Here is a 72,089-nt window from a genome sequence, read left to right as displayed (position 1 = left end):
CTTTGAGCCCACCATGCAAGGACACTCAAGCCATTCCAGACATGTTTAAGAGTAAAAAATAAATTATGTGCCTGAACTCTGCCAGACAAGATGGAGGAGAGTGCTCTCCCTCTTCTTCAGTGACATTGCCCTCCCTCCTCTTTGGTGAGTTTATGCAAGGGGTCACTTGCCTGTCCATCTTTCAAATGACACATAAGCTGGGTCGTGAAAGAAATAAATTCAAGCTCATTTACACAGAAAAGCAGAGACAGGGTTGGGCTCTCCATCATAAGGGCTGGCAGTACGATGCATCTCGCCGACATTTCAGAAAATCTGCAAGAAAACTTTTGCCCCTCCCAGAGCGGCGAGGTCATGTCTGTCAGCTCCATCTTCTCATGTCCAACCTTGGTGGAGGCCTCGACCTGCTCTCCCAGAGGGCAGCCACGGATTGACAGACACAGAGGAGACAGACAGAGAGGCGAACCCACAGAGGAACCTGTCGCTATGCTAATGCGGCGGCAGCTTTCAGGCGCCACAGTGACACCACCCTCCCCTACCGCCTAAGCGCGCTCAGGGGACAGCAGCGGATTTTTCTCACTTCCACGGGCAGCCTTCATTTTCCACACTACTGGAAACTGGACACTGTCATCTGTTATTGAGTTTCTGGGCTGCAGAGCCTATCTCTTCATGGGAAATTGAATGCAGTGCTTTCTGTTATAAGCGGGATTACAGTGGTCTGTGATGGGCTAGTGAGTCACACCTGATGATGGGCTGTTAAGCTCAAATTCATACCTTTTTGCAAAATCCGCAAACAAATTAACACATTGTCTGTGAGTCAGTGACAAATAAGGGTTGGCAAGATGAGCAATTCAAACTAGTTTTAAAAGCAGCATCAGGTTTGTTAAAATGTACATTTTGTATTTTTGTTGGTTTTATATCATTTGAAATGACATTTGCACCATTTTGTGGCATGTAGTGTAAAAGCGCTTTCAGTAGTCAAAAAGACTAGAAAAGTGCTATATAAGTACAGTCCATTTACCATAGTGGCTAACATTAACCTGTATTTTGTTATTTGTCTGACCATGTTGTGATCATGCAAAAAAGATAATGTTTTAGCCTTATACTTCAGCAAAGATTGATGTTACTTTTGCTAGAAATGTAACTCTTATGAATTTGCTGTGTTGAAGGGGATTCAAAGCTGAGATCTATTGGCACGTTTCACTGGCTAGAGGGTAAATATCACAGGATGCTCAGAGAAACGCCGACAACAATATGACGTCAGCAGCCTCACTCACAATAATTTATTACCTCCAGACATTGATTAAAGCCATTAAAAAAGATAGTTCCCACTCAAAGTGGCCATGATGGAGCATTATAAAAAGATACCTTGACAGACAGTTTGAGATCCAGTGGATGAATCAACATAATAAAAGAGCAAGGCATCCATCATCTGCCCAATTACCTTTCAGGCCAAATTAGAGGGTGTCAACTAAAAGGTCAAGGTTGCTTTAGTGCCTGTGTTTATCCTCGTCAAATGCAACTGGAGGTTCAACTATTTTGATGATTGTCTCTTTGTGCCTTCCCTTTATTGGTGGGGCTTTTCATACATTCAGTGCTGTCAGTGGCAAGAAGCCTGGAATGCCTTTAACTCAAAACCTAAATAACCCTACCTGTGACAGCCTTCACAACCTGCGAGGAAATAAATATGCCATGCTACCCAGGGCCAATTTAATAATACTCGAGGGATTGCTTCTTGGCAAGCAATGATTGTGTTCTGCATAAATAGTAAATGTCACACTATCTACAGGTGTGCTAAATCAACAATAAACCTTTGCTTGCCAGGAATATGACCATCAAGCTTTAAGATTTGATTATGGTTTCACTTTTGATACTTAAAGTACATTTTGCCATTAATGACGCGATTGCTAATTTATTTATATTACTAAAGGATTTGAGTATTTCTTCCACAAGTTCCTAAATTGATGCATTTATTGTTCTTATTATTGTACCGTAATGCTGTATTCATTGGCAACTTGAGGCCAACGCAAATAGTTATAAATATAATACTGAAATATATTGTAGATTTGTTGTGGAGAACTTGTTAGCATACAAATGACTATTCACACATCCTGCAGGCACACAAGAAATGACCAGTGATTTGCAGTTGTGCTTCTGGCTACAGTGTTCATTCTCTTTTTAGCTCTGCTTTGGTCTCCACCAGCACCTAAAAAATATCTGGCTATTTAGCTGTTAGCAAATTATTGTTAGCAAGCCATTATCTCTGAAGAAACAGCTCAGTGATCACTGAAATTAACTAGCTAGGTGGAGCCTAAACATAATAATTAAAAAATTATAAACATGTAGTGGTATTTTTGTTATGGGCCCTGAAGTGACACATTGGCCTAGTAAATTTGGAACTGCCCTATCATTCAGTACTAGCCGAACAAGTACTCAACAAGTCAAATGCAGTGACCACAGGTATCTGCTGGGCTTGTACTGTTGTATGAGATCCAAAAGCACAAATTATATCCACATATGTCTAATGTCACCTTCCTTCCACCACAGCAACAACAGAAATCTTCTAAACATTGCGGTAGCTAGCATTGTAGCATTATCACAGCCTTTACTTTGTGATTGTGCTCATGACAAGAAAGCAAATAAGCGTATCTCACAAAATGTGGAACTATTCCTTTCACCAAAAAATGATTATTTGCCTCAATTAAAGATGATGAGCACATGTAGATACTAGCTAGGTGGTCTTAGCGGGGTCATCAAAATTAGGCCCTATGTTTCCTTAGGCCTACATTCCCACAGCACAGGCATGGTCATTCCCTGATGCACATAACGTGTTGTTGTTTTTCATCTATAAAAATGCTTGAAAGACAGGTGGAATTCTTTATTTTATTATTAAACTAGGGGAACATAGAGCTGTGGGAACATAGACACGCTCCCGTCCTAGCCTATGCTAATTCTCCAGTTAGCCCCAATAAACCATTGCAAAACAAGAAGGGGCAACAAAATGACACTATTTAGAGTGTAATGTCAAGTGCTAAAACATGAAAAAAGTTACAGTCTTAATTGCTGTTTTCATCTCTCTCTTTGGTGGAGCAGAAGCTTTAGTGGACTTTTAAATCCTGTTTCCATTGCACTTTGTGACATGTTGCTTTTATCCATACACCGACCTTTCTACCTCAACCAAGAATAAAAACGTACTGTATTTGCATGTTATAAATATATTTTGAGTTTTGGGTGTGATTTTTAATGTTCAAATTAAAAAGGTGAATAAAAAAAGGTGGATGAAAAATTCACAGACTGTCTCCCTCCCCTCCTGAGGCAGCTCTGGGCCAAACATGCTGAGAAACCTCAAAGATCTCAGAAGTAGAAGTGTTAAAAAGTCAGGAGCAACAAAAAACCCACCAGCAAAACTCATTTTGGCAACAACAACAACAACAACAACCAAAAAAAAAGCTCTATTTTCTCCCTCTTTGGAGCATGTGCACTCCTCTTCATTAATAAACTATATGCGTGGAAAGACTACATACTCTAGATAATTCAGCTTCCTAGTTCACACTCATCCTCAGCTACTTATTACTATCTGTTTGCTGTGAACCGTTCGACGGTTTGGAGAGCAGAGGGCTGATAAGCAGGTAGAGGCGTCAAGTGGAGAACCCAGCCAGGAGCAATGCAGGCAGATGGCAAAAAGTCAGGGGAGGATGAGATGAAGGAAGGCGGAAGAAGGAGAAGAAAGGGGGGAAGAAAGTATTTTTGGGGAATCTTAGCTGAGTGGAGTCATGTAGAGAGACAAGAGAATCTGGCTGCAGTAGCTTTCTTTTACTCATGTATCAGGGTTATAATACTTGAAAAGGTGCTTCTCATTCTGTTCATATGGAAGCTAATGTATGAAGGAGACCTCTATAACCACAGTGGAATTACAAAGAATTGGTTATTTAACCTCCTGCACCCTTGCATCCTCACAAGGGGATATTACATTTTGTGTTTGCTGAACCTTATACTTCATTCTGCCTCAACTTTGACTTGTTGTCCTTGTTCGTACATGCTTTTTACAGTGTAAAAACCAGATGGCTGGCATCTAGGCCAAGTCAACCAACAGCCAATCCTCAGAAAAAAGTGGACCAGGAACAAAACGTTATCAATTTTATGGTTTAAACTAGTTTATTTATGCTAATGAGGGAGTACTCATTTAAGGATGATGAGAAGTCCATCCTCAGTGTTTGTGCACTGCAAGTTTCATCCACCACACTTCTATAAGTTGCATACACAACATTGCTTGGACTCCGAAGTAGTTGTGATATCACAGATCCTCGCTTGTAGATACACACCTGTGTCTTAGACCAGCAGTCAGGTGTCCATATGAACAGTAAAGAGGTTTCCCTCTGTGTAATCATTCCTCCTGTTCACACTGACTATTAAAAGATCTCCTTCAAATGTGCTTTCAATGTAAAGTGATGAAGGACAACATCCACAGTGTGTCCACACACTCATTTAAAAGTAGATGTGAAGCTTCTATTAGTTAGTCATATCAAGTGATATCTGACATATTTACAGTCTTTGTACCATCAACTTCCCTCTTAGTGTTTCCCTGTTGAGCTGTGCTGGAAGTATAGTAACAAAAAGAAGGACTTTGGCACAGAGAAGTGTTTGTTTTCTTTAAATGAATGTAATCTTATACAGAGGATGAAACCATATTGTCCTCTCTGTAAAACAATTCTTATTAAAATGTTTGTGAGGAATGTGAGCGCAGTGAGAGAGGAGGACATCTGGGCTATGATTTGATTATGGCATCTACCCCTGTGAGTGCATTCCCATGTCAAACACCTTGGATTACTGCCCTCCGGGTCATTAGCAGAGCTTTTGCAGGAATGTTCAAATTGGAAATCTATTCATCTGCTTTTCTCATATTGATTTGTGGTGGCTGCTCCACCTCCTCCCCTCCATGTTCTTCTCTTTCAGCAGCAGAATACTGTTACTGATCAGTAACAGTACAGGAAGCAGCCTGGCAGTGCTTTGTAAGCCCCCTTTAGCCCTCATAAACTCCCTCCTTCTCTTTCTCTACTTGTGTGGCAACAAAACTTCACACACGGCGAGAACAAAGCGCCGTTATTCGTCTGCGTCAACACATAGCCGGCGCTGGCAGTTGGCTGCTCCGCCGTGCTTCAGTGCACAGTGAGTGCGGAGAGGCTGGGAGCCATTTCCAGCCATCTCTGAGAGTGTAACAGAGACTCTCTCCCAGTAATGAGACTGTAAATGGAGCTGCCTGGCTTCTCCCCCTCCAACTGCATCACCTCCTCTTAAAGACAGGTCTTCTCTAATGTCTCAGGATGATGATAGTAGCACTTTCTGCCCTCTGCTAGCTCCACAGTATTTAAGGCTTTATCAGGAGCTGATGCACTGAAGCCACTGCTAGTATTTAGTGGTAGCTGAGGTGCAATCACACTGACTGTCCCAACTCTACTACAAGTTTACCTTAACTTATACAAAACTTAACTTTGGATATGCATGGAAATCAACAACATGCTGAATTGAGATCGATATCTGAGGATAAGACTTATATTTGTGGAGACAAGTAGTTTTCTTCGTTAGCATTGCCCCAAAAGTTAGTTATTACAGGTAGCAATAGCTAATCTAAGAGGCTAATGTTTGTTTCTTTTTAGTCACCTCTGAGTCAAAGGTTAATGCATATTTCTTATTGTTGCATTTACTGTACTTGAAATGTGACCAATGTGTTTTAACTGTAGCTGAAGTTACTGTACATACAAAATGTTTTACTTTTCTGTTTGTGTACAGTCTAAACAAATGAGCAGGGTTAGGAAGGCTACTTGAGAAATTTAATTACCTTATTTAAAATGTAATAAGTAATGTAACTATTTCAATGACTTCATCAAAGTAATGTAACTTATTACATTTGATGACTTTTTGATTCGTTTTCTAATGTTCTAACCTAAGGTGTCAAACTCATTTTCATTCAAGGGCCACATGCAGCCCAATTTGATCTCATGTGAGGCGGATCATTAAAAGGAAGGAAGGACGGAAAGAAAGAAAAGAAGGAGGAGAAGGAAAATTATACAGGAAGGAAAGATGGAAGGAAGGAAGAAAGAAAGGGGAGAAGGAGGAGAAGTAAAAGAATACAGGGAGGAAAGATGGAAGGAAGGAAGGGAAGAAGGGCAGATAGAAGGAAGGAAAAGAAGACAGGAAGGAAGGGAGGAGGACAGGTAGGAAGGACAGAAGGAAGGAAGGAAGGAAGGAAAGAAGGGAGAAAGAAAGGGAAGAAGAGCAGATGGAAGGATGGACAAGAAGACAGGGAGGAAGGAGGAAGAAAGGTAGGAAGGACAGACAGAAGGAAGGAAAAGAGGAAGAAGGAAACTGGGCCGGATTGGACGTTCTGGGCCTTGGCTGCATGTTTGACACCCCTGTTCTAACCAATATTTTAAAAATGAGCAATATCTTAAAGGTGTGACTTCAGATGTAACCTCCTTTGTAATCATCAACATTTCATTCACTCCTTTTACACTGTTGTTTATTCTTGACTCACATGACTCATTTCCATAAGAGACAATTGCCGCCATTATGGCTCATAACAAATGCTGCCGTTGCTGTTATAGCACTTTAAACCTCTGTCGTCCTCGCCCCATTATTATCACACTGCTCTATAAATCACCAGCCATCACCGCTGAGAGGACAAACTTATAGTGAGTTTATGCTGCTGTATTTAGTTGCTAATTGCCGCTCTTTGCTCTTGATTTCACTGACAAATAAAATATCCGTGATACGACGATGTTCATTGTATATTTATTAGTGCAGTAAAAGAGGGTTTTGGGAGAATCAGTAGGTGAAATAATTGCCAGCTGCTCGGTAGTTACCCCGCTGTTTACGGCAGATGAAACTCAATTCAGCCCGAGAGTGATTCTGTGCAGACGTCCTGCCGCGACTCGTCCTCCTGCTGCTGATGATAATGGGATGTCGGGGCCCTTATTGGCCTGTCAGCTGTTACAGATGTGCTACTCCCTCCTGTAGGTCACCCCCAGGCTGCCTCCGTCTGCTCTGTCGCTTTTTTTGCCCACCTCCCCTCGTCTTTCTACTGCTGGCGGTGCCGCAGAAAGAGCCAGCCGCTCCAGCTTCGACCCTCTCGGTCAGTCGCTCCAGCAGCATCCGACCCTGATCGCCTTGGGTAAGGAGGATGGGGGTCGCTCATTTACAACACACGCATCACACATCAACCACAGGGAAGCGTCGCAACTGCAAAGCGTTTGCTAATCAAAATCCCATTACTGTTTTTTTTTTTTTTTTTTTTTTTTGTCTTTGATTTCCCCAAAGCTTCTCTCTTTCAGACTGGAGGTTTTCACTAGACTGATAGGGTGTGGCAGGAAGCCGCTGGCAGCAGGTGATGAATCAAGGGGATGTACGAGCCAGTGTGAGCTGTAATTTTATTAACTGCAGCCCATGATGGATCATCCTCCCCTCACTTCACCCCTCCACCCCCCCACCCCCCAAAAATAAATGTCTTCTGCATAAACAAGTCCTAAAAAAACAACACAGGAGCAAGGTGATGTGGTGGTTAACATTGTGCTCAATTCCCCTCTGTCTAATGAGCAAACAACAGCAGTGTGATCCATTTCCATGAGCCTGGCCTTGATATCCAGGGGAATTATGGGCCTTGGTGGGACTATTGGGGGGGGCTTAGGATTCTTCTGTATTCCACTCTCAGTCCCCTTTAATGTGCCTCTTCATACATTCTGCTTGTCAGTGTATGCATACCTGTCCCCCCCATCCCCTCTTCCTCCAGAATATAATGCATTATTCCATCATCTCGTCGTTCCTCTTGGATCACCAGCAAGATTACCGCCATAAGTATTCCATGAAGGCACAGTGCTGATACATCGAGTGCATTCAGCTGCTGCCATTTTTTCCTTTATTTTACAAGAGCAAACTTTTTTTCATGCATTTAAATGTCTGTATACTTCGTTTTTTCCGTGTACTGACATCTGTCTTCCTGACAGCTGCAAACATCATAAACACAAATAAATCCTGTCTACCTTTTGCTACAAAGCTCAGGTATCATTACATTACACGGTAGGGGGGGGGGGGGGGGGGGTTATTGTCTGAAATCCCACTGAAATGTTTCCACAGCGATTTACAGAGCAAGAGTTATAGTCAGGTTTTATTTTGAAACAAGCAGTTTGACTTACCTATCAGCTCTAGGCTGCTGTGAACATGTCAAGATTTTTTACTATACATATATAATCTCAGGAACTTCTGTTTGGTGAACATTCATATATTGCAGATATATTTATGCAAAGATCCAGTTTACTGTATATATTATTTTATTTGATTCTTTTTTTGTCTTATTTATTGTTGATTCTATTTTTAGTACACTTTCACCCTTACGCTGCTACTTTTACCCCACTGTACTGCTGTGTCTATTTGAATTTCTCCCAAGGGAGACCATTAAAGATAACTTATCTTTTCTTATCCCTTACGTACACCATATACACATTTCTATTAGCCAGACTTTTCCTAATGTAATGTGATTTTCTTTTCTTCATCATTTTCTATAAATGTTCTCTTAGACCATAAAATAGTGATTGGGAATGCCTTTTTCCCCCAACAACACTGATCAAACAGAATGATTAATCAAACATTTATTAATGACTGATGATAAATTAATGAATGTGAATTGGTGTAGAGACTAATTATGAGTCAGAATATGAACAGTATGTAAGAGTTAAAAACATTTTGGTCAATGGGTTTCTATCAATTTTCAATGATTTCAAACCAATTTTCATGATGTACTGTGTAGGGATCATTGAGGGATTATTACACAATGAAATGTGTTTATGTAAATACAGGATATACAGTATCTCACAAAAATGAGTACACCCCTCACTTTTTTGCAAATATTTTACACTATAGAAATGAAACTTTGATATAAGTGTACAGCTTGTATAGCTTATAGATTTACTGTTAAATTGTATCAAAGTTTCATTTCTATAGCGTTGTTCCATGAAAAGATATAATACAATATTTGCAAAAATGTGACTTCTGTGAGATACTGTATACATAAACTCACATTTTTTTTGCAATGATCCTTCAAATATGGTTTTCTATGGAGGCCCATTTCCACCACTGTGATGAAAAAAAAAGATCTTGTAAGTCATTATAATGAGAAACTATGTCAAAATAATGACTTAGTATCTCATAATAATGACTTAGTTTCTTATTATTTTGAGATACAATCTCATTATAATGACTTAGTATCTCATAATAATGAGATACTCCATTGGTATCAGCCTCAGTTTCAAAAATCCAGTATCAGTCTGGCTCTAGTTAGCATGCTAACACACTGAAAATAAGGTGAACAGAACTGCTAATATGTTCTTAGGCTTGTGAAGCTTCCTGTTAGCCATTCAGCTAAACTTACAGTCAATCCTCACTGATTCTAAGAGACGTGGATCACACTTCAAGAGTATTATTTTCTCCTTCGGTGCTTTTAGTGAAGTGTTATCTTCACAGACAGCTGTTTAAATCACACAAATCTCCTGCTGTTCATATATTCTGAACTTGATTGATCAAGGAACCTGAACTCAGCCTGTGACCTTGTGTTTTCACCACAGGCAGATTCCACTGGCTCTCTATGGAGACAGGAGAAATAAATTCAATCAATAAATACTAATAGTGTTGATCTCTTTCTGTGGAGCTGACATGAAAACTATTTAGTTTCTGTAAATGTCTGCTGTCAGTCAGCCTGGTGAAAGACAGACAGCTGCTTCTGTGGATAGAAGTGTGCAGGTACGCAGGTTGGAGTTGATGTGATATGAATGGAGAGAACATTACAGTAACGCTTATGAAACGCTCTCATCTCGCTTTCCATGTGGATTCTTAGTTATCATTCACCAGCTAATACTCCTGTTTGTTCAAAGGTTACCTTGGAAACACCAATTTAGGAACTCCTGGAGATTTTGATCATATCATATGATTTTCAGCAGGTTTCCCTACAGATTACAAACAAAGGTCCATTTCAAATAGGGTTAGACAACCGTTTTTGTCTTATATTAACAATTACAGATGTGAAATGCAGATTATAGTAACATATCATTGGACAGAAGGTTGTAATCAACTGTGTCATGTTGTATTTGTTGATCTCATATCTCAAAAATGCCTCTTTCCCAGTCCAGTAATATTACACCTCATATACAGCTACATATCATATATCACACCACATTACTAATATATCATGCACTATATGACATCATATAGCAGACTACAGGGACCGTGAGCAGACTGTCCAGCTGCAGAGCACAGCAGTAATGATGCGTGGGCCTCATCACCGGACTGGGCGGCAGAGAAAACGTATGATAAATGACTCACTGATGGCTTCCCTCAGACAATGGCCGTTTGTGTTGATCAACATTTACAGTGCAATTAATTTACTGAGCTGCATCTGAATTAATGACAAGCCTTGACAGGTATGCATACGGCACAGTAAACCCTCCAGAGGAACACATCTGAGGGCATTAACCTTTCGCTCTTCTGTGAACGAGTCTGACAGATGATACTGAATCATCTTATGAGCACTGGGTTCATTTTTTTGTTCTTTTATCTCATCAGCTCTGTCTGGATTTCCATTCCATCAGTAATTAGTCTATATTCTCTTCACTGCACTCAGTACACAACCTCTGCTTCTGTTGTTCCTCCTTTTTTGGCTGGATCACAGCATCTGAGCCAGCCCTATAAACAAATATATATCGCTGACTGACTGAGTGATGGAGTTACACCATTGGTCGGCCAAATGCTGCCATTTCCTGAATCCGTTTCCAATGAAAAGCCCTCTAGCGTTTCATACGCAGTACAGCCATATACTAGGATTTGACCTAGTCTTGTTCTCCTCATATTGCATCTTGCACACCTCTCCAGCTGGGTGAGTGATGCAGTTGGAATGGGGTGCAGAGGCTGAAGGGAAGTTGTTAAAAGGTTTTTTTTTTACCAGAGGCCAGTGAATTACGGCTGCAGCAGAGGAAAGAAGGAGAGCCATCACTTTATCTCTCCCCCTGGCTGGGGGTCAGAGGAGTCTCGGGGGCTATCATGCATGTCAGGAGCTCCACTCTTTAATCACAGAGGAGACACTCTCCTACTTTTTCTTCAGTCGCCTCATCGCTTACGCCGGATCAACCGACCAATCTGCCAGCTTCCTGTCCGAGCGGCTGCTGAGTCAGCTAACGAATGGGCGCCTGAAGATTTGCCCGTCGGTCCTCCCAGTGTGATTACAGAGTGTGTAATTACAAGTGCCACTGCCAGGGCTGCTGCTGCCACACAGGTGAGGTGTCAAAGGTCCAAATTTACAGTGGAGCTGGATGAGAGCAGGGCAAAATTATTAATGTTTGTTTCCTCTAGTTGTTAAAAACTTTATTGTAAGTTTAAAAAAACAGTTCCAGTGGTGGAGACAAGAACATTTACTCAAGTACTCTCACTTTTTTCATTTTATGCTACTTTATATTTCCACTGCACTACATTTCAGGGGTAAATATTGTACGTAAAATAACATAATGATGAGTTTGTGCATTATTAAAGACTAAATCAGTGGTTCCTAAATTTATGGCTTGTGGGCTTTTATAAAAAAAATACATCTCTACCAAAGAGAAATTTCCGCCAACAAAGTTTCAATAAATAACAGTTGAAGCCCAAAGAGGTATAATCGCTCCAATATTTCACAAAAATGCAAATATTATAGAAAAGTCCCGAAAAAATTGATGTTGCAGAACTATATTTTCTTTCCTACCCGATCTATCATCACAACGTTCCTCAGATTTATATCATGACCCTTACAAAATAGTTCTAAGCAGCTCCACCTCAAACAGCTACAGCAATAAACTGCTGCTTATGCATTGACTCAGTATTAATAATGTACGTATAGTTATAGATATGTAGTCACCATCACTCATAGCCGCATTTTATCCAAAACAATTACTTTTACCTTTACTTTACTCCTATACCTTTACTTAAGTAGGATTATAAATGCAGTACTTTTACTTGTTATGAAGTATTTTTACATTGTGGTATTAATTAATTAACTGAAGTAACACTGAACACGCTGAAGAGTGGTGAAAACATCAAAAGCAAACCGCAAAAACATCATTTTTCTGCAGCAGGGGGGAGATCTGTCATTCTGTGTGCTGCAGTAATAAACTACCTATGTGAACCAAAATCATTGCTGACATATCTGATGTTCTCTGAAGTGAGATAGGTTTGCCAGAGATATGTCATCCCACTAAACTTTATTTTTACAGTGGGAAAGGAATTCTTATAAATAGTCTAAATCCTTGATAAGACTTTATTTCCACTGGAGAGAGACACATCACTCTTGCTGTGTGGTGTATTATCTGTGGGTGCATTATGATGTCACCTACAGACTGGTGATCTCTGTCCATACTGCTTTCATACAGCCACAATAAGCGTATCTTCTATTGTTAAAAGTGTTTCAGGTGGGAAGAAATTTATTGAAACACAGGTTTTCTCTTGCCGCACTCCACTGCAAAAAGTTAAACTAATCTCAACTTTTTTTTTTTTTTTTTGGACAGTGGCTGCAGCAACAAACAGCCGCCACCAGTTCACATAGAGACTGCATGACAGTCAGCCGCAGGACGCTTTTCACGACTCTTCAGTGTGTTTTCGGCGTAAAGGATACAAGTACTTCTTTCACCTCTGCTTAACCCTAAGTGACATTTGGTTTGTGGCAAAGTACCCAAAACTGAGACTTGTTTTTAACCAGAGTATGTGTGCCAGCTGTACATCTCACAGAGAGTGTGACAGTACCAACAGACGAGACAGGTACACTGTGGCAGGTGTAGATGGAGCATTATGGACTACGGCATGTGGGTGTTTGTAGTTTAGTGACAGTGTTAGCTCTTTCACAGAGTGCTGCTGAACACAGCTCAGTGTGTTTACATACAGCACTGTCACGCATGGAGACATCCAGCTGCCAGGTGTATGTCAGGAGAAAGTGAGTTAAACTGATCACAATGTGAACAGCTCCGAATAAAATAGAATACAACTTTACTGTTCACCAGAGTGGGAAATTGCCACTGGCTCACTGCGATATGAAAGAAGCACAAGAACATGTATCATATACAGGGTCACACACTGTATAGAACAAATGTAGTACCAAGATGCCTTGAAGATGAAAAATCCATAAGTATAAAATTCACTACAGTAAAATCACTGAGAGGAGATGTAGATTTATGCCTGTGTATGATACAAATCCATTTGTTTTTAGCTTAGCTTAGCACAAAGACAGGAAGCAGGAGGATAACGCTTGTCTCCATCAAAACTGAATCGATATGTCATCTAACAACTATATAAGCTGTAACACCTTTATATAGAAATGTCAAAATGAACCATTGCAGTTTTAGGAGCTTCTTAATTTAGTAGACAGATAAGAATGTTTAATTTTACCTGATCAAGTATTTTACAGTTTATTCGATGCTACTTTAGGCCTCTAAAGAACATAGTATGTTGCTATAATGTAGCGCTCAGACTTGTAGCTTAGGATAGTGTTCCTCCCTAAAAACAGGTCAGACAGGGCAAGAACCACAAGCAGTCAGTCAATCAGAGAGGTTGGGGAAAAAAAACCCAAATGAAACAAGACCTTCCAGACACTACATTTCTGGTGTGCTCACTTTCGGTTTTACCTCCAAACAAAGTTGGAACAATTCTGGCTAAACTGATGGTTTATTAACAATCTGATTGCCTCGCTTATGTTTCTTGCCCTTTTGGACCTTGAGTCATTGATCCAGAGATCTAGTCAGTTACTTGCTGGATATGGTGAGTCACAGAGCCAATGGCCAATAATACAAAAATAAAACCCAAGTTGTGGCAAACCATAGATTTCATGTAGCAGCTGATATGTGGTCATTATGCTTGCCCAGACTATAATGTATAGTAAAGAAAATCTGGATAATCTGAAAATATTTGGATAACTTCAGGCTGCCAAGGTATTGGTTTTTGTCTTTACCATACAAATTACTGAACACATGTAAACCGTCACAATAACTGCCATAAAACTATTTATTTATACCTCTGATTTTACAAAATAATTGGTTCTTAAATACCATCTTCCATCAGTTAGCATTTATATGACTGGCTGTTTGTGTTTTTGAGCTGCTTATCACCTGTGACAGTGGTATTTGGCAGCCTGACATATTTCGTGTCTGCAGTAAAGACATCAGAAGAAGTTTTAGGCTCATTTTCACTCATCATGGATTTATTTCCTCTGTGGCAGAATGTTACCCAAGCCTTCAGAAACTCCTGCAGGTTAAACTGGGACTAACAGAACACTTTAACGCTATAACAACGACAGCTGTATGACAACTATTTGATGGATTGTCATGAAATGTTCTACAGATATTCAAGGTTCCCAGATGTTGTATGCCAATGACTTTGATGAATCCTAACATTTCCTCTAGTGCCACCTTGAGACTCATATTATTGGTTTTGAGTGAAATCTCTCAACAACTAACATGGTGTGAGCACCCTCTCTGGACAGAGGTGGGTGGAATTGGGTTGAAAGGGACATTCAGTCCAGAACTAACTGACTTCTATATAAACTGGAAGCAGAGCATTCAACCATTTGCTCTTTCTTCTCTAGCTTTCATCTTGTTTGGTTTCATTGTGTTTAGTTTCATTTAACTTTTTAATATGTACCTTGTTGTGCAGCCTTGACTTGGGCTGTGACAATGGATTACCATGAAATTCAGGAAACAAACATTCCAGTCCACCTCAAAATGAATTGCTGATGATCCCTTAATTATCTCTTCATGCGCTGTCATCAGGCCAGAATATCAATTTGTCCAACTCCAGTTTATGATTAAACACCTGGATACAAAGAAAACATAACATTCCCATCAGCCTCAGCTGTACTTCTAATTAGCAAAGTCCCCATGCCATCACATTAAACCATTTTGGTCTCTCAAAATTAAACTACAACCAAAATATTTGTATCAGTACACATCAGCTTTTCTCCTGGCATAGACTGGGTGGTTTCTGTTACCAAATGGCTTGTTGACAGCCATCCGCAGTGGTAAGAAATACACTGAATAGTTGGAAAAAACCTGAAATTTTCAACATTGGTCAGTTTAGATGCGACTGTAGATTTTGTTTTCTTCTTAAACACCACCTTCAGTTACCAGCACCACTAAATGAATGCAGACCCCAACCCACCCATCCTTAAATAATTAAAAATAAATTGACAATCACCTTGGCACGACGGCAAGAAGGGTTAATTTCAGTTTACTTTAATTGACTTTAACTAAAAGTGAAGTTTCCTCATTTCCCCCATGAACCCTTTAACTTAATGTAAAATGTAATGTGATATATGAACAGTGAGACTGGCATGACATCACCTCCTAATCGTCTACCATATTTATAAAGACAGGAGGAGTAGTGTGGCTTCCTTCCAGGTTGCAACCTGCTGTGACATATTAATCGTGTTTAATATGACCCAAAAGTAGCAAAATAGAAGAGAAAATTAATGAAGGAAATAATGCTCCAGGGTGGATTGTGGAGCCCCACCTTGCCACTGCACAGATATCACTATCACTATGCTCTGAGTCTTGGCTGTAATTGTTTTCAGGTGTTGCTCTACACGGCTCATTTATTTCCTGAATACATCACGCGCCAACTCCTGAAGTATTTTAATTGTATACCACAGCCTGGGGGCAACAGATTTGATGGATTTCTTTCATGCCGGGCAACATGAACAATGAGACAGCAGTGCCTCTGAGGAAGGAGATAACACCGTCTCACTCTTTAAGGATCCTCATTAGGAGCATTTAAATGTACAACACAGGACATTTGAAAACCAGAGGCGGCATTTAACGATGAGCTTCTCCTTGACCGGGCCTGATCCGACCATGCCTGCCTGCTGTTAAGACTAATCTCTATCATCAACCCCATCCAAGCCATTACACCTCCGGGTCTCATTCAGCACCAAAATGCCAATTTATGCATTAGTCAAAGATGAGCACTCAGAGTAAAGGTGTTTAATTTCACATTATTACATTAATTGTGAGAGACTCCTCTCTGCAGAGCAGCAGTAGACATGAAGGCTGATGTGAAGGGCAAATATAGAGGGAGTTCTGTGCACTGTTGTTTTTGGACCTGGGTATGTCTTGATTTATTCATTGGAACATAGTGTAATAATGTGAGTGTGAGTCACTGTCCTGATGACTAGAGTGCTATTTCTCTTCACTTTCACTCATGCACACTTTCTCTCTCTCTCTCTCTCGCTTCCTCTTTCACTCTTTTTCTCTCTCTTCCTCTCGTCTCCAGTCTGCAGTCCGGTGGGGTTTGTAGGTTGCATTAAATCAACCACAAGGCCAAACAGGAAAAGGTGGAGGCAAGAAAAAGATGAAAATGTCTCTTGGCTGACAAAAGAGCGTCTCTTAACTCAAATGAATAGGAAATTAATCAGCACACAGTGGGAGGGGGGTGGGCTGGATGACAATCATGAGAGCCTTAATTACCACACAGAAGGTATAAAGAAACGGGCGTGGTTTAGGGTTGCTCCCCTACAGGTGAAGATTATAATTTGTATTATTATTCAAATCATGCTGTGTTGGTTCTTAATCCAAGCGTCTATATGTAGGTCCTTTGAGAGAAAAGAAGTTTCCTACTACTACACTATGCTGTGTCGAATAGGGCTGCCAGTCTTCCTCTATAATCTCATCCGAATTTCATTCATTATTATTTTTTATATTTAAATTATATTTGAATTTTATGCTCAGATTTAGTCTATTATAAATATTTACGATGTACTTATATACAGGCTTATGTGTTGCCAACGCCACTGTCAATTTTACGTTCTGTCCACTAGAGGGCTTCTCAACATTACCAAGAAACAGGCTAAAGCTTATAGCTAGCTGCTAAGTAATAACTAAGCTTCAGCACAACTAAATAACTTTGTCAACTTTAATGAGCATTTTTAATCTCAACACATCTCTCTTCTCATTGTTGTGTATTTCAGTAAACTGAGAAAAAGCCATGGCTGCACAAACTGACAATAAATACAAGTTATCTGTTTACTGCAGTAATAATAATAACATTTCAAACAATATTAGTGAGATTTTGTTTTCTAGGTTCACTCATACCTCAGCATTTCAAATATTCAATATTTGTTATTTTTCTGTTTATTGTTAGAAATGTAAAACCTTTCCACACAGCACTTCATAAGTTATCATGAGTGGTGAGCTCTGTTGTGATGTTACGTTAGCACTCTGAATGTAAGTCACAGAAACTCAGAAAACTTTATTGTTCAGTTGTGACAAAAGCTTTTTATTGTCACATGTAGGAAGGTCAAGATGAAGAAAGACGAGATTTGCTAACGTTGAATTGGGGAGAATAAAATTGACTTGAATTTGTCTGCTGAGCATTGGCTGCTGTGCAACAAGTAACAACTACACTAAAGACAGTTGGACATGTTACAGTGTAAAAGCATGGGTGTAAATAATAATGAATGATGACTGAATCCAATTAAGCTGCTTCAGTTGTCATGGTTTACAGGGACTCTGTTACCAGGGTTTACAGGGACAAAGAGCATATCATTAGTAACCAATTGTTGATGACGGGATGACAGGATATACTGTATAGTGTCATGTCCTTACACTATCAGTAGGAATGATTTATATTTGTTCATATATTTTTGTAATCAGGGAGTGGAGGCGTGGGATGGGGCTTACATATCAATATAACAATGTAGATAATGGAAAGATACTAGAGGTCAAAAACTACAACAAGTCGATAATTTAATTACCTACAGATTGAAAAACACAAGCTGTTTATTAGTTATGTATTGAGTTATGACATATTGTATGTGTGCACGTTGTATAACGAGGCGATGTTCACAACGTCCTCGGCTGCTATTTCCTGTTGAAAAGTGGTCCCTCCCCTTACGTGAGAAGTGTTTATCGTTATTGTTACACAGTCAACTTTTTGACTGTTTTGAGTGCACCATTTTTCATACTTCTCAGTGTGAACCCACTTATGCACTCAACACAGCAACAGCTTCCCTTTAAACTTAGAAACAACAAAGATTAGCATCTCAACTGTGGTTCACTAGTTTTAAGTGTCTTTAAGTAGAAGATACAGCCAACCATCACCTTAACCATTATCATTCTATAGCTGCTATTCAATACTGTATAAACCTTGAACATATTCATGGGTTTTGTGGCATCCTTGGATATAGATGGTGGTTTTTTGCACAAGCCATGAAATAGCACAAATGTTGGGGGGCAAGTGACCAGACATGAACGCTATGGTCCAGCTGGAACAATGGTTCTCCTTACATTCTTTGACTTCATGTTGTTTGGTTGTGTTTATCTTGCATTGTGCTTTATTTCAAATTTGAGGCATAGTACTCTGTAGAGTCTGACCAAAGTTTGTGTCTAGTCCTGACTGTGCGGACAACACAATCATGTTTTTCAAGGAACGGAGCCTGTATGAAATGAAAACCCATCACTGCACGGTCTGTTAAATGTTCTCATGCTGTTGCCTCAGGCACAAATTAAAAAGTGAAGTCACAGAATGAAAACAGCATGTAAAACTCATCAGAGTGACAGCAGCCGCAGCCGCGAGCCCCCCACTTCATTCTCATATTATCTGACAACAGACGCGGCGTTGAGTTAACTTTAGAACAAAAACAGTTTCATCGCAGACGCCTCAATCAGCTTGTGTTGCGTTCGAGTGTTACACAAGCGAGTCGAGCCAGTTGTCTCGCTCTTATCTGGATTTCTAGCATTCTTTTAATATCTTCGCCACGCCAAGATGTCTTTTCAAACGGGTGAACCGGGACATATTAACTCATGGTGCTTAATCTGTTTTGGCAAGATTAGTTTCACAGCACTTGTATTTTCTAAGGTGGTTGTGACAGCTTTTTTTTTTTTTTTGCACCAGCTTTAAGATGGGAAACACACCACAGGCTCTGCTGTCATTACTGTAGCCTCATTCCAAGGTTGTGTGGATTAGTGCTACATTGTCACCTCGAACGGGGCACAGATGTTCGGCTGCATGAGGAATACCTGCTGTAGCTAAAAAGAAGAGATAGCGTACACTCCGCTTTTCCACTCTGACCTAAATGAATCATTCAGCACCATGCTTCCAAATGCACCTCTTGCACTTAAAGCTATTGCAGTCGGCGCAGGGCAATGGTCTGTTTAGAGGAAAGTACCTGCTCTTCAGATTGCATTGTCTGCACTGTAAAAGGTCTGGAAAGTAGAGGCTGTTGGATCTCATTTCTGCGCTTGTGATGAAATGGCCATGCATGGCTTGCTGGGTGGTGCGTGAAGGAGGCCCATGCTTCACTTATACCACATTTGGACTCGCTGAGCACTGCAAATATTTGAAATGTCAATCCATTTGATAATGTCAGTAGGCCTCAAAAAGCAGACTCTGCACTAAAGGCAACTCACACAGCTAAATATTAGAAGCTCTCCCCTTTCTCTCTCTCTCTCTCTTCCCCCATTTTCTCCCTCCTCGCCCCTGTTTCGGCGACTAATCCCCCTCTGTAGCGGCTTCAGAGCAGATTAGCAGCAGAAAGCGAGAAGCAGACCGGTGCACAGAGGACTGCTCGGCCCTCTGTAGCACACACAGTGAAGCAGGTAATAGAGGTTTTAATAAGCTAAAGCAGGACCTATTCCTCTAAATACCATGATGATATATTAATGGGCCCATACAGAGAATGTAATTGTTACATTTGAGGGGATCTCATTTGTATCAAGTGCACAGGTGTTCGAGGAGAAAATTTAATAACACATTCAACTAGTGACCTCAGCCTCACAGAGCTGCTAGCGTGTCTGTAGACTCCAGTCTGCCTGAGCACAACCATATTTCTCACAGTGGTCCTTTCCCTTACACCAAAAACTCTTGTCTCTTGTATCATCTACACCAGGGGCATTCAATTAAAATTCACAGAGGTCTAATTAGTGAAAATGTCCTCAAGTGAAGGTCCAGAACATCATAATGTCTGTGTTGTTTTTCAGTAGCTTGAAGTAGCATTGTAGTTCCATCAGCATCTGTGTCTAGTGGCTAGATTGTAGACTGTCACATAAATACAGTCAAATTCTAGAATATGGCAACAATTAGTATTTATAATATTCCAGTATACATCATTTAGTATTTCAACTTGCTCCGCTTTTACGTAATAGCTGGAGAAGCTGCGCCCGTTAAAATAGAAATGGTCAGACAAAATTTAACAATCCTCAATATTTCATCAGTTACAGGTCCGGGTCCAGATAGGACAGCATCAGGGTCTGGATCCAGACTGCAGTCCACCTATTAGTGACCTCTGATCTACAGCATAGTCTTCACCCATCAGTCATAACACAAATATTAAATCAAATATTGAATAAATCCTCTTGGTCCAACTCATGAAATCACTTGTGATGTTACCAAGAGCTTAAAAGCCCAAGGAAGTCATTGGGTGACCACCCTTAACCCAGGCCTGAGTTCTAAATGTATGTATGGGAGCAGTGAGAACCTCCACAGTGTGTCTTTCAAGTTGAAACAAGAGAAACATTCCTGTAATTCAGCAGAAAAAAACGTCTTCTTGTGAACTTCTGGATAAACCTGAGCAGTCATGGTAATAGTCACTCAACCAAAGAAGTGCAACAGATTTGCTGGGAGAGTGAGATAACACCAAAGTCAAGAGAGGAGATGCAGCAGAAAGGAATTTTGTCCAACAGTGACATGGACAATAACCTCTGTAGAAGCTCTTATGGTAGAGCTGGAATTACTGCAAATGAAGGCAATAAATAGAAAGTTGTATTATACAGATTACAAATATATAGACTATGTGGAACGCATCAGGCCTGCCCTGTCTCCAATGTCCTCCCAGCCAATCAGCTTATCATATATTCTAAAGAGCACATGATACAGTTGATCCCACTATTTGACTGAGGTGTTGTTCATGTTCTGACTGAACTCAACTGTGATTACTGCTGTTTCTCCAGCTTGAAGCAGAATGAAGTTACACCTCGTCACTGATGGCTTTGTACCTTTTTAAAAAACAGTGACAGCCACTGTGTCTGTAAATGCAAAACCACTCCTAAATATCACAGACTTCCTTAAAGACAGAGTGTGAAAAGCACCAGAATGTGACGCGGTGAAACGAGTCGGCAGACATGCTGACTGCAGCAACCCGGCGTCTGCGGTTTGTGGTGCGATTGCATTTATGGAAATAACGCTGCATGTTTTTAGAAACAGTACAAATGTTAATGTGCGCCACCTTGCATTCAAATAGAAGGGCAATCCATCACTACCGTGTGCCCAACCCAAGAAAAACTGAGTTCAGAAAGATGCTTTTTTTTCTCCTTCATCTTTCTCTCTGATCCTTTATAAGCAGGCAGGAAGCCGGGCTGTGCATAAATCATCCTGAGCCACTTTCATATTGTAGTGTGTGCGCACAGAAACAGACACAGTGCTATATAATGATCAAGTTTCTTCATATTTGCAGCATAAAATAAATCTATGTGACGTTGAGGTTGAAAAATGGCTCTGTGCAAAGTGTTGATGGTCTGGGGTAACATGCTTGAGACTGTGTGTGTGTGTGTGTGTGTGTGTGTATGTGTGTGTGTGTGTGTGTGTGTGTGTGTTCCGATGAGCCTCATCACCTCTTAGCTTAACTTCATTTTTTTACCTGCCTGCAGCTATGAAGAGGAATTTTATTTACTGTCATCTTTGCAAAGTTTCACTTGTTTATAATTCCCTGCTGTTCACATGGAGACTCTGTTTGTTTTATCTCCATCTAAAAAAATCTCCATAACGTGCAGAAAATGATTAACCAGTCCACAGCCAGCCATCTCAATCCCTCTAACGCAGTTAATGATAATGAGGACAGACATATTAATCTCTCAATTGCGGGAATGTGAGTGCACCCGAGGCCTTGGTAGATCAAAGAGAAATATCAGGCTCTGGGTTTTTTTTATTTTTTTTATTTTTTTTTATTCGGTGCATCTCATCTGGCCTCTGACAGAGATATGAACAACCGAGGCCCAATAAGTTTCCCTCTGGCCCATTTCCCTTTCCCATTCATCTCCTTAATAGAGGCAATAACGGTGCATTCAAAGTGACGACACATGGCACAGCGAGATTAAAAAGACCAGCTATCACTCAGCACAAATGTTTAACATGCCATACGCAGACCTGAAGATAACACACTAATAAATAAACAGCAGCAGAGAAATAAAAAGACCTCTAAAAGAAAGGAAAAAAAGATTATCTTATAAATAAAGTGAATGTCTCTTCAGCATCTTCACACGCCTCATGTCTTTTTGTTTTGTAGTTTAAAGTAGTTTATTCATCAACTTCAGCTTGGTCCTGCACATGAAATGATGGCTGCAGTGATTAAGTGATTACTGTGTGTACACTATATAGAATTGAAAGTCCTCATTAAGCAGTCACTCAGACGTTTTCTTGTTGTTCTGCCAAATACAACAAACAAAGGAGCTCTCCTGCTTCTTCTTGTTGTTGTGAGGTTGCCAGCTTGTTTTCTTATGTTCAGATCATCTGCAGATCCTCATTGTATGAATAGAAGCATGTGCACACCCACTGTCCCTGTCCACAGCTGTCTGTGACAATACTGAATATCAATGAAACTTCATTAGGTTCACCAATTTAAGCTTCAATTAGATTAGAAAATGTGCCTTATTTGGGACTATTTTTGCAATCCATAGTTATCCTGTGTAGAGCAATTGAACAGATGTAGTTGTCTAGCATTACATACACCATGATATACACCTACTGTGCAACTGTATGGAGCTGTGGAGTCGGAGTAGTTATTTCAGGCACCCCTGGTTGCCAGAAGTAAAAAATCCCATTCATTTTTCCCATTGACAATGTTACATAACTCATAGTTGGAGAAGCTTGAATCAACATGAAACTCTCCTGCTTAAATCATCAGTACACAAGATGAACAACTGTTTTTAGAAAACATCTGGTTCTTTAGTTAAAGGTTGAAGGTGAAAAATTGCACACATAATAATTTAAGTTAACTACGACTCCCAAATGCGTTAGAGCAAGCCAATCACAGAACTTAAAAATCAGTTTTTATGATGTATGTCTCACAATTGGTGGACCACCCAACAAACTCTTATATAGGTTTTACTGGCTCCTCCTGCACATTCCTCTTTTCTTAGTTATTCTCTTTTCCTAATCTCACTATTCTGCACGTCTTATGTATATTTTCTCTATTATGTTTTTCTTTTCTTTTGTGCAATAAATTAAATTGGTCATGTGTGCTGCTAACAGTGAGCAGAAGCTAAAAATCCCAGTGAAGCACAATGTGTGAGCTGTTCAAAGACGGCATCAGAAAGCTCGCCAAGAGCTCGCAGATGCCTCACAGATGCCAACAAATAAGACATGACCTCATCTTCATCAACACAGCTGATGTTGAGCGTGTGACAAGCTTCAAGTTCCTGGGTGGCCACATCACTGAGGACCTGACATGGACCTTAAATACCTCCTCCCTGATTAAGAAGGCCCAACAATGTGGTTACTTTTTGAGGAGGTCTAAAAGGGCCCACTTGTCACAAACTTGTCGCCAACTTTTATTGCTGCACTGTGGAGAGCATCACAACATCCTGCCTAACAGTGTGGTATGGCAACTGCACCGTTGCTGAGCAGAAGGCTCTGCAGCAGGTAGTAAAAGCTGCTGAATGCACCATCAGCACCCAGTTACCCACCATCAAGGACATTTCACCCGAAACTCTGTGTGCAGAGAGGGCACAACCTTATCCAGCGACCCCACCCACCCCTGTAATGTACTGTTCAACCCCCCTGCCAAGTGGGAAATGGTACCGGTACCTCCTGGCTAGAACCATAAGGCTCAAAAATAGTGTCTTTCCCAGGACTGATGCCTCAAACCTCACTCACTAACACTTTATCGCACTATGCACTGGCACCTTACTAGTATGTTATACACTGTATAACCCAAAAGAGAAACTACCATACACTATCACTTTACAATTATAGAAGAATAAACTGGAATGCACTCTAGAACTGCTGTATTCTTGTCTTTAAATGGCACTTTTTGTAGCTACCCTGATGGCACTGCTAATTTTGTTGTATGTTGCTCTGCTCTGTACAATGACACATGATACATTGAATTGAATTGAAAGATATCAAGCAGGTTTAATATCTGGACCTGTTCAGGAGTCCAGATCCTGTAGTGTGGAAGAATGTTGTAACTGACCAATTACAGCCAATGAGAGAGCGAGATATGAGGTGATGACAGCGATGGAGGCACAATTATATATCTGCTATTACAATACACTGGCATATCATAAATATCTACGGTGCAACTGGTGCAGCTGCACCGAGGCCCAGACGCCGTCAGGGGTCCATGAAGGAAGAAAAAAAAAAGCAGCTGTCCAGCAGCAGTATTGTTTTTATGAATGAAATAGCTGGGGGGGTCAGTAAGGTAGGCTAACTCTGAGTGGCTGGAAAGGAGGAAATGATCATTTGTCCAATCACCTTGATAGCTGTCAGTCATGATGAGTCGCGATAAGGTGACGTCACTTATTTCTCCTTTCAACAGTGGATAAAAGTTGACTAGAAAAGGTAGTATCATGTTTAGCAAGCCCAAACAAAAAAGCAGCGCGCAAAAGAGGAAGGAAAGAAAGAAGCAGGATGAGGTTAAAGCTAAAATGACCAAATTAGACACGTTTTTTTACTCAAACCAGGCAACCCAGGCAAAAGCTAGCGTCCCGCCGGAGGCTAGCGTTAGCTTCCCAGCTAGCTCCGTAAATGAAGCGGCATTGACCGCCGCGTCCCGCTTCTCCGGACTCAGTGGACTGGATATACTCTCTATTGAGAACAGCAGAGAGGACTTTGGACCTGAGCAGCTTCGTAAATGACTTTGCTGAACGCAAGGCCAGTAAGATGAACTTCTAATGAGTGAGTACAGCTTCTCTTTGTTATGAAGTGGAATTAGTTGGATTTAAATCTATGGCAATATACATGTACTTGCTATGTTGGAAAAATGATTGTGTGATATAGATATAGGTGCCACATCCATTCATTAATGCTGTGTTTTTGTAAGGCATATAATGAGCTGTGTTTTTCTTGATGCTTATGCTTATGGACATACTGTGCAAGATATCTTTGTGTAGTTTTATTAGTGTCGGCTATATTTCCTATATCATCAGGATGTGGTAGTTTGAGCCCAGGTCAGGGCAGGCTGTTAGATAAGTGTTGATATGGAGCTTCCGCTGCTGTCCGTGGTGCTGAAAGGCTGGTTTGCAGGATGAGTGTGTGGCCAGTCACCTGTAATGTTAGCCTACATGGTGACAATAGCAGTTCTCTCGAGTGGCTGTGCGTGTTTGTGTCCAAGTGTGTGTGTGCGTGCGCTTGTGTTTACGGCGGGGGTGAGGGCACAAAAAAAACATTTGCGGTGCAAATGTTTTTTTTGCCTATCACCATGATTTTACGCTGCTGCATAGAAGCTTTTCAATATTTGTAACCTTGTCATATTTTCCAAACCAAAATACAAGCAGGCATCTACATTTTTAATGTAAGAATATTTATTTACCTTTTCCGTACTGTTTTTGTACTAAAATGTAGTATGGAGACCAGACAGAGTCATCTGGGATTCCTTCTGGTCAAAGATCTTGCTGATCAGTTGTGTTGTGTGCAAACTGCAACAACTTAAAGATTCATGATTACAAGACAGAAGGTTGTGTAGTGTGAACAGTATAAAGACTCAGAGCTACACACACACACACACACACACACACACACACACACACACACACACACACACACACTTCCGTACCTGTTGTTAGATCAGGAGGAAGAGGGAGAGATGAATGAATCAGAGCTCAGACACATTGTTCTGGAAATGAAACCCTGCCGCTGTTTGACTTCATACTGACCTCATACAGTAAGGAAAGAAAAAGGAACAAAAGAAAAAGAAATCCTTTGTTCACTCAGGAAGAAGTAATTTGGCAGTGAAACAACTCAACCCAATATGCACAGACCTCATGATAACTGCTGCTGTAAAGCACCAGTGTGTCATCCGGCAGCGGTGAGAGGAGGCTGGCAGCGGAGAGGCCGAGATGGATCTGCATTAGATTCATGTCGACAAAGAGGCCAGCAGAAGCCGGTCTCCTGGGCGGCTGGTGTTCGCAGAGTGCACACACACAGACGGCTGCCGTGATTGGATTCAGATCAGGTGTCTCACTGAGGCTGAGCTCCATGGCAATGAGGGGCTTCCTCAGAGACCGCGTCCGTGTGGATCCATCTCTTCCTGCAGCCACTGGAGTTTGCACAGCAGCCGAGCAGACAGAGAGGCTGTCTCTGCGGTGAGCCACACTGACCCCTGGGAGCTTTATCTCACTGCCATCAGAGTCACCTCTTTGTTTAACGCTGACATTTTAAGCAGCTACGCAATATTTCATCTTTACATCTGGCTTGAATAATAGTAATAATACAGACTGTACCTGAATAATGGCAGGAAAAAGAGAGAGAAGTTATCATTCTGAAGCATTTCTGGTATTTCTGCTCATTTTTCCAGATTTTTTTGGTTGATAAAGTGTAGTAGATGGGGCTGCTTGTCTGTGTGGTGGCAGCTATTACTGCCTCTTTCCAGTTTAGTTGGTGCTGAATACAAACTGCTTGTAACTACATGTTCTTGTCCATTCTCTGCTCCTTCACTGTTGTGTGTGTGTCTTCAAAAATGGATTGAAAATGTCCACACGGTGGACAAACAAACCCCAAACAAACAAACAAAACCCTCGAGCAGAATCATCCAAATGATTCATCCTCTCTCTCTCTCTCTCTCTCTCTCTCTCTCTCTCTCTCTCTCTCTCTCTTTCTCTTTCTCTTTCTCTTTCTTCTTCACCGTCTCTTGCAGGCTACATAGGTACTGAGTGGGCATGGGCTTGAACTTGGCAAATTTTGCAGGTCCCACATCGTTTCAGTAATATGGGCCCCACATATTAAGCCCATGTTGGCTGACTGTATGAGCGCCATAAGGGATGGAAGTAGGCTAAGTGGGCATGAGCATAAACAGGGCAAACTGTATTGTTTCAGAAACATGGGCCCCACATGTAAAGCCCATGTGGGCTGGCTAAATAGGCCCCATTTAAGGTCCATTCTGATCCCACCAAACATATGGGACCTACGTGAGTCTCACCCAGTTGGGCCCCACCCAAAACCCAGTCAGAACACACATGAAGTCCATATGGGCAAACACAGGTGTGGCCACCATGGAAACTGCAGACAAACCCACTTGGGACCCATATTTGCAGCCCAAATGTAACCCTTATGGGGGTCCACATGGACATGCTGGCTGGGTTCACTTCCCTTTGCTCACTAGACTAGACTGTTTATTTTCAGTTTACTCATTTTGCATTCAGGGTTTGTACATGTCAATCAAGTCACACAAGTCAATCAAGTGAATCAAGTGGCATGTGCCATAGAGAATAATGGCACGCTCTCTACCAGCATAGGCTTTGCAATCAACTGAGTTAAACCCATGAACAATGAGTGCAGTATATCAGGATGTGAAGTAAAGTCAGTGCAGACTCACAGAACAAAGAACAACAATAAATATAAGAGAAACAGTGTGTATGTACTGCATGTGTAAAATGGACACACTCTGACCTCATGCAAAATGGTATATGCATCATCATTATACTGGCATACACTGTGCAGGCATCATACTATGTATCTGCCCAGCGGCCAGATGAAACTCTGTAGATTTACAACTAAAAGTGTGCACACAGACAGAAACATGCACATTCTTTTTTTATCAGATCTATAAAGCCATGTGTGTGCAATCATCTGTTTTATAAATGTCAATTACACACTGAAGAGTAAGTGGTAGGATGGTTACTGTAAATGTATGTACTGTATATATGCAGCACATCAGCATGGTTCACTTATTTTAACAGTATAGTGATAGAGGACACTGCTTCCTGACTTTCTGCAGAGGATGTGTGTCTGTGATATGTGTGTCTGTGTTTTCCTAACAGGGTCTGAATTGAATGAATAGTCAAGTGTTCATCTGTGGAAATGAGCTTATTTCTTCTGAGAGCGGTTTTGTGTGTACTGTATAATCACAGTGTTGCTTTTGTTCTGCACGTGTATTTATAACAAAGCTGATAGGAAAACCAGTTACCTGTAAACACAACATTCTGTTTGCATATCAATACTTTCTACCAGCTCCGCCACTGACCACTCAGACCTGCCCACTAAATCCTGAACACAGAAATCTTGAAACCCAGTTTGTGAAGCCTAGCTCCACAATTCAAATCTAAATGGTTGAAATGCTTTTTACACCTTTTTTAGAAATACATTTATGACCTATTTAATGTGTTTAGAAGAAAATGTCTTTATATGGTCTTTAACAAACATTGGAAGAATAATCAGTGATTTAGTTTGTAGTGATAGTGAGAATTTTCTAAGTGCATCATTATAGAGGATGAAGAGATAGTTAATACATGTATAAATGCACCTTTGATTAACATATTGCAAATTTCTGTGTAGACTGAATAAAAAGGTTCAGGTTGTTTGCCGCTGAAATTGGCAAACAACCTGAACAAAGTTTACTGTAAGGTCACCTCTCTGACTTTATATTTCATCTTCACCAGATCATGTCCCCCTCTGCTGCCTGATACGCTGAAAAATATGTGAGGTGCACACATTCTCAGCTCATACTCTGTTAGTAGAAACATTAGTTAATGTGTGGGGAATGATGTAAGTGTGGCTTTAATGCTGCGTATCCAGCCTCAGGTGTTTGCACCACTGATATTTTTGAAAGTTCCATATACATTTGGGATTATTTGTTATTGTTTCACTCTCTGCTCCAGCTGTTTACCTGCACGCCCACGTTCAGTCCCACACTCAGTGATGAATCACTGCTGCTGTTCGCCCTTCAAACAAACCCCAGCATGCTGTTCATATCTGCTGTGTCACTTGCCTGCAGATGTCTGGATTTGAGTCTTTTCATTAGATAGTTGAATATACATTAGCTAATGATACACGCTAACATAACGAAACATATGTTAGTGAAAATGTCATTTATTAACAATCCATTAGATTTTTTTTTCCAAATGAAAGATTGCTGTAACAGTGAGGTATTTGGTTTCTGCTCTAATTAAAAGTAAAATGAAACACAGAAGGACGTGTAGCTTCCTGAAAGAGATTCCAATTTTCAAACTCATTTCAATATCTGTCAAAATGTTCCTTTGTTCATGAGTTCTTCCTGTTTCAGAAGTATCTAAAAATAGTATCTTCCTGCAGAACTTTTCAAAAAGTGACTATAATTATTCCAGTTTTAATTTATTTCATTACAGTGACACAAGCAGCAGACACTATACCCCAATCGTTTGCAATCTTGTTGTCCAATTAGAACCATGTTTAAGAGCTGAATCTATAGGTCCTCTCCTCTGCCCCTTCATTAATCCAGCTGGCTGTAGATTGGACTCAATTAGCCTCTGCTGTTCCATCGTTACCATTGATCCTCATTGTCTAGCAAATCCATGCTTTCATTCTCTCGCTCTTTGAGCAATAGAAAGGAAAAGCAGGAAGGCAGGTGAATTGTGGGTAGGTGTGTGGCTTTCCAGCAATGTGATACTCAGTTTTTGTGTTTTGGTTCTTAAGTTCAGTAGTAAAGACACAGAGTACTCAGTTTCTTACACATTGATCTTTATGCCAACAAAGCACTCAGAATGACACCAGACATCTGTTTTAGTCCAGTGTGGTGACGTGAGTGTCCAGATGTTCAGTTATTAGATTACATTCATAGCTGTTGATATCATGCATTTCCAGTGTACTTTTTATAGTTTTATACCTCAAGTAACATCAAAACACACACAATTCTATTAGGACTATACATCTCAAAACATCTTCAGTGTCAAGCTGTAACTTAAAACTGTAAGCTAACATTGATGTGTTATAATGTTAAATTTGACTTAAACAAGTGTGGCTGCGTTGTTGGGACTTTTTCCTTGCTTTTACATATTTAGTTATTTGGTCCAGCACCTGCTTTCTTACTCTCGATGTGCGCGTCGACCACAAACTTCTTTTCTTGCTTTTTCGTGTAGGAGTCCACAAAATAGCTCAGTGCAAAATATTGACCTGCCTGCCAGACCTTGCTCTGGTAAAAGAAACCCACCGTCCACCCAGAAGTGTCTCATACTGTCAGCAGAAAGTTGTAATCCTGAGAGTCAGGAAGCACAGGTATTAAGACATAAAATAATCTGTTTGGAACAGTCATTTTAGACTCATATGGGTTTTCCACACAAGTACTTCATACTTAAACTATTTTTTAAAATGATATCTTGCCCTTTTCTCTTATTAAAAACTTCAGAATCTATGAATATGCAAATATATTTCATTTTAAAAGTTTAACTGCTGGACACAAAATGTCTCCTTCTTCACTGTAAAGTTCATTTTCCGTGTTTGTGCACTGAAGGTTTCAAGTTTCCACATCACACTTGTGTAAGTTGAATATTGGAAACAACATCATTCTGTGCAGTGAAGCTCAAACATCCAACTGAAGGAACAAGAAGATAAATATATATTTTATCTTATATAAGGAGGTTATAATTAAAACTTTATAATGTTGTGAATTTTCAAACTTTCAAAGTTTCACTTAAATTCTCGAAATAAGGTCAAACATACTTGAGAACTAGCAGGGCTGACTGATATAGTACAGATATATTAAACCTTGGAGATGTCTAAAACACAAGTTCACCCAGAAGGCATCTAGATTAATGATGATATTTGTGTCCATGTGGTTTAGTTTAAATTTAAAGGAGTTAAAATGTGAAAATAAAAATATGAATAACTTTCAGAACACACATTCTTTTTTGTGGACTCAGCATCAAATTTCTGCTTTTAATCCATTTAGAGAGAATATATTAGAGAATTATGGCAAAAATGTCTAAGTGGTGTAACCATAAAAACCAAATAATTCAACTTGCTTAAAAACAGTAAATAGTCAATAAAACAGCATATCAACTAGTTTGGCATGATCTTACATTATAACTTTTATATTAAATAAAGCTAATGGAATACTATTGTTCTAAATATTACATTTCATCTGGGAAATCAAGTCCACTTAAATACACTGTAGGTGGATAAAATATTTAATATGTATCATTCTTTTGTGGTTACACCATTGGACATTTTCAGGAGCATTCAGTCTTACTTTTAAAACAATGGTGAAAATGACAAATGACAAAACCAACAAAAATACTAAATGTACATTTTCACAAACCTGATGCTGCTTTTAAAACTTTTTTTTAAACATATATATGAATTGCTCATCTTATCAACCTTTATTTGTCACTGACCCGTATACCCTAACCTTAACCCTGACCCTTTCCAGACAGATAAACCACATCCATACATTGGTGTCTTGACTTGCAGCGCTCTCTGCTGATTAAATCTGCCCGTCAAAGCCATGTGATATCCAATGACAACATGACATTATCAGTTTGGTGAATTTAGTCGACAATCCGCACTTTGGTTGATTGCCGGCGGCACGCGGATCCTCACTGACTCATAATATTTAGACCCAAGTTAGAGGAACTCATCAGCATGTTTCCGGAGAGAGCGGTGCTTGTTAGGATTTATGGGCCATTTCATGCTCCCATTTCCTTTAGTAGGTAATATGTGTCACTTTTATAACACTGTGAAGTTGAAGTGTTGAGGTGAAATGTTAAGTGATGTTTCAGCGATATGCAAAGAGAAGAGATTGGCTTAGCCTTAAGTGGATATTCCAGCACTCATCCAGCCATCGGGAGGATCACAGCCATTTTCTGACTCCGACATAACAAGGCCGAATAGAGCGTCTGTGTCCTTGATGAGCCCTCTCACTACTTTACAGCCTGTGGGAGAAGGACAGCTCATTGTATTGTCATGTTCACTAACATTGCTATATATATATGAGCAGTTTGGTCAAGAAGTGACAAATCCTGGAGGCGTCATTTGGTCTTTATCTGTGAATTTTCGGAAATGTTTCAGCTCATTATTTTAGTTTGTATGTAATGCAAAGAGCTCGTCCAGCTGTTTCCTTTGATTCATGTTTCAAGGATGTTCTGCCTTGTCTTGCATTCAAATACTTAGACAAACTGTCACAAGAACAACTACATTTCTTCTTTATTTAAATGTCTTTTATTTTTTACCTGACAAGCAACCTTCTTACACCTTTAAACCTCTCATTGCCACGTGAATTATGTCTCTTGTCTGTCAGGAGTATCAGTGTAAGTATAGCATTGTTATGTCGCTCTTCACTTGAATGTAGTGACAAGTAGGCCTATAATCATTTATCCACCAACAGCAGACTTTACAGAGTTCACATATTCCAAGGAGCTTCCTGTTGGCTGAAAACAATGAGGAAGTTTGAAGCCTTATATGTCTTTATATTACATAAGCAGTTAAAGAGATACACATACAGGTGTCCTTAAATCTGAGAATATGACAGTGATGTCATCAGGGTTTAACAAAAGATGCTTTTGGTTGCATTATGGGTATTGAAGAAAGCAGTGGTTTTTTGAGGACCTTCAAGTCAGGGTCAGTGATAAATAAGGGTTGGCAAGATCAGCAATTCAAAAATATGTTAAAAAAATGTTATGTTAGAAAATAGTTTTAAAAGCATCACCAGGTTTGTTTAAATATGCATTTAGTGTTTTTATTGATTTTATATCATTTGAAATGACATTTGCACCATTTTTTACCAAAAGTAAGACTGAATGCTCCTGAAAATGTCAAATGGTGTAACCACAAAAATTAAAAAACATCAAATGAAAGGACAGTTTTTGGAGTATTTCTACATTTAAATTTTAAAGCATTTATTCCATACTTTTTATTCCATACTCAAATTCATGATATCTTAGACTGCTTCAATTTTGATCATTTAAAAAAAACAATCCGCCTCCTGTCAGTATACCAATGTTACACAGGCCCAAAACTAAATTGTTGCACCTTTTAAAATATGTTCTCTCTCTCTGCCACATCCAGATTTAGGAGTCAGGGGTGAAATTTGAAGCTGACATTCACATATATCTTTTGTAGTCTGCGTGGATTGTTAGGTTGTCACTCTTTATTTTTATACTTGCAGAGCACAGTGGTGTGAAGCCATCTGTGCTCTTGTTCAGACATCGTGTGCATAATCTTTTCTTCATGTTTTTACTGACTTTGTGAGTTATTTATCTGCACGAAACAGCTACATGAATAATAGCTAACAATTCAACATGCAGATGATTCCCACTTGTAATAGATTTTTTGTGTGTGTGTCATTGGAAAAACAAACAAAATGAGGATCATTTTACCCTGATGAAGCACCTCTCTCTTCACTCCTGTTAAAAGGTTTCTCCTGATGACAGAAGCTCAAACCCAAAATCATTTTCACACAGCTGACATTATTTTATCGCCGCGTTCGCTCGCTGGCTGTCACACACTGTCACAAGCTCTTGACTGAACTGACCTTTCAGCCCCATTAGCAATTAAAACCTGACATATCGCAGTCTGTTTGATAATTAACATGCAAATAAACTCATGAATTATGGAAATGGGTTAACTGGACTAAACTTGAAAGAAATGTTGAGCAGTTGCAGAGCTGCTCGGAAAGTGACTGTTATGCTAATGTGAAACACTGCTGTAGATATATATGGGTTTATCTGCACTGCTGAGAGATCTGTGTGTGTCTGTGTGTGTGTGTAGGAAAACCACATATCACTGAAGCTATGTAAATAGCCCACAGTGTATCTGTCATTTTGTATATATATGCAGTCAACAGTATCTCATTTCATATTCAGGGTTTGGACCTGTAACTGACTGTGTAATCATTAAAGGGGAATTCCTCATGTGTAAACGTGCTTCTTATTCTAATTATACCCTATTATTTCAACTATGAAGGAATGCAAACGGTATTGGAATTGTTTGTTATATTGTTGATACCAGAATCTGAGTCCATTAAATATACATATCCATAAATCTGTTTTAAAACCTTAAAAAGCTTTCTCTTTATTCCTTCAGTTCTTTTCGCACATCGTCCAATTTATACTTTGATTGTTTTTTTCTAAAGTTAATGTATCCAGGTAGGTTGTCTCTGGATCGGTGATTATAATGCAAAGAGAAACTGCTCGTTAGTTAGAATTTGCTAGTGCAGCATAAATGTCAACTTTAAAGGTCATGAAGGTGGAAACAAAGACAGTATATGATGTTTATTGACTGACTTCTTTTACGAGTCCCACCAAATAAATGTGCGCAAGAAGTAAAGTCTGGAGGTATTTTTTTGTAAAGCTTGTCTCGTCATTCTTAAAGTTAATTTTTCCCAAATTCTTACAACATAGGTGGTGAGAAGATGTTATGACTAATAGTGAAAATACAGTAGATTAAAATAAAATTCACATTCACACACTGATGATAGGAGCTACCACACAGAGTCAACCTGTTGATCAGGAGGACAATGGGACTAACCATTCCCATTACCGAAGGACACATGCACATGCATACTGGAGAAGCCGGGAATTGAACCGTTGATCTTTCGATTTGGTGGACGACTGCTCTACCTCCTGAGCCACAGCCACTCATTATCATAGTCCATGAAATAATGAATTAGTTGAGCAATTTAAAGAAGTGTTTTTTTTTTTTAGTTTTTTTTTTTTAGGAGACTTCAAAAAGGAAACAGTCCTGGTCTCCTCAGGCAAATCAATCCAAAGTGTAGGAGCCCTAACTGCAAAGGTTCTTTCACTTTAATGTCTGATTCTGGACCTTGAAACAATGAGAAGAACACAAAGACACTTGTTAAGACCTGCAAAAGCATTAAAGATGTTCTATGTGTTCCATTTCTATGACTGTGAAATCCATACATTTCGTGTCTTACTCAGAAAGCGCTTTTATCAATTCACATAGTCTCAACGAGTACATCAAGAAATTAAAAATGATGTTTGAATTATAACGTCATAGTAGAAATGCTTCATAATCATTTGAATAAGCCAACCGGCACTGTGCTTGATCATTTCATCAGTGTGTTTCTAATTACAGTTCAGCACAGTTCAAATCTAACCACATCTATATTTTACTGTGGTGTATCAGCAGCGACCTCTGTACAGTACAATGCTGATATGTGTTCTCCTCATCTCTTAACTCTGTGCCAAAAAAACAATTTATTGATATGTAAACTAATTTAAAAGAAAGGTCGAACTCAGTCTGTGAACCTGAAGCTTTCATCTGAACGTCATCACTGTTATGAATCAGTTTTACACTTCTTTGAAATCTCTTCCTCCAAAATGGAAAAGTATAAATCTGGCGAGTCTCAATGTTGAAGGGACAGAGAGATGGACCACACAAGGCTCATGTTGTCATTTTTCATGAGGTCATGACTGGGCTTGCCAGGCGGCGGCGTGGCTACTTGGTATACAAGGCCACAGTAAAGGGAAATGGATCTTGATTGTCACGCTCTGTTGCCCCACTACCAATTTCCCAAGTCGTATTTCTCTCTAATATTGTTAGACGCCAATAACTCTTGAGAGGCGAGTGACAGGGCCTGCTGGTGTGGAACGTGATGTACCAAACATGGCAGCACGCAGTACTAAAGCTACTCATGCCTGTAATTAATTTCTATCCTTAATTCCTCTGCAGATAATTATCAGATGAATTATATATTTATCATTACAGTGATCGGTGACCAACAAACTGAGAAACTTGATGTCTGGCATTCAGTATAACACACTGTGTGCTGGGTCACCTTGTCCTTGGTGTTTACGTTGATGTTCTCACTGCTGAGATGTGGCTTTAAACAAACCAGCTGAATGGTCACATGATTGTTCAAACTGTCCATAGACTGCCATCATAGTTTACAGAGCAGCTTCTTGGTTCAGCTTTGACCTACTGTCAATGTGGATCTCTTTTTGGGAGATGTTTTGCCATGCTTACATGGGGTGACCTTAAATACCTCATGTTAGTCATATGTATATCTGTAAGGTGAGGTTTTTTGTGTTTATGTGGTTTAGTCAAATTTAAAGGGTTAAAATGTGAAAATAAACATATTAATAACTTGCACACATTATTTTTTTGTGGACCCAGCATCAAATTTCTGCTTTTAATCCATTTTGAGAGAATATATTAGAGGATTATGGCAAAAATGTCTAAGTGGTATAACCATAAAAACAGTAAATAGTCAATAAAACATCATATCAACTAGTTTGGCATGATCTTACATTATAACTTTTTATATTAAATAAAGCTAATGGAATACTATTGTTCTAAATATTACATTTAATCTGAGGAATCATGGAGATCAGGAAACATTTACATTTTTTTAATGAAGTCAATATTAGTATAAGTCCATTTAAATATACTGTAGGTGGATACAATATTGAATATTTATCATTCTTTTGTGGTTACACCATTTGACATTTTCAGGAGCATTCAGTCTTACATTTGGTTATAAGAAATGGTGGAAATGTCATTTCAAATGACATAAAACCAACAAAAATACTAAATGCACATTTAAACAAACCTGATGCTATTTTTTATAAGGTATATTTATATTGCTCAGCTTGCCAACTCTTATTTGTCACTAAGCCATAATCATTGTAAGTGGAACACTGTGATTGCCCAAGGAGAGTAGCTGCTCCAATAACTTTATATGCAATTGTCACCTTTTAAAATGTGCTTTATTTCAGTCTGAATACGCTAAACAACACACCTTAAAATTGTTAGAAAACCAATGCATTATGGGCCTGAAAGGATTTTACTACATGCTCTGCCCTCCTCAAGAAAAACAGAAACAGATTCAGCCAAAAAAAATGCCAGCGCTGCAGTTTTGATTCAGTGGCCACATCTGTATGTACTCTGATCTTTACGGAGACACACTTTAACTCCACGCTGCGTTCCATCAGAGAAATCCTCCTCAGAATCTATCAAGTTAATTGTCCTTCATGCTTACACACCAGAGAAAGAGGATGAGCTGGCATTAAGTCAGCCCACTTGAAAGATGACTAAAAATACATAATCTCACTGACTTGTGCTTGCACATCATTTGGCCCTTTGAACGCTGATCCAGAGTCGTGAAATTAAATGAAACCCCATCAATCCGGTGAATGTGTTTCAGCACTATCAATCCATGTTATGACACCCACGTCGAACACTAACAGTGTCCAATATGCTATTAAATGAACATGACGGATATGTTTCTTTTAATCTAATTGATTTATTGAGACCCTTCGAGACATTCCGGTAAAAATGATACAAGTCAGCAAGTTTAAATGGCCGGCTGATCCTCAAAGCTACGCTGTTTTCGCTCCGTCAGTGTCAGAGTTCAAGTGTGCTTTGCCAGGTTAGCAGTTCACTATCCAGCAGTGAGTGAGCAGTCAGATAGCAGCTCTGATCTGGCAGACATGATGACCGACTGAACACTGTCCCTCTGCTCCTATTGGTCATATTGAAGTTACTGTCTGATGACAGTTGAAAGGAGGGATATATTACTCCATTTAATTAATTTACAGTATATGGTCAAGTTTTGAAGCATGTTAGAATGATGTATGAACACTTCATCATCCCTGACTCCCCAGTCAGCATGTCCACGTGGGCCCCACATAGGTTAAATGCAGGCTACATGGGTACTGAGTGGGCATTGGCTTGAACTGGGCAAATTTTACAGGTCCCACATGGTTTCAGTAACATGGGCTGACTGTATGAGCCCCATAAGGGACGTAAGTGGGCTAAGCTTGCATGAGCATAAACAGGGCAAATTGTGTGAGCGCCATATTGGTTCAGTAACATGGGCCCCACATATGAAGCCCATGTGGGCTGGCTAAATGAGCCCCATTTAAGGTCTATTCTGATCCCACTTAGACCCCATTTCGGCAAAGATATGGAACCTACATGGGTCTCAACCAGTTGGGCCCCACCTGAAACCCAGACAGAACACAATTAAAGCCCTTATCAAACACAGGTGGGGACACCATGGAAACTGTGGACAAACCCACTTGGGACCCATATTTGCAGCCCAAATTGAACCCTTATGGGGCCCACATGAACATGCTGGCTGTCACTTAGCACACTTCTCACACACACAAACTTAAATGCAAAGATACAAATACACACCAGTGAAGTAATAAAGTGACTAGTGAGAGTAATCATCATGGCTCCTTCACATGTTAGGTATGGTGTGCTTTAGGGCTTTTAAAGCTGCACTAATCTGAATTTTTATCTAGACAATGGATCAGCTGACAACATTTAATGTGAAAGTTGTTGCTCATAGTGACAAACCCACAGAGACTTATCACAGACTCTGCAGTTCCTCTCAGCTCTAAAGAGAATTATAGCATCTTGGAGCTAATAGTTTTAGTTTTACATTGGCAACTTTACTGTTTCTGTTCATCGCTCTTCTCAGAGTAGTTTTCAGCCACAGCAGACAGCTGTGATAAATCCAGTGTTCACTACCTTCTCAGCACCAAACAGAACACAAAGTTAGTGACTGACTGGTGAACATAGTGGAGCATTTAGCATCTAAGAACCATGTGTTTTATTTAGTAGTTGGTAGAGACCAAAAAAGAGCAAAAAGAGAGTTAATATTGGGCTTACATTCATTGGTTGGCCAGAAACATGATTCAAAGTATATGCAACATAGTCACTTCATCCCTAAGCATCCCACCCAGCTTGTTGCATCAAGTGACCATCAATTAATAAACATGAAGTAACATAACTAGTTACTTCACTTTCTTATATAATGATTTGTTGAATATGTAAAGTTCCTTTTTTCATGCCACTATGGATGTGTTATAGATGTGATAGTGATTTGTTGTTCTGTAGGATTTCATCCATTTCATCCAATAGTGTTACAAACGTATTAGGCCATGTTGTGTTGTAATTATGTACAGTAATTGTGATTATTATATTTGGATGATGATAGGAAAGCTTGCCTTATCTAACCAACTAATGAAATAGCCACAGTAATCAGGTTAACAGTCTGTCAGTCTGTGATAAAGAGAGGCAATAGCAGCAAGCAGGAGATTTGGAGTGGGGAAGACTTTGCTAGAACACTGATTATACTGAAAATTAGATCATTAAAAACTTTCTTCTCTTTTTCTAACTCTTTTTATTGATTTTTGAACAAACCAATCAAAAAGTGACATAATACACAGATACAACAAACAGAACACAAAGAAAATAAGTGAAATAAATACATAGGCTACAATAAAAAAAACAACACCAAAGAGAAATCACAGTTCCTAAATAAGAAATAAACTGTATTTTGATGGCTCATGAACAGTGATAAATGATGTTTGATTACCTTGGATGGCATTATGAACGTAGTGTTAGCATAACTGAGAAAGGTCTGCTATATTTAGCTGAATTTCTTTATTCTACTAGCTTGATGTTTCACCTTGCTTTGCCAGTATCAGAAACTTAAATGCTGAGTTTCACATTATGTACTGTATGTCTCTAGCAGAGTCCTGACTCTGTTGGTGGTTCAATCCCTGGCTCCTATAGTGTCATTTAGCAACACAGTGAACCCAACTCTCAGTGTGTTTGAATGAGAGTCACATTGCGAACCGCTCAGCCCATTTAACTTTTAGACTATGGCTGCTGTGAGATTGTTACAGCTGTATTTTTTCCTCCTGTATAATCAGCTTTCTCTGTGTTACACCACATTGATTTCACACAGTGGTTTGGGGTCACAACACAAAATCAAAAACCAAAATTTCTGAGTAAGGAACAACAGAGTGAACGAGCTGACAACAACAAGGAAGACTTCAGAGGAGTGAGGCCAGCTCTCAAGTGTTTTTTCCCATTCTGCAGAATGTTGCTCAGCCCACTGAGGAGTGATGAGTTTCAGGGGCTGCTGTGTAGTCTTCCATATGTAATCACAGCCTCAGTCACTCCCTCGTGTCTGAGGGCCCGGGAGGAAGACCGACCATCATTCTCAGCGTGAAGCAGCTTCTCGTTTATAAGATCCCTCCCACCTCTGCCAGCTCTCACACTATTGATCCACCAGACCAAGTGCAAGAGGAAAGCTCCCGTCATACATCAACGCTCTGCCTCCGAACAGCGGATGAAAAACTTCTCTCATCTGTCCCCCCTCCAATCAGTCAGAGGGTCCATCCCTGGAGACGCAGAGCCAGAGTCGCCCCGGTGGCCAAGGACATCAACCCGTTCACCCTGGCGGTCCTATGGCGCCGAGCGTCCCCAAAATCAGCCCGCATTAGCGCTCATCTGTCTTCATTGGACTAGCAGTAGAAATCTCAGCATTGCCAAGATGAGACAAAATATCAGCCATCCATCATGATCTTTCAAGTGCGCCGACTTTTCGGTGTCCGGCTGTAACAGCTGGTGACCAAGGACGGAGCCTCCTGTCTGGCCTTCACGCCTCTCAGAGTGAGCGTGAGAGATGAAGCCGGGCTTGGTTCAATCTGTCAGATCATCCTTGATGTCCAGTCTCTGGACAGCGACTTGGCCATAAGGAGGACGGCGTTTCATTTGTCTGAATCGCTTCAGAAGCAGTGCTGCCAAGTCTCTCTCATTGACTGTGAGACTCAAGCAACTGACACTTTTCACACTCGCTCTCACACCATAAGTCCATTTTCTCACGCAGTTAAAAAGAAATTCAAAACTAAGAACATTGCGGCATGAAAGAGAACGCTGGCAACGCACAGACAGACAAGACAGAGCAGCACCATGCAACAGAGTTATTCAGTTACAAACATACACAGATCTATCATATTGTTATAGCGTGCACACTGCACTGAGTACATCTCAGTCAGCAGCTCTTCATTTCCCCTTTCTTCTTCTACTATGTGTGCACAGGCAGGAACGAGAGCGAGTTACTATGGTTACCAATACTCCAAAACTTTTTCATGATTTCCAACAGGCTAATAGGATTTTAGGTAGCCTATTACCTTTTTAGGGTACATAATGTTTTAAAAAAATATAATTTCAAATATGGAATAGTTCTAATAAATAATCATTTCCTGTCCTGATCCACTCAATTATAAACTGTTCTGTTCTTGTCATAGCAACCTCAATCTAACTAATCTAGACTAGGTTTAGATTTGGTTTAAATTACTTTTCCTTTTTGTGGAAGATGAATCCCCAGGCTTCAGACTGCCCACACACCTGCAAATGATGTAGGTTTCCAAATTTGCTCCCCCATTTTGCAACATAATCAGGTGCCCAGGGTGAGGGGGAATAGATCTTTCTTGTCCTATGTTTTGAAGAGAAAAACATGTAATATCTGGAGATAATATAAAAATGTTGTCCAAGTAACACAACTGATCAGACAGAAAAAGTCTTCTGGAGAAGGTGTTGGACTATAAGGTCAGAAAGGTGGAGATGATCAGCTGACCCTGACCTCCTGCCATCTCAGAGGAGATATAGAAGCATCACAACTTCAAAAACAAGTAGGATGAAAGACAGGTTTTTACCCCAGGCGGTCTGAACATGATCATGAACATGAACCCACCCCCCCCCCCCCAAAACACACCTACTCTCTGCACTCTCCCTCTAACAACCAAGCACTGGTCACACTGAACTCTATTGGAACTGTATATGGACAATTTAAGAGGAACGATTATTAAGCAATGTCTTAAATGCATTTTAAAAACACAGTTTTATTCATCTACTTATTTATATATTTTATTACTTCTTTTACTACTTCATTTTATTACTGTGACACTGCACGATTTGGCACTGAAAAAAAAAATTTATAACTTAATTGCTGCTAACTGTTCTTTACACTGTGTGCTTTCTAGAATGTTTTTTTTAATTCATTTTTGCACTGTAATGAAATAGTGAGGAACAAAGTTTCTTTTTTATGCTCTCTTATCCTAAAGTACTATATACCATGTTGTATACTGTGTCTGCAGGGGGAGTGTTAATACTCATAAGACAGATTTTGGTTTGAGTATCACTTAAATAAATGTTTAATTTGATTGAGGTGTGAACAAATAACAGCTTTGAATTAAACCCTTAGAAAGATTTAAGAGAAGTTTACTTATTTGCCCCGACTAATACAACCAACTTTCTTCTTTATTTGTTGAAATCATGGTCAGATTGTGTTTTCTTGGTTTAACAGGAGAAAAGAAACATTATAATGCCAACTGATTGCAACTGTTGTCCCTTACTATCACGATACCTTAAACTAAGACTAAACTATCACATATAGGTATCATGTCTAGGCGTCCACATGCTTTTGACTCATTGCTGTATCAGTTTTCGAGGAAAAATGTTGGTGGTGATCTATTCAGGATTCCTATATCAGATGCATCATCACAAAAATGCAACTTTTTCCATTTACTTCCAGCGCTGCGTCGCATCAACAGAGCGAAACCAAACAGAAACAGCACTGGATTACATTTCTTTGTCTTTATCTTCAACTCTAAATGGATTTTCCAGTTGCCAGCCACACAAGCAGTGTGTGTGATATTGAAATAATGGCTGATAGATAGAGAGAATTTCATTTCCAAGTTCTTTTCATCCCAATGAAGGCCAAAGAGGGTCACATTTCCACCACAAAAAGGGGGGCCTTGCCAAATGATGCTCTCTTCCTATTAGAGGAGAAGACGGAGAGGGTCATTTCATACTTGTTTATACCCCACATTCCCAGCTCCTCTCACATCACAGCAAATTGATTTCACTCCTCATATTGCAGCAATCCTCCAGTTTCCTCCACTCCATGCTGAAATTAATCATGGTAATGTTCCCTCTAAGTGAAAAGAAAATTAATTTTCATTGCCATACTGATCTAACTAATAACAGGGTACAAGTGAGGAGAAAATGGGAAATCATTACTCAGGGAACATTATCTTTATTATTTGTACCCCGTTCTTGTCATGCTGGGAGCAAAAATGAAGGGGCAGCTGTTGAGGAAGTTGAGGCGGATACCTTGAAGTGTGTCTGACTTTCAACAAGATCCAGGAGGAGGCATTAAATAGGCAATTGGCCATTGATTGCTTGCTAATAGCAGAAAGAGGAGGGGAAGAGAGAAAAAAAAATTGCTGCAACAAATTCTATCTTTAAAAAAAAAAAAAAAAAGCCTATCCGTTCATGCATGTTATTAAAGCCACTGAGCTGAAATCCCCATTGAAAGACATGGGATATGGAAGATGGGGATCTCTGCAACCCAAGACTCACCAAAGCTGTAACTTATTAACGTGCATTTGACATCCATAAATCAAAATGACACCCCTGCTAAAATCCTTATTTGTGATCTCGAGCAAATATCCACAAGTCCCACGCTGAGAGATTCTTCATTTTCAGCAGCGTAATTTCATTAAGGGGTGAAAAAAAATCCTAGCATGTCTCCCGAGGTGATTGCCTCGCTATCTTTTCAGTCATTTAAGCGCTCTCTTCTTTCCATTTTGTCCACATTTACAAAATTCACAGGATGCAATAAGATGAAACTTTAATGATCTTTAATTAGGGCAGTGGGGCTTTGCAGCAGCATGTTGTCACAGAAAAACTGAAGCAATATAGGTTCATATCAACACTAGAGCCTGTATCCATCCATTATTCATACCTCTGATCCTGTGCAGGGTCGCACACAATGAATGAGAGGACACACTCTGGACACCTGTATGTCTTTTGCCTATGGAAGCACGTTTTTATGGTTACACCACTTAGACATTTTTACCATAATCCTCTAATATATTCTCTCAAAATGGATTAAAGGCACATTTTTTTTTTAAATTTGACTATACAACATGAACACAACAAAACATCATTGGCCTACTCACAGACAGTGAGAAAATGCAAACTCCACACAGACAGGCCCTGGCCAACTGATCAATTATTGCTTTGAGAGAGCAGCGCTATCCTCTGAACCAGCGTGCCACCCTCTAATGTAGAATTCATTAGAAATTATTAAAGCGGCATGACACTCGTCACAAGGGGAACTACTCAGCTGGTGAAATAAGTTGCATGATGATGTCATTAGGGTTATCTTGGCTGGAGATGTTAGACTTTTTCACAGAAAGCTCTGTGGACATTTGGGAGAAATAATTCACTGAGATGAAATTGAGCCAGTTTTGGTAAGAATAGTACAGACACAATAATGAGTTTGACCTTAAATCTATCAAAATACAGACTTTCAAGGGAAATAAATGATTAATAATTAGTAACAAAAAGTGACATATCAATTTAAAAAGTGCTACCATGGGTTATAACAATTTGCGACCATATGTTAGTGTGGGTTAATGATAATTAGGCCTGGGTTTTGGTACTCAATACCTTTTTAAGATACTGACCGAAATAAATAAATACCAAATAGTATGGACACGTCTCTCATCAGACGATACCTGCAATAGATCCTTTTTGCACCCAGAGCTACAAAATAAGACTATTTGTATGGACTTGGTCACAGCCAATCAATGCAAGCGTTATTCTATTTAATACAACATGTGATTGACCCACAGCAGCTACAACCCGTCTGTGGAGGTATTTTATGCTTATTTACATGATGGGTATCAAATGAAGTACTCAATTGGTATAGGTATCACTATAAGGGTAGTTGGATTGATACTGGTATCATAATGATTTTAAACATTACCCAGCACCAATGATAATATAAAAATATATATACATAATGGAGAAGGTAAACCTATATGGGTCTGTTTTTACCTAGTGATTTTTAGTGTAATGGGGAAAGACATTACTGAATTGCATTATGGGAAATGTAGGATTATGTGTTTTGAAGCCAGAGACACACTCAGATTTAAAAGTGGGGACAATTTTAACCATTTTAAAAAATTGGTCACTTATGAGTTCCCCAAACTAACTGCAATAATAAACCCCTTTCAGAAAATAAATGATGAAAATTGGCAATGTGAGTGAATTGACTTGACAATGATTGGAATGAACATGTTATTAACTCATAGTTTAGTTATTATTGGTGTGCAGTACAAAGCCGGGGCACAGAGCCATTGCTTTTAAAAGAGAAGGAATATGATGAACTTATGTTTGTAAAAATGTCCCCTGCAGGTCAAAAGCTCAGCACCATTCCATTGTCTTGCTACAGTAAGGCTGTTGCTATGGTTTTTCCATGAGTTATTCACATTGTCCATTCTCATATTTCAGGCCAGATTTTGACTTGACGAGTAAAAGTAGTGAAATCTTGCTTCTCCTGTATTGTCATGCTGCCTTCAGGGACAGCTTCAGGACAATCAGCCATTCAGAACAGATTGAACTCATTGGGAGGGAGGTGGTTAATGACAGAGAAGCTAAAACAGCCTGGTTCTGATGGAGGCTGAGATTTCTGAGCTATAAATCATGCAACGTTGCTCCAAGAGCCCCAGAGGAAAATGGACCTTCCCTTTAAATAAGTTAGTATATTTTTGGAAGTTAATGGTAAAATAAGTGCACTAAGACACATGGCAATGAGTTTTAAAGTGAAACAGTCATTTTTCCTTTAAACTTGACAGTATGTGTGGTTTCTCCTCAGCGAAAACAGCTCATTCACTGCACCACTTTCACTTTCCCTGCTCACCTTAAAGTTGATTTAGGGACTAAAGCAGCAACCAGCCTCAACACCAAACTTATGATACCTCAGCACTTTCCGTACATGTTTTATGTCTGTAAACTCGACACGATCCACAGAGCTAAACGTGGCTTTGGTGTTGAGGTATCCCGCAGGATTATCAGACATGTTCTCAAATCTGCTCAAAGTCTCTGTTCAAGCCTTCAGTAGTCTAAAACACAGCTGGCTTAAAATACTCTTCTTAATCTGTTCTCCTGCTTCAGCAGCTGGTGATCTGAAGACAGACTCAGGCTGTGTACTGACTGACTGACTGTGCAGTAAGAGAAGGGACTGAAGATGTGTGAGGCTCATCTAGAGATCAATGTTGATGGCGGGGCCAGGCTGGGGAACAGTCTCAGGAAGGGTGGTACATATAAAGAACATGTAAAGAGTAAAACTCAGATCTAGCTGTCCCCAGACTGTCCTGAGAAATGTTAGACAGTTAAAGGCTGTCCACACTGAGAACGATAACTATAAATGTATAGTTTTAAATGAAGGCGTCCACACTGACTGTCAATCAAAATCCTTATTTATCAATTATAATGCAGCTTTGCTCCTCTCTCACCATGGATTGAAATCTTTTTTATTACAAAGTTGCTGCAACGTTTTTTCTCTATTATAATGTAAAAACAACAAAGTTAGTGGATCTTTGTAAGCAGATCTGTGCTCATATTCTGTGTGTCACTGCTACAGCGGTGCACTTTTACACACGCTTCAACATCTGCTGTGGGTCAGTTTGGCCTGTAAATACTGAAACATCACAGCAACTAGTGTCTGAAATACTTCTGATCAACACACCGAATCAGCACCCACCTCTGAACTCTTCTGCCTTTCTCTTTATTTCCCCGTACAACATAGAGCAGCTCATCAATAATTGTGCAAAGCGCATGCTTTACACCACTGTTTACAGGATGCTATCATTCTCAGTGTGGATGCTTACATTGTTGTCATTATAGTTATAGTTATACAACAACGCAGCATGACATTGGGTTGTGTTTTTGGCTGAACCCTATGCAGTCCCCACCCTCGCTTCTAAATACAGTGCCCCATTCAAAAGAATAGGAGAGCTGTACTTTTTCACTCACTGCCAGATTTGGTTTAACGTAGCCTAAGAGACTGGCAGAATCCATACCTACCTGCTGAGTTTTGAGGAGATATAAATGGAATCAAACTTATTTCACCTCTGCTGCAGCACAGCTAGTTAAAACCACAGGCTCAGTGAATACACAGATGACAACCTCAGTTTTAGACCCTTTAACAATGATGAAAGAGAGAAAACTCTGGCCGAAATATCAGTAATCCACAGCTCCCTTCAGTCAAAATTCTCTCCCAGTTCCCCACATGACTGACCTGGTTTGACTCACAGACAGCTTCGGTGCTCCTTACCACTTCCTCCTGCCGATGATTTGCTGCACAGCCATCTTTCTTTTCCCTGATGGAGCTGCCCAACTCCATTAAGTTTCTTTGTGCTCAGCTCTGAGCCCCTCTGACTTTGTAGCACCTGCCCTAAAATATCCTTTTATGTGTGTGCTGACTGAAGTATTTTTAGAGCAATAAGAATCTGTTGTGAAAGTTAGGTTTTGTAGCACCTTTCAAAACTGAAATATACTGAACTGAATATATGCTATGTAACATTAAAAATAAATGAAATAAAGGCACAATCTGTGATCCAATAATAAACAAAACTTAAACTCCACCACCAGAATTCTGGTCTGGCACTATTATACTTTTTAAACACCAAATCACATCTGTGTATCCAAAGCCTGATATATCTTGTTCTTTAGTATCATAGAGCTCCATTGTTGCCAAAAAACTATTTTACGGTCATGCTGTTTTATCCACCAAATGTGTATTAATCCACAGCTGAAAGTACCCAGTTATCCTGTCCATGTGGGCCCCACATGGGTTAAATGTGGGCTACGTGGGTACTGAGTGGGCATGGGTTTGAACTGGGCAAATTTTGTGGGTCCCACATGAGAAGCCCACGTTGGCTGACTGTATGAGTCACATAAGGGATGTAAATGGCTAAACGGGCATGGGCATAAATGGGGAAAATGTATTAGCCCCATATATTAACATGGGCCCCACATATGAAGGTCATGTGGGCTTGCTAAATGGGCCAGCCATTCTGATCCCACCAACATATAGGGCCTATATAGGTCTCACCCACTTTGGCCCCAGCTGAAACCCAGTGAGAACCCAATTGAAGTCCATATGGGCAAACACAGTTGGGGCCACCATAGAAACTGTGGACAAACCCACTTGGGACCCATATTTGCTGCCCAAATGTAACCCTTATGGAGCCCACATGTGCATGCTGGCTGTGTATAAATCAGCAAGAACAAATCCATGATTTCCTCGTTTGAGTAACATTTGCTAAAAAAATCATGTATATCTACAGAAAGAAACACTGGGTGTGGCTTAAACCCTTAGAAAGATTTAAGGGAAGTTGACTTATTTGCCCCGACTAATACAACCAACTTTCTTCCTTATTTGTTGAAATCATGGTCAGATTGTGTTTTCTTGGTTTAACAGGAGAAAAGAAACATTATAATGCCAACTGATTGCTCTTCCTTCTAACTGTTGTCCCTTACTATCACTATACCTTAAACTAAGACTAAACTATCACATATAGGTATCATGTCTAGGCGTCCACATGCTTTTGACTCATTGCTGTATCAGTTTTCGAGGAAAAATGTTGGTGGTGATCTACCACAGACCAAAGTAGAGAAGTCAGAATGCATTGAAAGATGGATTTACACATGGTTGGTCTTTTTTAGTTTGTTGACAATAAGAGCAACTACCTTTATTTTATATTTACTTTATTCAGTCACATCTTAAGTACCTTAAGTAACAGCTGCATTTGAACTAATTATTGATTTTTACTCAGCACCCTGAAGATGCAGACACTTGCTTGCTGCATGATGTCTAATCCCAGTGTAATCCTTAACTGTTACATTGTGATATTTTTTAAAGAGTTTTTTGGGGCATGTTTGCTTTATTCGATATTGAACACCTAGAAAGGGTGACAGGAAATGAGTAGATAGAAAAAGGGGCAATTTCATACAACAATCATCCCCTGCTGGAATCTAACCAGGGAAGTTGCTTTCACAGTCTGCATTGTAACAACTAGGCCACCAGACGTCTGGATTGTAAAATTGCTTCAAAATTGACTTCATGTTTCTTGTAGTGGTAATCTCACTGTAGCCTTACCTTTTAGAAAGGATTTTTTCCATCTGCAGTGTCGAATCCAAAATGTTTCCTCACAGTTTGTTGTCGTAATTACACGTTCAGCACAGCTTACTAGTTTTCTCCATTGTACGTTAACGAAGAGAGAAAAAACAATCACCTAATTTGTTTGTTCAATTTGTTGAGTGCAACAGGGCATGCAGTAGATCAGAGCACAGGATAAGTCTTGGCTGACGCTGGAGTATAAGCACAGCACGTTAGTTTGAATTTTAAATCAAAAGCAACAGTCCAATTATGCTCATAACATGCTAAATAGTACAATAGCACAATACTGTGCTGCTTTATAGTTTACTCACAGGAGCAAAGACTGTCAATGACTTATTAAAACAGACTAGCTTTGAGTTACAAAGTGTTTGTTCAATAGGACAAATAATGGCAGGCTGTACTGCATACTACTCGTACCAGACAGATGAATAATACTTTGTTATAGTTGCATTGTGGGAAATCATGCTTTAACATTAGTTTAATCAAGAAAGGAAGATTCTGGTTAAGCCTCATGAAAGCTGATCGATTCACTGCACCCCCCACCCACCCACCCACCACCACCACCAACATCTGTAGCTTCCACTCCCCCCAGCATCTCATTTCTGTTTGGACGTATTCTCAGGTCAATTAACAGTCAGGTCCCAGGAAGCGTGAGAAGAATGGCTTGCAGGGGATAATGACAGATTTCTTCATCCTCTCAGCAAACAGGCCGTGGCCCCTGTCTCTGAGATTCACCTGTACATCAAGCAGGGTTCATGAAGCATGACCAGGACTGGGGGCCAGAGGGGATGGAAGAGGAACACTAGTCTCAAGGTCTGCTGCTGCACACTGAATGCAAAAAGGTATAAGCTATATATGTGACTATACTTTGACAACATATCCTTATAATTAAACAACCACATCAGTACCACATATACCGCACAACACATATGCCACATTTATCAGTGCTTTCTAAAACCATTACAAACCACTGCCAATAAATAATAATGGATAGGATAATAATGGAAAACTATAGTTAGTACAACTTAAGCTGTGTTTTCATAGCTTTGGTCATCAGTTCTATCAGTCATTCAAAGATTATGCTCACTAAGTTAGTTGCAGGGATCTCTGAATGCAGGCTCACACATGTCAAAAGAGTGGTCAGGTGATCATACAGGCCTTCAACTACCTAACATACTTATTTAGAAGAGAGCTAAACATGAGTTTTAACATGACCACCCAAACTTTCTTCTCAGTAGAGCTTTGACCTGCCATACTAACTGTACGTATTCTAACATGAACATAATGTGATTGTCTGGCCAGATAGACCTAGTTCCACTCGCTGCATTCCCAGATATCTGTATCTACTTTGGTCCATACAATGTTCTCTTAAGCAACAGAACCAGTGGACAGAGCTACAAAGAATAAAAGTGGTAATACAGTACAGTATAGTTTTCCTTTGAATAGCTTACATGAAAGGTGCCTACCATGCTATGATGGTTCTGTTGCTCGATCGGCACTGTTCCTCACATTTTACATAACCCTGCCTTTATATAATACCATTTGATATCATAACCTGAGGCCACCAAGTCATGCACAATTTCTATTATCTGTTTCAATCTTGTACTGTAAATATAAAGACAAACGTGCTGCTCCTGAGGGGAAAACAAGAAAGCCAGAATCCGATTAAGATGTACCAAATCTAAAACCTCATCAGGTCGTCACTGTTTCATGTCTCTTTTCACAGACCCTCAAGGTACTTTTGAACATTTCCACTCCCCATAGCTAAAGATCCACTGTGATTGCTATGAGTCACATTTGCATAGAGTTCTTGCTGATTTATACTTTAATAAGACACAGCTTAGACTACAATATCTACACTGTATGTAACTACATTATTGATTTCCTGTGGACAGTGCTCCTTTTCTCAGGTAATAATTACCAATCAACACAGAGAGGCGTCAGGCCCATGTAATTACTTTCATAAGACATTTACACACTCTCTTTCAGTGTTTCTTCAGTAGAACAATCAATACATTGGTTGAAGAGAGAACCATTTACTGTTCCTTGTCAATGAGATTAAAAACAACAAAACAAACAAACAGAACGACAGTATAGTACAAAAAAACACCTATAGTTACATTTGAGTGATAGACGCCATCTAGTGGCCGTAGTGTTGCTCCATGCTGTGCGAGTTTGCAGAAGCTACAGGCGTAATGCATTGTTCGCTCCTAATAAAGTCACAGTAAAGTCAGTTCAGTGCATGCTGGTTTATTTAGATTTTCACATAAGATGTTCCTGGGACCGACTAGCAGTTGATTGAAATGCTGACTGTACATGTAGAGTTCTGTTTACTGACAAATGTCCATATTTGGAAAAGGCAGGTTGGGTAGATGATAGATGGATGGCATGAACTGGATTTAGCTACAGTACAGGAGACCACTGTTAATTTACCACTTTTTACCATGATAACAAAGTTTGCCTAACTTTAACCAACACCACATTTCAAGTAATCATTTTAATCCAAACGATGATCGTTCCATAATCTAACTTTAGCTCTAATCCCAATACATTTACATGTTATGGAAGCCTAATGTGTTAAGACAAAAAAAAGAACTGAAGTCAATAATTATACAAATTTAGACCAAATATGTAATATAACCATTCATTTGTGAAATAATTCAATTTCTTTTCATTTTAAAAACTTGGTTTCAAGATGTTTCTGTAACATGAAATACTTATCTGACTAATCAAGCAACACATTTAAAGTTAGGGAGAACGTGCAGGCGTGGTTTATTTCGATGTGATTGAATGCTGGTTAGTGCATGGAAATGGAATATCACATTTTTCCAACTGATCCCTGGCCACTTTCCACACAGACAAAAACACAAATACAGAAATATCTCAAGTGCAATAACCCAGCTTGTTTGACTATCATTACTGTCTGGAAGATAATTGTGTCGGCTATTCATGTAGGAGCCCATTGCTCAGAGTGAGAAACTAATTTAGAAGGCTTTTCAAGGCTTTGATATGTGATTTCTCCACATTTCTGTTCACTGTTAGAGCTCACATCATCTTATTCAATTCCAGCAGTTTTTATTTGAAAATGTAATCCATTACTGTTTTAATTATACTGTTCTAATTATACATACAACTTATTTGACTTCATGAGGTCACTTGTCAATTCCTCAATCTATCCAGAATCACTTTGCATCAGCGTTCAATCTTCTCTGGAGAAATCCATCATAGAAGTGATTCATTATGCCAACAATAACCTTGATGGACCATAATGTATTGCACTTAAAATACAGTTGGTAAGTATTATGAGACTGCACATCCAAGAAAAATTACATATTAGGTCATGATGTCAGGTGAAATGTAGTTAAAAAACTAAATGTGTTTATGTTTGAGTGGCAGATGCCATCTAGTGACATTTATTTTTTTATATATTTAATGTTTGTTTGTATAAGGTCAAATTTATACCATGAAGTTACCCCACTTATCATAGCATTTATAGCCTAAGCTAGTTTATAGTAAAATATGTATGAAACTGCACATGACTCAACAACACATATACATACATTACAACATGAAACTCAAAAAGAAAGAACATACAAAGCAATACAAGAGTCAGTAACAAATAAAGGTTGGCAAGATAAACAATTCAAAAATATGTATAAAAAAGTTTTAAAAGCAGCATCAGGTTTGTAAAAATCTACATTTAGTATTTTTGTTGGTTTTATATCATTTGAAATGACATTGCACCATTTTTACCAAAAGTAAGACTGAATGCTCCTGAAAATGTCAAATGGTGTAACCACAAAAGAATGATGAATATTCAATAATTTATCCTACAGAGTATTTAAGTGGACTTATACACATAATGACTTGAATAATGAATAATGACTAAATGGTTCCTGATCTCCATGATTCTCCAGATTAAATGTAATATTTAGAACAATATTATTCCATTAGCTTTATTTAATATAAAAGTTACAATGTAAGATCATGCCAAACTAGTTGATATGGTGTTTTATTGACTATACACTGTTTTTAAGCAAGTTGAATGATTTTGTACAAAGTTTTTATGGTTACACCACTTAGACATTTTTGCCATAATCCTCTAATATATTCTCTCAAAATGGATTAAAAGCAGAAAGTTATTCATACGTTTATTTTCACATTTTAACTCCTTTAAATTTGACTAAACCACATGGACACAAAAAAACATCATTGACAAGCAAACATAGCATAAAAGTTTGATAAAACAACAAGCATCACTCACGACTCATGACATGATTGATCCCTCTTTAAAAGATTCTCAGTCATGATCCATTCTGAGTTGGGTGGGTAAAGAGTTCCACATGTTGAGTGAGGATTTACGAAAGGGCACATTACAATTCCCGGAGGACGCACTTTGTGTTACTATGCCAGAAGCCCTGAGAGGTACCACCAGGTCACTGAGCACCTGACGAGCCTGGTTATTTAGCCATTTAAGTTAGCAAATGTAATAAAATGATCAAAACTTAACATATATGTGGACAGATTTCCTCACTCAGAGGAGGGAGGATGGATGAAGGCATTAACAACAGTGGACTTTTTCCACAGGAGATTGCTGTTCATTCCCTGTCTCCAGTTGGGATGGTTTAACTACAATCATCCCCTGTTTCAGTAGTTATTATTGTAACCATGGTGATGAAGGTAGCCTAAGGAGGTAGTAACTTTATCCTACACCACATGTTTCTCTAACTCAACAAAGTGATCATTTGAATCCAAACCATGAACTTTCCTGAAACCTAATCAACTGGTTTTGGTGCCTAAACCTAACCAGCTCTTAACCACAGTGTTGTCACATAATAAAACATCATTACAGTACATAAAGGTTTTGGAAAAGCACTGACAGATGGTGATGTCCTGCTGATTACTGCAGATATAGAGGCGCCAGATTAGAAAGCACTCCAATGTGTTTTAAACACTGGGGTTGGTTACAAAGATACTCTGGAAATGATGTGATTTAAGGCAGATTTAAAGAAACATGGACGAAACTTAAATGTCAATATTAGAGCACAAAGTAACTCCTTGAAATCACACGCTGGGGGTCTATAAGATGTGAAGGAGGGACCTTTTGCATGTGATCCACCCCTTTGCATATAAAGATGAAGGAGATGTAAGAGCTCAGGACGAAGGAGGGGGGTGATCAGCATGCTCCCGTCTCCTGGAGGAACTGACATCAAGCAGGCGGGAGAAAGGGCAGCTCTTCCCACATGATTGAGGTGAGGCAGGGCGGTCATTGGACGTGAATGTCATGTATGAGAGATCAATGGAGTGACAGGAGCCAGCGGAGAGGCACGGCGCGCTGACAGCTCGGCCATGAATATTTACAGCCTTGCCTTTCTCTCTGTCTGCAGGAACCCGGCACGGCCTCTCCCCCTTTTCAGTTTGACACATACAGCCTGTTATGTATGTAATACGTGTGTCCTCACCAGCAGGTTGAAACAACAGCCTGGTGTTGATTGTTTGGACTGAATCTGAAATGACCAAATTTGGTGAATTTTTTGGTTTATCTCAATCACCAAAAAACATAAACATTAGATTTTTCTTCTTCACATGTTTCTCTGTTATAGAGATATTTAGTTCAACCTGATTTCACTACAAAAGTTGATATTGTGTTTTAAATGTGAACAAAAAGATTTAAAAAAGAGGACTGTGACTATTTCAGTAATTTTACAGCCCTTCAAGACTTTTACATTATAATTGTAACTCAATTTGTCACAAAAGTAATTTTGTCTTTTTATATTTACAATGGAAACTGCTTATAGTGATCAAATCACTCAATATAAGCTAATGATTATTATAACTGATATTTATTCTTTTTCTTTATTTATACAGATTACCATCTAATTGGTTATATTTTTATACATGAATATAAAATAATGAAACAGACAGCTTCTCTATTTACTGTATCTGTAGCAGTTGACTGTTGAAATGCTTGGTGTTTTACTGTTGCATCTCATTGACTTGTTTGTGGTCATTTCTCAGAAGCTTCAAGGACACTACGCTTTTCACTGAGAGAAAATGACTTTTTCCCTGGCATGATTTCAGTATGCATGCAGAAACAGCCTCATGTAAGCAATGATGGTGTAAAAGTACATACAGTATGTGTGGCAATGGAATAAAGTAAGAAATGATGAATTACTATAAAGAACGTATTTAAACAGCATATGTGTAGGAATGATTCGGACTGAACTTTTTGATCCATATGGTGGTTGATCAGTGTATTGTGTACAGGAAGTAGTCTTTAGTTGTTATAGAGTATTAGTTTGTCAATGGTTAACCTCAGCAGTGGAGCCCACAATGTCTTACACTGAAAATGTTTATTGAAGCTTGGCCAAGGAGAATCAAGTAGTCTTTAAACCTTCACAGATAGTACCACAAATACTTGACCATAAATGGTCATACATAAAAGCGTCTACAGTAATGGAATTTATCTATTGGTTCATTATTCTACAAACAAGGAAACAGTTACCCATCTGTGGGTTTTTAGGGAGTCAGACAGCCATATCCTCTGACCTTGGTTACCACAGTAATGCTGCACCACTAAAACATCACAGACAGTTGCCTTCACTGTCTCAATGAGAGAAGACAGTATGTCTCTCTACCAATGATAGTGCTGCTATAATAGACAATACTAAGCAGAAAATTAAGATTTCAGACACTGACTAATTATTGTCACTTTATGTCATCACCATCAGCAGTCGAGTCACGTGACAGCAGTTTTCACATCATTAATACCAGGGCCTGTCTGTATCAAACTGTTAACATTTCTGACTTGACTGAAAGATAAAGTAAAATCCTTCAATCTTCAGAATAAAAGCTATTCATCTCATTTATTTAGACTTAAATTAAAGGGAGCTCCAGTTGGTTAAGAGCAGATCCTCCAGAATGTCTGCAGTTCAGTAGCAGTAGTTGGTGAACACATCGTCTTCTGAGCCATGCTGTAGCTAACTGTACAAAATAATTGGTCAGAAGCAACATTCAGAATCAGCTTGTTTTAGTCTCTTCTGTGCATTTGATTTAAGAGTTGACGGGAGGTTACGCCACTTTTTCCTGTTTGTGCATTCATCAGAGGCGCAAACAAGACAAATAAAGCTGGCGTTCATTTCGTTTGCATTCGCTTTCCATTCATCCTCTTGTCATCTTGTCTGAAGTTGTTGATGTGAGACTAAATTTTTAGAGTAATTTCTCTTCTTTATTCACCAGCATCACAGTTTCTCTCCAGTTTAGAGTTGGTTAGTTTATATTGGCTTAGTGCTCTTTAGTCTCCAATCTCAGCCAGTTTTCTATTATTTCAACTGTGTTTGTATATTTACAAAATATATATATATATGTATATAGATTGTTAGTTGACATATGAAACATAAAAAGTGTGTACAGTTCTGCAGTAAGACATATCACTGAATAAAATGTAAGAATGAGGAAAAATACAGTAAGTCCTTGTCTCTAATTGGCTCTACCTGCTCAGATGTGATCAATGATCATGTGGTTACTCTTACACTTGGCTGTAAGAAGCTTGATGTCTTATTTCTTTCACTCAGCAAAAATACTTTTTTTTACTCCTATGTTGCCTCTTTAGAACTTTCCCAACTGTAACTTAGAAGTTAGATAAACACAGGTCCAGACATGTGAGGCTGCAGCAGAGTGAAGTAAATTAACCAATGCTGTGATTTATTAATAATAATGAAGCCTTTCATCTACAAGAAGAGGAATGTTTTATTTCTTGTTTCAAAAGTTACATTTATTTTACATTTGGGGAGCGGCTGTGGCTGAGGAGCTGCAGCAGATTGTCCACTAAACAGAAGATCGGCGGTCCAGGTCCTGGCTCCACCAGTCCACATGTTGAAGTGTCCTTGGGCAAGATACCCCAAATTACTCCTAATGGCTTCAATGCCATCAGTGTATGAATGGGTGAATGTGACATGTGACAAGAGCTTAGAGTGAATGATGGACTAGAACAACGCTATATTACTACAGTCCATTTACCATTTATTGATTTTTTTGGGTCACTTTGGCATGACAAGAAGTTGTAATGACAGTATTGACTTATGTTTATATGGCAAACATGTTAGCAAACAGTATCATATTTACAGATCCAGCAGCTATGGAGCAACATTAGCATTCATTTGGAAGCTCTGTCCCCCTCATAATGCAAATCTAATATGAATTCTCTTTCAGCTCTGGTTTGGTCTCCATCATCTCCTGAGAACTGTACCTGTGTAGCTGCTGAATGCTGCAGCTAACAGTTTGGTTCTGAGCAGGTAGAGTCCTGCATGGGTTCGGGTACCTGTGGGTGACCCATACATTTTGATGAAACAGGTGAAACATAATTCAAATTGATAATTAATAATAGTTTATTAAGGTAAAGGTCGGGTTTTCAGTTCAGGGTCAGGTATGGAATTTAATGAGTGATGCTGAGGATAACGGTTGGGTGCGGGTTTTCCAACAGGACCTGTGACCTGTGTTATATGTAGTATGTTTTTCTTTTTTAATATAAGGCACACATCCAGGAAAAGGATCCGCTCTCACCAACTTTAATGAGAAAAAGTAACATTTCAATCTCACAGATCTTTGTCAAACCACCATCACAAAGCAAGACAGGCAATACATTTACAGACACAGGTACGTTTATTCCACAGGTGAGATCATGTGACCTGCATGATCAAGAGTCAAGCTGCTCTCAAATTGGACCAGTCAGAGGCAGAGCTGGACAACACTGTCTGATACTCTCATATGGAAGACAAAGCATAACAGTGTGAGAAGGGCAAGAACAATTAGAATCACATTAATCACATCAAAAGCTAAGTTGAATATACTGTACATGGTGAGCCACGAAAACAATCCAGAAAAGATCATAACAACTACTTACAATAAAGGTTTATGTTCACAATCTTAGTGAAGACCCTTATATGATAATGTATGAGGTTAAAGAGCCTGTTTTTCTTTTTTAATATAAAATCTTTATAAGTGTATAAAGAAATTTTTTTTAAAAATGCTTCTCCAGTTTCTATTGATAAAAAAGGCTCTATAGCTTCATATAATTCTTGTATTTGCAGCTGATTTCACACTTAGTTTTATTTCTGCACACACTGCACTGCACATAGTCAGATGCAATTAGCAAACACTTGCTGTAAAGACCTTCACCAATTACAGTGTAAAGCTCTCAGACTGGTTGATTTTCACACAGGTTGTTTTGTAGAGTACATAACTACCTTGTTTCCCTCTTACAAAGAGACCCTCATCTCAAATTGGACCACTTCTTCAAAAAGAAGAGCCACATTTCCAAGCAACGCGTACGAGCGGGGACAAACCTCTCGACCATTAACCCATTTCACATAAGAAGTCCTCTTTTTCTCATGTTGAGTGATTCTTAGCAGAGGAGGCGAGCTCGAGAGCTTCGCTGTGGAGCCACTCAGACAGAGATCCAAGCAGCAAACCTCCCCCCTCCCCAAACTCCCCCCAACTGGATTAATGTGGCACTCTCAGGGTGATTACACCACACACACTCAGGTGCACACATGCAGGCACGCAGCACCCCTCCATGTGAAGTGGATTTCTTCATCTTGTTTTGAAAGGATTAGCCCCCCCCCCCCCCCTCCATCACACACACTGACGGCAAACAAAAATAAGGGATGAGACCACGTCCATGTCATTCAGTTCACATCATTTCAACCTTGACAAAGTGCAGCGGGGCTTTAGTCTGAAGCAAATGAGCTAGGTATGAGGAGAAAGTGAAATGTGGAACATATATCATCAGTAATGTGGTGATATATTATACAGCAGTATTTGGTAATGGCGTGTATTCATAGTGTCAATGGCTCTGTTGAAGTGACAGGAGTTATCCTGCTAAATTATGGCTCTAATCATGATCCCTGCCATCAGTAAAGCTTCAGTCTAATATCACTAATGGCCAATCTGGTAATTGTAGCACATTAAATGTCTACGGACCCACATGATGTCTTTCACAAAATTTATGACAATGTTTTTGGTTTATGGCTTTTCACACATTCTTGTCCAACTTTAGTCATTTCCATAATTGTGTTTGACACACTCTGACTTAATGTGATGCATTAGAGAATAGCGCAAACAGACACTGTGTATCTATTAAAAGCTTAACTGCTTGTTTCTAGATGCTGGCGCTTCTGTAAGCTCAGCATTCACACATAAAAGCTGGAATCAGGTGAATAATTTATGATTCCCATCCCTCTCTGTGAAAGCATAACACACTCTGAGTGTGATCTGAAAGAAATAAAAAAAATAAAAAACCTTAAAAAAAAAAAAATCATTCTATCGCCGCAGTAAATTGCGAGGCCTGGCCTAAATTGTGCATTAGTGATATTTGAATGTGGAAGTTGCATAACCTGGTGGCCTCTCTGCAGCAGGCTGGATAACGCTGCTCATCCGCCGGTGTTCCCCCAGCGCAGGAAGAGGCCAGCCAAGTTGTCTTACACATGACAGCTTCAATCTGCTGAGGGATGGCTGAATAATTCAAAGTTCTTACGCAGGACCATCTGGCGGGCCCAAAGCAGGCGCGAAAGAGACAGAGGCACACCAGCCTTCCTCAAATAGCTTTTGTGAAAGCGGGTGTGGGTTGAAGAGGCGGGACCCCCCCAACACCCCCCCCCCCCCCCCCCCCCCGCCCTGCACACACTACACTGAGCTGCTTACCAGCAAACCTGAAATGTGCTGTGTCAGACTGATGGCTTATTTGGGAGGAGATAGGCAATCAGAGAGGAAGCTCAAATATTGTTGATGTGACATAAAGTTCATTTCACTCTACAGTGAAGCTATACATCAGCTGGAGTGCCAAATCTCTGTCTTATAGAGACACACGCGCACACGCACATGCTCACACACACTTCTGTTAGGTAAGAAGAGGTCAGACTTCAAAAATCTTCACATCAAAGGGTTAGGGTTAGGTATGCTTGAGTCTTGTGACTTTTTTAGGTGAAGACTTATTACATGATACACACATATATCATCTCATCTTTAGCAGATTGTGACAAAGTAGGTGAGAACATTTTGAGCCATTTGAGATTATTTTCAAATTTCAAATTTTTCCCGCCTCCATTAAGAGACTTTGTTGACTTCTGTTCTGAAGAATAAAATCCCCATGCATATCCTCAGTAAGAGATTGTTTCATACCATTTTGTTGTAGTGCCTTTGGGCAGTCAGTCTTTGTGTGTGAAGCCTGATACCTCAACTCATACCTGATACCTCAACTCATACCTGATACCTCAACTCATACCTGTTACCTCAACTCATACCTGTTACCTCAACTCATACCTGATACCTCAACTCATACCTGATACCTCAACTCATACCTGATGCCTCAACTCATACCTGATACCTCAACTCATACCTGATACCTCAACTCATACCTGTTACCTCAACTCATACCTGTTACCTCAACTCATACCTGTTACCTCAACTCATACCTGATACCTCAACTCATACCTGATACCTCAACTCATACCTGATGCCTCAACTCATACCTGTTACCTCAACTCATACCTGTTACCTCAACTCATACCTGTTACCTCAACTCATACCTGTTACCTCAACTCATACCTGATACCTCAACTCATACCTGATACCTCAACTCATACCTGTTACCTCAACTCATACCTGTTACCTCAACTCATACCTGTTACCTCAACTCATACCTGATACCTCAACTCATACCTGATACCTCAACTCATACCTGATGCCTCAACTCATACCTGTTACCTCAACTCATACCTGTTACCTCAACTCATACCTGTTACCTCAACTCATACCTGATACCTCAACCCATACCTGATACCACTAAGAACTGCGGCTCCATTTGCAGCTTTAAAATGAACTTGAAGACGCTACTAAAAGATTCTCAGCTCTGCTCTCACTGATTTTAAAACACTGCGTGTGTGTGTGTGTGTGTGTGTGTGTGTGTGTGTGTGTGTGTGTGTGTGTGTGTACATGTATGTGTCTGCTCACATGAGTGAGTGTGTGTGAGTGTGTGTGTAATGTACAGCTCTGTGTAATTATGTTTTACTTGTCACCTGCTAAGGGACTGCAGATGTAAATTTTTAAGCTAACTCTTGTACAATACATCAAATGGCAACATTTATGTTTAATATGGTACATGTTCTCTTTACAAATAAATGAAAATCAAATAAATATAACTTTAATTAATTGAACTATGCTTGTTAATTGTTTATTTAGACATAAGTTAATCAGGCATCAGTAACTTGCAGACACATTACTATCCCAACTATTTGATTAAACACCTTTTTTGTTGTTGCTACACTTGACTGAATGAATCAGTTTCTACTCATTCAACCAGAGTGTGAGTCTGCCTCATAACACCTTTCTATCTGCTCTGGTCAGGTTCCATCATACAGATACTGTTTATTCATGCACAATGATTGACATAAATGAATGCACATTTACATTCAAACCCCCAGCACACTCACCTAGATGAATATATGCACCTGAACGTGTGTGCAAAGCTTTATAATTAGCTGAATAAGGAAAGAAGGAGAAGTCTTGGCTGTGTGATATTGGCTAATTGATGCATCATGGTGTTCAAGGCTGTCAATATTAATACTCAGCAAATACGTCTCCCATTTCCTAAAGAGCAACTTAAAGCTGCACCAATCAATATTTTTATGTCACTTTTCATTTTTTATGTCATTTTTATGTTATGACTGTGTGTAAAGTGAAAGCTATCAGAGAATTATCACCAGCTCTGCAGTTTTAGCATCTTTCAGCTCGTTATTTCGCTTTGACGACCCGAAACTTTGCTGTTTGATTTAGACTCAGCACTCTCCCTAACCTCATTTCCAGCAGCAGCAGCAGGAGGCAGCTGTTTTCAGTGACAGAGCTCTGATAAATCCACTGTGCACGACCTGTTCAGCACCAAACAGCAGACAGACACAGTTAGAGATTAGCTGGTGAACACAGTGGAGCATTTAGCAGCTAAATAGCCAGATATTTTTCTCAGGGCTAAAAGTAGAGTGGATATCAGACTTATATTCATCATCTGGCCAGTAACACAATTCCAAATCAATGTTAATGCATAAATAAACACTTGAAGTCTTTTTTTTACAGTGCAATAATCTGTCAATATGTTTACAGTTTGATTCACTGGCCTCTAAAATATCTTCTTTTTACTGACCACCAGTGGTTTCATTTCTCCCAGCTAAGAAGTTTTTTCAGGCTTTCATCTATTTTTTTCCCCTTTTTGAAGTATTGGATTGTTTTACCTCTTCAGGCTTTGAAAGCTGATGCTAATAAAATAAAGAAGGTAAAAAAACAAAATTCTTTGGTTAAACTGGTAACTAGGAGACAGAAGTGATTTTAAAGATCCAAACCCAAAAAAGTCAGAGGTGTCTTAACCCTCTGAAACAGCTTGTTACAAAGAAGGCCGAACATACCCAGCCAGCATGTCCATGTTGGGCTCCATAAGGGTTAAATTTGGGCTACAAATATGGGTCCCAAGTGGGTCTGTCCACAGTTTCCATGGTGGCCCCACCTGTGTTTACCCATATGGGTTTCAAGTGGCTTCTGACTGGGTTTCAGGTGGGGTCCAACTGGGTGAGACCCATGTAGGCCTCATATATTTGCCCATATGGGGTCTAAGTGGGATCAAAATGGGCCCCATTTAGCCGTCCCACACGGGCTTCACATGTCAGCCCATGTTTCTGAAAAAAATTTGGGACCCATATGATTTGCCCTGTCTATCTCCATGCCCACTTAGTCCACTTACATCTCTTATGGGGCTCATACAGCCAGCCCATGTAGGCTTAGCATGTGGGGCCCATGTTAATGGAACTATGTGGGTCCTGCAAAATTTGCCCAGTTCAAACCCATGCCTCACTCAGTACCCACGTAGCCCACATTTAACCCATGTGGGGTAGTAAAGAGAGTCAGTATTGACAAAGAATTCTACCAATTTATTAACAAAACAACCAACAACTTCTAACCAAAGCTGATGGCTCTAAATTACTTTTATAAAGGTGTGTTCTATAAATATGAAGTATATTTTCTGTTGACAGTTTGAACTGGTCTAGCTTCTATTTTTAGATGAGTAAGTCAATCACTTAACCACTAAGTAATCAGCTATATCAGCAATAACTGTTTTTTTTTGGCCACTGGGGGGCAGTATACATGTTCTGAGAATAACACTGACATATCATCATCTTTTAGGTTGATATGGGGAATTTATTTTAACATCCAGCAGCATTTGAAGTACAATGTTTACTCTGTTTTTACTCTCTACCAACTCCTGAGGGAAATATCTGGTTCTTTAGCTGCTAAATGCTCCACTGTGTTCAGCAGCTACTCTACAGCTAACTGTGTCTGTTTGTTTGGTGCTGAGAAGGATTTCAGAGCTTTTTTTCTCTGACTGCTGCTGAAAACATGAGAGCTGTGAGAGTGAAGTAAAACAGCTGCAGGTGTAAATAATAACTAATGATGGCTCCATTCCACCTGTGCTTCACCTGCTTCAATGAGTCAAAATGTCTGCTGTGAAAAGGCTCTGTGGTCTGTAGGTTCATCACCACCAGCCATGCACAACACATTACACACTGTCAGCCGTGGCCGGTTCTACTATAAGGGTAATCTGGGCAAGTGTCCAGGGGCCCTTGAGGAGAAAGGGGCCCTCTATGATGTGAGAGACAAAAATGTGTCTGTTTTTTTTGACTCCATAGAAATACAACACAAGTCTTTTTTTCCCAACTCTATTTATTTGGATTTTCCAACAAACTGTTATGCAGTAGTAACATAAAGTGCGAAATAAGGCATAATTGTACAACAGTATGTCAAAAATCCTCTGTACCCATATGAACCCGCAAACCCACCCAATTCAGGTCAGAACCAGTCTGAATCCAGAGACAGGCTAGAGGAATTAACGAATTCCAGGAAGAGTTTCCATGTATCTTGGAATGTCTTGTTAGAGCCACTGAGTGGAAACATAAGTTTTTCAAGTTTTAGATTATAAAGAACTTCCTTGACCCAGCAGTTATGTGATGGGGGCGGGTGAGCGTCCAATCAAGCAAGATCAGCCTCCGAGCCAACAAGGTTGTTGAAAGCCAGAGCCTCATTGCAAAAGAGAGGTTGGTATCAGGAGGGCTGCCAAAAATGTTGTATGTCTGCTAAAAAGAACCACCCAGAAGGTTGTCAAGTTAGGGCAAGACCATAAATACGACACAAGTCTTGATCCATTGTTTGATGTTGATCATTATCATCACTGTTGGAAGCCCACTATGTCCAAAACTAAATATGGAGGTACAAAGTTTCCATTGGATGGCAATCCAATTATCCATTTGGAATAAAATAAAAGTTATTTTCAAGAAAATGAAGTTTTATGTTTGAATCTTTTATTAGTCAATTTGACAGCTGGGCAAATGATGATTGGTTAGCAGACCACGATGCACTGGGCTTAGGTTGTATCAGTGAGTGTGTGGAAAAGTGATTGGAAATTGGGCGAAAGTCTTCACATGAGCTTCAGTGCCCAGGGGCCTTATGGGTATTGATTCAGTCTTGCTGTCAGCTCATACATTATTATAAAAATATTTATTATGGTTTGAATTTAGTTCAGCTTGTTAAAAATGAATTAAGACAGGATGCTGGCTGAAATATTGACTATTATATTCATTGTATGTTCATGTAACCACTTCAAAACTACACAAGACAGTCATCTGTGAACCTAAACTATGGTCAAGTCTTTCCTCTGTCAGAATCAGCCAGGCTCTTTAGAATGAGATGATTAAGTGTTACCCCTACATGCTGCTCAGGGTCTAATTTGACCCAGTTTTAGGTTTGAAAGAAGAAAAAAACACTGAAATGTAATGACTTGTCCTCATGTAATCCTGAATATACTAAAATGGAAATATTTCAACTTTCTAAAAACGTACTTGCACAGCTGGTAGAGGCTCAGACTGACCAGCGGCTACGCACATGTATGTGTTTGACTCATATTCAAAAATCCAAAAACCAACATTCAAAAATACAGTTTATCCATCATCGTTGTCATCATCATCATCATCATCATCATCATCATCATTCCTTGAAAATTCAGTTGTCTAACCTTTATATAGTGTGATTATAAATATGTTTTCTCCATTAACAAAAAACGTAAAAACTAAAGATTACACTCTTTCTCTTACTCTCTCTGAAAGTTTCATTAAGAATACATTTATTGATGACTGATGAGGTTCACATGAATGATTTGTGGGTTGGGAATAATGTCTAAGGACTAATTATGAGGTGATACTGCAGTGCCAAATATGAACAGTATGTAAGGGTTAAGCACTTCAGGAAAGTTTTTTTTCTTCTTCTTCCATCCTCAGACTAAACTGAGCATCTTTGCGCACCCTCCCTCCCCCCACCCTCCACCTCCACCTCCCTCCCAATCCAGGAACACGCCCCACCCCAGCTCTCCTCGTGCAGCTCCTCCACTCAGCAGTGCAGCCGAGCAGCTGCGCGCGGCTCCACCGCCACACTGATCCTCGGGGTGCTGCTGGTAGGAGGGCGCTCCGATACAAGTGGACTTGAGAAAGGGCTTGTACCCGCCTCCTGCTTCTCCTCCACAATCATAGAGAAGAGGCAACAATCACAACCGAGACAGACGGGACGCGTACTGACTGTTTGGTGTTGTTGTTTTTTTGCGTACCTGGCTGTCCGAGCGCGCAATCCAGAGAAACAGAGAGAGTCGTTATTTAGTTAAAGGGGTGGGAGCCCTCTTCACTTCAACACCTGATCCCGTATTGGCACAACCTGACCCTGTCATCCAGCCAGGGGGAGGGGGGATGCGGGCAGGCTCTCTGACCTCCGCTGCATCCCGGCTGTTCCTCCTGTGCGTCTGGATGGAAGCGTAGCCGCCGCGTCCCGGAGAGGATGCTGAACAGGTGAGCGCAGTCTTCTTGTAGAGTTTTGCAGGGCGTGTTGTCACCGTGTATTTAACAAAGAGTCTGAGGGCTGAAGATAAAGTGTAGGTGCTGTGAGTTTATACTGACCTTTTATCACTTTTTTGGTTGCATTCCTGCACAGATCTGAATGTCATTTCTGCACTCTCCTCTCCTCTCCTCTCCTCTCCTCATAAGAAAGGACAACCCCTTTAAATTCTTATTCCTTCACATGAATATTCATATCATCCCAGCAACAAAACAACTAAGTTGAGTTTCCCTCCTGCTGTACTGCTGCAGCAGCTCTGTGATCAAACATCATGTATTTTTCACAGACAGAAATCTCTACATGTGCAGCAGCTCATGAGACACAAAGAGCACTGCGATATTGTTACATTGTTTCCATGAACTTGCCTCCACATGCAGCATCCCGTTTTAAATCTAGCACCATGTTTGCCTATTTAAACCCCCCATAGTGATGTATCCTTGTGGCACTCCACACATTGTCCCTGTTGCTGTTTCACAAGGTAGAGGATCAGTGGAGTTGAAACTGGCAAATTAAAAGTCTAGTTAATATGTTTGGTTGTATTTTCCTCTGTCTTGCCCCCTTGTGTTCGTGTCAGTGCCCCATCAGTCTCATCCCTGGCGATTTATTATTGTCTCAGGCGACAGGTGCTATTTTCAGTGTGGCTGCTTGTCATCATTACTCTGCATTAACTCTCTAATAGGGCCTTTGTTATTAGTTAAGTGCCTAAAGCTTTGTGGCTGCCCGTGAGAATGAAGATGAAAAGGCGTGAGTGCCAAAGTGTAGAGTGATGAGCGATATTAGGTGTGTTGGATATTACAGCGCTGTGGTTTTAATACCAGCAGTATCACACTGCTGCTTATGTAAGCTGGATTCTTTCAGTTCTGCACCATATACACTATATTTCAGGCATGAACATGCTCACACTCTCACACTGCTGGACTCCACACTGTCCAGCAGCTTGGAGAATGCTCTGAATAAAAATATTAGACAGGGAACAAAGGCTTGGATGAAGGAAGTCACTGGAAGTATTTTCTTTGCTCCAAAAGTTGATTATTTGATTATTTGACGATGACACTTAAAACAATCTGTGTCTTTGTCTATCTCCTACTGTCCCATTGCCTTACTGGCACATAGTGAATCATTTTCTACACATCATGTTTCCACATTACAGTTACTTAACTGTAATGTAGCATTCAGAATTTTCTTTGATTTTGTTTAAAATACTTTTACATAGTTGAGTCGTAGCAGAAAACAGCTGTGATTCACTTATCAAACCAGTCAATCAAACAATCAATTGATCAGTTAGTTAGTTTTAACCCTTCTATTACAACTGTTGTCCTACTGGGTCTAAATTGATCTGGTCTGGTTTGACTGTTTATAAAGCATAAGGTATAAATTATCATCCAATTCTGTGTTAGACCTTTTTACACACATTATGTCAATATGCCTTAAATGAAATGATACCTCCATATTGCCTGTTGTCCTTCTGGGTCAAAACTGACCTGACCCGAGGACAATAGGAGGATTACACATGTTCATGATATTTCCTTAATCTTAACCAAGTTGTTGTTTTTTCCCACCTCAACCCCGACCCCCCCCCCACCCCCCACCCCCCCTCCCCGAGCAGTTCTCACACTTACCTCTCGAAGCAACTGAGGATTTTCTATGAAAGAATTTACCTTGCATTAAGTTAAGAGCTTTTCAATAAATTGTGTAAGGTTTTTTGTACATCCAGTGCATCAAACACTCCATCTCCCTATCAATCCCTGTCTAAAGAATAGAACTAAAAAAGCCTCCCAGCAGCAGTCCAATTCTCAATGTCTCAGTATATATTAGATATAATAGAGATCTCCTATAACCTATAAGAGTCCCATTGGTACCTCAATTAAATGCAAGTATTCTTTTAATGAGACATCCTGAGAAATTATTGAAAAACTTTCCCAATATGAAAAATTCATATATCAACCCTCTCCTCTTATAAATAAAATACTCTAATTTCCCAGAAAGAAAACACAAAGGTAATGACCTACAGCTTCAGCCCTCATCTGACAAACACCTTATTTTGTCCTTGAGGTGAGAGTTGAATCCACATTTAGTCCCAGTTTGTCTCATTTCACCTCAACCTGAGACCGACGCCTGCATCACCTTTAGAACGACACCGCTGCGTTTCGTCACAGTCCTCGTGTTCCTGAAGGTCTAATTTCTGCTATCAAGAGGTCATGATGGGACTCAGCATATTGTTCTATTCATCTTAATGACTCCTTTGGGGGGTGAAGGGGGGGGGGGGGGGTGGTGGTGGTGGTGGCAGAGGACGTTGAAGAAGAAGCAGGAGAACGCTCTCCCGGTGACCTTCTGAGAGTAACAAATGGAGTGCCTCGGCCTGGCAGACGGACAGACTGAGCTCGGAGAGGAAGGCTGCCAACTCCTGTAAAAAATGGTGAAAAGAAAAGAGTGTATCGGTCTGATTTCACAGCGTCCGGTGCATCAATCCCGAGTCGGTTGTTACATTTTGCTCACGTTGACTTTTTGCCGAAGCACTAATTGAATGCATCCGATATTCAGACCGGGACCCACCTACTAGTGTCACCTTGGTTACCTCTTCCTGATGACTTCACTTCACCAGAAGAGCAAGCTGTGTCATCAGTCCAGATTCATGACTGTTGACTTGTTATGTCCAATACACAAATACGTGTTGGGTAGATAGAACATGGATTAATTTCTGGCTTAGCAAGCAATTATAGAGGGAGAGAGAAGAGGAGGAGGAGGAGGAGGAGGAGGAGGAGGAGGAGGAGGAGGGAGAGGAGGAGGAGGAGGAGGAGGAGGGAGAGGGTGACTCTGTGGGATTGAAATCTGAGGATGGTGCAGAAATTTGTCAGCCCTCTGCGCTGACACCCTTATCCAAGTCATCTTCTCGCCGATGGTGATATATGACTAAGGTGACCGTAATCATTATTCACAGACCGTTCTTCTTCTCCTTCTTCTTCTTCTTCTCCTCCCTGGCATCCTTTCCTCCCGGGTCTGATCAAGTGTGTTCTATTATCCCCGCAGTGATGATTTGTGGAGGTCTGTGGCTGCTGTAGCATCTGAAGGACGGCACATTGCGCAGCCTTCCCAAACAATATCATAACCCACATCCATTAGCCATATGGGTTCCATTCCCCAGATTTGCTTGATGCAATTTCTGTGTCCTCCCACAGCGGAGCCGCAGAGAGAGAGCCTGAGATTCATTTCATTAGATGATTTTTTTTCTTTTCTTTAGTGCCTCTAGTCTTCACACATTTCTTAAAAGGCTTGTTTGTGTTCTACATTAGTCCTGTGGTTCCAATGAAGGCTGCAACGAACACATATTTGATTACTAATGAATATTATGATCTTTCTCATTCATTTAGCAGTCTGTAAATAATGATACATGCTATTGTAGAGTCTTCAAATGAAGTTGGAAAAAAAAGCATGTTTGGTATCTTTACTTGATTTTGACAATTAGTGGATTCATTGATTATTTAAGTCTTCCAGCACTAGTTCCACGTGAAAAATGGAAATTACAGCTGACACAGCTTTACTCTGTTTTTTTAAAATTCCATTTGCATGTTGCTTCTGTCGCCAAGTACTGCTCTTGTGGGAATGTTGGCTCTCTTCTGTTGTGATTTGGTGCAATATAAATAAAGATTGATTGATTGATTACATAATCCAAGCATCACTGTTAAAGACAAATAATAATAATAAAGCTCAATGGATATTTGCAGTGGGGGGGGGGGGGGGGGAGTTGAGGGAAGTTCATAAAGAGGAACAAAATATGAGCATGAACACACAAAAATGACATAACAGGGTACAAAAAACCATTAAAATAAAAACTTATTCTGCATTGTCAGTGAAATGTTTTTTAAAGTATTTTGATACCAAGAATGAAAGGACTGAAGTAAATGAAAAGGATTTAAAGACCTGCTCTAATATGAATGAACGCCAGAAGGCTCTTTGCTATTTGAGTCTGTTATCATCTCTAGATCTTCATCTGAATTTAAAGTAGCTTGTTGGAAAGGGTTAGCAACCTTAACCCAAACAATATTAAAATACTTACTAAATAGATGCATTGAAGTGTGATACAAAAGGAAATGATGAGAGATCGGCTCAGTGAACAAACTCACTATTTTTAATAAAGGTGTTTTTGTTCTGAAACACATAAAGAGATCATTGATGTTTTCATTCAGTGTTTCTCAGCATTGAGTATCCTTGAAGACACAATAATGAGTTAAATGCATTTCCTTCCTCAGAAAACATTCACATTGTTGGAAGATGGAGGAATTTTAAACCTATTGTATATGTACTGTACATGTGTGGATGCATCCTGGTGTGAATGCATGATACAAAGACAACAGGGACCCATTTGCAAAAACGCTGCTCAGTGGCGCTACTAGTGGTCAAAACCTCCACGAGGTACCTTTAACATTTTACATACATGTGACTGTAAAGAAAAACACATGTAAAAGATATTTACATGATTCTATGACTTCATATTAGTTTGTTCAGCTGCAACAAGTTAAACGTTAGCAGCAGTTACGAATATAGATTTTGTATTAGTGGATTTAAGGATTGTATCATCAGCAAAAAAGAATCTATACAAACTATAGACAGAATAGAACTGACAGACTTGAAGGTTTTTTGACATTTGCTCTGACAAAGTTAGTTAGTTAAAATCCTTTTCACAATAACACTCTGAATTCCATCAATTTGTAGCTTAGAACTACAAATATTATAATCAAAGAGGGCGAAAAAGATTTTAATAGTCTAGTAGCTACGTTTCTGTATTTTTTAGGCTTTTATCTTAAATCCACATTTATGTTTATAAAGGGTGTGTTTTGTAGTTAAATGAGGATGAATTTCACCACCAAACATAAACATAAAGATAAAGATAAGAGAGATCAGATGATAGTTTCTACATGATCCATGGTCACTGGACATTGTTGGAACTTTCTAGCAGCATTGGGTAGAGCGTGGTTTTATGTTTTACTGTTGCGTCAGTGCAGAACAATAGCTCTCCTTCTGCAGTGCTTGCATTTTAAAGCCTTTGATTGAGGTTGTGCTGGTGTTTTGCATGGATCCATATTTATTACCTCTGCTGTGTTTGCTGTGTAATTGACTTCTGAGCACATAAATAATGACAACAGCCATGTTTTTTCCCCCGCCCCCCTCCCCCCTCCTCCTCCCTCCCCCCTCCTCCCTGCTTCTTGGATCTCTCACGTCCTCCTCACCTCTAGCTGCAATCACAGCAGCCACAGCCCTACAAAGAGCAATAAGTATGAAACATAGAGTCAACAAACCGGCTTTCCAGGTGGATGAGGTGTCTGGAAATAAAACATGATCTCCCATCTAGCCGTGAAAATTGTTTATGGGCCTGTGTTGCTCGGTGGATCGAGGATGGAGCGCGTGCTGCCAGGGTGAGGGGTTAGATTCCCACGGGGGTCACTCATGCTGAAAATGTAAGCACTCAGAGTATCAGAAGGTGCTTTTGTTATATGAGCTGTAGCTCTGCAAGGTAGAGAAGAAGAATTATTGTATAAGAGCTTAACCAATACTGGAATTTTAAGCCAGATATTGATATTCTTAACATTTTTTAAAAATCCAATAATGATATATCCACTGACATTTTTATTTTTATCATAACTGTCAAAGAACTGATAAATGTTTTTAGTAAGCACCAACATTAAGCCTTAAATATTTACTGACATTTATATTTTATTATAGTTAAATAAATGTGTGTGTCAAAAACGTATAATATAATATATAAAGTTTAGAAAAGAAAAATATGACCCAAATCCTTCTCTTTCATTTACTCATAGTAATTTGATTGAATTTAAGTGACTGCTGATATTAACCCTTACATACTCTGTAAGGGTCATGGTCATACTCTGACTTAAATATAATCAGTGGAATTAGACTATTTGGCATTTGTGTTTTTATTACTATTCGTTCATGGTGTGAAAATACATTCACAATCAAACTATATTATGATGCTATATCTAAAACGAGAACATAACAGCCATAATTATTTCTGTTGCTTTAAAAATGAAGGATGCACCATTTGAATGATAGGTTGAATTGTGAATCATACACAGCTACTGTAGTAGAGTCCCACAATGAAAATATAGAACTGAAAATGAGTATGATGGAGGTCTAGTCACTCCAGAAAGTGGTGCAGAAAAATGAATTAGGATGTCATTTTGAAAATATTTGATTCTAAAAGCTTGATGACCTAATGACTAATTCACAGGGCTAGCTAGTGAACTGGCAGCTAATGGGGCTTTTCCATTATACAGTTCTAGCACTACTGGACTCACCTATATATATATTTTTTCTTTTCCATTAGGTATAGTACCTGGTACCTGGTACTTTTTTAGTA

This window comes from Scomber japonicus, chromosome 17, assembly GCF_027409825.1.
Source record: "Scomber japonicus isolate fScoJap1 chromosome 17, fScoJap1.pri, whole genome shotgun sequence".
NCBI lineage: Eukaryota > Metazoa > Chordata > Actinopteri > Scombriformes > Scombridae > Scomber > Scomber japonicus.
This window is presented reverse-complemented; position numbering follows the sequence as displayed.